Source organism: Dreissena polymorpha, chromosome 7 (assembly GCF_020536995.1).
Source record: "Dreissena polymorpha isolate Duluth1 chromosome 7, UMN_Dpol_1.0, whole genome shotgun sequence".
Classification (NCBI taxonomy): Eukaryota; Metazoa; Mollusca; class Bivalvia; order Myida; family Dreissenidae; genus Dreissena; species Dreissena polymorpha.
Window position 1 is genome coordinate 33667607 of NC_068361.1, and position 60948 is coordinate 33728554.

At 35.3% G+C, this 60948-nt stretch overlaps 3 protein-coding genes and 2 long non-coding RNA genes across 8 annotated transcripts; 4 read left to right on the forward strand and 1 right to left on the reverse strand.

The window, feature by feature from the left end:
• Positions 1-4521: 4521 nt before the first annotated feature.
• On the forward strand, positions 4522-11574 carry LOC127836951 (uncharacterized). Its single transcript, XM_052363621.1, has 2 exons — positions 4522-5755; positions 5921-11574. The coding sequence occupies exons 1-2, from the start codon at positions 4741-4743 to the stop codon at positions 6283-6285; spliced, it is 1380 nt and encodes a 459-aa protein (XP_052219581.1). The 5' UTR covers positions 4522-4740; the 3' UTR covers positions 6286-11574.
• A 3289-nt stretch (positions 11575-14863) lies between these two features.
• On the reverse strand, positions 14864-32423 carry LOC127836950 (kelch-like protein diablo). Its single transcript, XM_052363620.1, has 9 exons — positions 32285-32423; positions 25145-25659; positions 23950-24108; positions 21589-21799; positions 21051-21234; positions 20282-20425; positions 19536-19669; positions 16613-16821; positions 14864-15992 (listed from the first exon to the last, which is right to left on the reverse strand). The coding sequence occupies exons 1-9, from the start codon at positions 32301-32303 to the stop codon at positions 15801-15803; spliced, it is 1767 nt and encodes a 588-aa protein (XP_052219580.1). The 5' UTR covers positions 32304-32423; the 3' UTR covers positions 14864-15800.
• Positions 32424-32522: 99 nt separating this feature from the next.
• Positions 32523-60063, forward strand: LOC127836955 (ankyrin repeat domain-containing protein 45-like). Its single transcript, XM_052363625.1, has 5 exons — positions 32523-32878; positions 34277-34444; positions 36318-36412; positions 43498-43636; positions 59497-60063. The coding sequence occupies exons 1-5, from the start codon at positions 32590-32592 to the stop codon at positions 59520-59522; spliced, it is 717 nt and encodes a 238-aa protein (XP_052219585.1). The 5' UTR covers positions 32523-32589; the 3' UTR covers positions 59523-60063.
• LOC127836960 (uncharacterized) lies at positions 43709-45556 on the forward strand. Of its 4 annotated transcripts, none has more exons than XR_008029019.1 (5): positions 43709-44173; positions 44244-44313; positions 44454-44673; positions 44744-44873; positions 45223-45556. It is a non-coding gene; the product is annotated as an uncharacterized LOC127836960 (long non-coding RNA). The 4 variants fall into 4 exon arrangements; XR_008029016.1 differs by lacking the exon at positions 45223-45556 and adding an exon at positions 45084-45154; XR_008029018.1 differs by lacking the exon at positions 45223-45556 and adding an exon at positions 44944-45018.
• Positions 49472-50624, forward strand: LOC127836959 (uncharacterized). Its single transcript, XR_008029015.1, has 3 exons — positions 49472-49732; positions 50005-50207; positions 50506-50624. It is a non-coding gene; the product is annotated as an uncharacterized LOC127836959 (long non-coding RNA).
• Positions 60064-60948: the final 885 nt, after the last annotated feature.

Consider the following 60948-nt stretch of genomic DNA (forward strand, 5'->3'; position numbering starts at 1 on the left):
AAACAAAATATCAACGACAATTTTGAACAAATATGAAAAATGTTATGAAACATTTTTAAATTTAGTAAGTTACTATAATAAACATATTTAACAGCTGTATCTTTTCAGGCCTTTGTAATAGTATGCTCATAGTAAAGATGACTAATAACAACTGCATACAATTTCTGAAAACTTTGAAACATTTTTTGGGGTAGAAATGACTTGCAGTTAGATGTTTGTGTCTAATAAATTTAATCGATGTTCATATAAAATAAATAATTCATGACATATACACTTAAAAGAGACTTTTCTTACGCAACACTTATTCAAATCATTATAGCTCCCTTATTTTTTAACGGATTTTGTTGAAATTTGGACCGAGAATAATTCAACACATAATTGTCAATTTTTGTAAATTTATTCGAAATAGATTGACAAAAAATAAATAATTAAATAATAAATCGTCAAAACTTGAAAATATTATTTCAAAAGTCTGATTCTCAAAATCGTACAACGTAAAATAATAAAATTGTGAAAAGTCACGAATATAAAAAAATCGCGTGGCTAATTACTTCTGTGTCCTCTTTCCTTCTGGCTGTTAAAACGTTAACACATCCCTTTCTAATTGAAGACACGCAGTTGTTAATTAAACTTTTAGGGATGTTGCGTAACTCTGCCACAAGGGCCTACACTTGAAGACTTTTCTATTGCAACAATTTTTAAACTTGAATATCTCAGTTATATACAAAGATTTTGATTTAAAATTGAACATGTGATCATTTGCCTACATTGTGAAAATGCCCACGATAAAATCATATATCCGTGACGATCGGAGCTTTAAGCATTTCAGGAAAGTAGCCTGCCCCTTGCCAATGGCGCGGTGCCCTGCGGAATATTTATGTGAGCCATATAATAAATTGTGATTTTAATTAATATTATGTTTTCTTGGTGTAAGAAACCCATCTATAAATGATGAAATCGAAAGAGATATAATTATATTGCGTTTCACCTTTTCCACGGGATAAAAGATGAAACGATACCTACCCCATGTGCTTAAACATTCGATCGTCACGGATGAATGATTTTATCGCACAGAGTGTAGTCAAATGATCAAATGTACAATTTTAAATCAAAATCTTGTATCATAACTGAGATATTCAAGTTTGAAAAGAGTTGCGTTAGAAAAGTAACCAAGTGTATTTTACAGTCAAGCAGTTGGGAACTGTTGGGATAAAATCATTCTACTAGATAGGTTAGAAGTTAAAACACAAGAAGACAACTTATGTTATAATTGATGAGACTTTCCATATGTGTGAGCCTATTGAAATGAGCATTGTTTAATTTGCACGAAATGGTTTTTAATATATATTGTCTGTCTGCATTGATTTTATTTAATTGTTTGCCCATTGCTGAATGTAACTTTTGTTAAAGAAATATAGCTATACATTGTTGTTGATGGTATATATCGCTTTCAATGACCTCACCGTTTTAATTCAAATTTGACAAACAAAATGTTTGCGTACAAACGGCAGTTCGATTTGAATAAACACATTGTTCTTAATAGTTCTTTCACACAAAGCAATCATTGAAACTTTTATCCGTGAAAAACAAAGCAAATAACTTGATAGTGGATAATTAGCAATCACTGTGATCCCGCTCTCCATTGACTTTCTTCCTACTTAATGGTAATGCAGGTTGATTAGAAGATATGGTATACCTACTTAAATGTTCATTTAATGACCCACGAAGTTATTGTTTATGTTCCCTTATCTGTAAATAAGCATTTAAAGTATGTAATACGATATGAAATTATGCATGGACAATACACAACTAGTTGCCTTTGAAACTCAAATTAATAATCGATATATTCTTAATATTAAATATATTGTAGACTTCTTACTTATTTCTTATTTTGCTATTCATATTGACTACCAAATCCCAAATGCAGACGAATATTCAATGTGGTTTAAACTTAAATGTAAATCAGACGATTTTTGACAATACCTACCTGAAGCGTCCTTGATTACTGCACAGATTTTGTTTCATGACATATTGATTTATTTCATTTGTTTCACGGAGTAGTAGTAAAAGCAAGTGGGTAATGACTTGGCCACACGCCCAATGCCAGTGGTTAACAGAATAAATATCGTGTTTCATCATATTGTCAAACTGATTTGTCCCTGTGTTATCAGCAAACCTTTAAGTTAACTATTATACGCATGGACTGTTTGTGTATTTATTGTGTGATTAAAACAGCCAACATTATTCAAATATTGCAAGGTTGAAGTTTGTTCAAAGGTGATACTAACTAAATTATGTGAGTGTATTTATAAAAACGCACTCTATTCAATGGGAACTGATCATAATAATAGCGAAGCGTTTCAATCAAAGAACAGTTAACAATATCTATTAAAATGGCAACCTCTAAAGTTTTAGATAATGACAGTTGTGATGTACTGAAGGACTATGTTTGTTGTGCTTGTGAAAGTAAAAATATTGAAGAAAATGCTGATTACTTTTGTACAACGTGTATGTCGTTTTTCTGTGTAAAATGCATTTATCAACATGATCAATTATATGCAAATCACACCAAATATGGAAGAGAAGATACAAATAAATGGCCTCTTATAAAGAAAATGGAGGATTTGCTATTAAAATGTGATGTCCACAAGGACAAGAAGCTGAAGATGTTTTGCCAGGATCACATTCAGCTGTGTTGCACTGTTTGTTTTTCACTGAATCACAGGTTAGTATCTAACAGCCATGGAATAGATGGATAAACCCCACCAATCTCAGACAGTTCAAACAAAGCTGACCCATTTCAAATCCTGTCAAAATCACATGCTAGCATTTTTTTAATTTTATATTAGTTTACATTCAGTCTGTGCATATAACTTTTTCTACTACCTGTATATATATTAAATTGAAACTTTACACTATTGTCAAATGTAATCGAGTGAGATGACTGACCAAGTTTCATAACTTTTACATGCAATTTATCAGAATTATGCTCATTTTTGTACTTGGCAAATTGGATAAGGTAAAAACGAGTAGCATCTCCAAATCACTGTTTATACTAAAGTTATTCGATTGAAACTGCACACATGCGTTAAGGGTCATTAAATTGTGTGTTGTTACTGACCAAGTTTCATAAATCTGATTTGCGATGTAGACAAATGTGCCCTTTTTTACTTGGGACAATAAGTTTGATATTTTTGTGCAAGTAGTCGATTGTTGTATATCTACCATGCAAAGATATAAAACTTAACATTTGTGTTCAGGGCCTTTATGGACATTCACTGTCCAAGCGAAATAACTGCAATTAGCTTTTTCCTGGTCTATTTTCTGTATGTATGCGTGAAGGTAGTGTACACTCATTAGAGGATTGTATTTGGGACCAATCAGGTAAAGGTCACATATAAAATTGATAAAATGTTTTCACCAAATAACTTGACTTTTCATTGTGGTATTGTACTGATATCAGGTAAATAACAGGTGAGTTTACTCGGTAAAAACGGGTTTTAAATGTAAACCCAAAATGTTTGTCAGGACATGCCCTGTTAAGAATAGTTTTTATTATTTTAGTTAGATATTACATACACATAAAATACCGACAAATAGTGCTTGTGGTAATAGTTGTTATTCGGAACTCTCCAGTCTGGGGTTTTCCGTTATTTGAGCACGCGCGGTAGGTACAAAAAAAGAGATGACTAGCATATTTTAAAAGAGAGTGAATCAATAATTTCTCTTATCGCTGAATAGTAAACACCACTTTTTCGGCTCAGACGTTCGTAATAGTTGATAAAATACCATGATTTACTCATTTTTCTTTAGATGAACTAATCTCGATCGTGTTTAATTTGTTAAAATATTATGTAACACGATATAATGCTGCATGTACAATTAAACAGCTTCGGTCAAGTAATTATGTCATCGCATATACTGTGCGTAGGCCTGGGCAGTTTTAATTCAAATATATTGAAAATCATACAGACAAGTACCAAATAAAAAAAAACTTACTATCCTCAGTCCATTCGTAGTACTACAACTAATATATCGTTCCATATCAGTTGGATATTTGTACGTCTATTGATATAGCTCAATTGGGATGCTTTTCTTTAATCTAATCCGAAAAGTATTCGCTAAAAACTAAGACCTTAAAAATAGAAGGCACATCACTAATGAGCTTTACCATACATTACTTTTATTTGCTATATCTATTAAGCATGCCGAAAAAAACAAGAACATGAATACTCTTTTTCAGAAGAAATATTGCATATGTCAAGCCGTTTGTATAGGTTCCTTCATTACCATACAGCTGAAAAAACTGTTTTTCTTGTCTTTTAAGGATGTAAGCTACTGGACCCATTCGTATAGGCGGCTGTACATCTGAACGGTGTATTTATACTTTAATCCTATATTAAACGCCTTACATACATGTATATCAGTGTTTGATTTATTATGTGTAATTATTAATAATAATAGTAATAGTAATAACAACAAAAGACTTGAATTTTAACATTTTCTAAAAGAAACACTACTGTCGTTTAAATACTAAATATCCACTACTGAATGGGAAGCAAATCGGTTATCGACATAACTGGTCATTACTGTATTAATGACAATGTTTGTACCTCCCGCGCGCGCTCAGAAATCAGAAAAACCCACAGCGCGCGAGTTACGAATTAAATCTATTAAATCTTAATTTGCTGTTCCAGACAGTGCACCAATGTGATTCTTATTAGTGAGTCAGTTAAAAAGATGGATTTGGATATGCGACAGTTGTCAATGAATCTTCAAACTATTCTTGATGAATTGCATAAGTTTAAGAGTACACAAGAGGCCAGCATTCAGTTTGTGGAGGTATCATATAGTGAAAAACTGCAAGAAATCCGAGACCTGCGAACGAAATTAAATGCTTCTTTGGATGCACTAGAAAATGCAACCTTGAACGAACTGGATACAATAAGGACCAAACTGCAAACATCTCTCAATAAAGATGTGGACAACTGCAACAAACTGAAGGACGAACTGAAACACCTCCATAAAGCTGTCAATGCTCTTTGTGATAAGAGAAAGACAAAATTTATGGTCATAGCCAGCAAAAAAAGTGAGAACAAAATACTAGAATGTGAAACATTTCTTAAAGAGAACATTGTGAAGTCTCAGAGTTCAATAATATTTAAGGCAAACATTGACATTGAGCAGTACCTCTGTCAACAATTTAGTCTAGGGAGGATTATAGACAGTATGCGGTCTCTCGCACTCGAGATAAATTCAAACAAGGTGTTGACTTTGAAGACAAAAAGTGAGAATATTGTAAGAAGCGACACACGTCAATATCGTATGAGAATATCGAGTGATACAAGTTTCTGCCGCATCAGTGGCATTAGCAGCCTACCTAGTGGTCATGTAGTTGTTGCAGATCAATATAACGGCAAATTGAAGCTGTTGGACAAGCATTACAATGTGTCAAGCCACTGTAATTTGTCTGCTGCTCCAATTGACATTTGCCAAATCACATCCAGTGAGGTGGCTGTAATTGTTAAAATTTGCGAATCTTATGAAACGTCTGCAATTGATCCCGGTAATTATGGTGTGCAGTTCATCTCTGTGAGCAATGGGCAACTGGTAAATGGGAGGAAGTTCCAGTTACCACATGGTGCTGTTGGCATTGCCCACCATCAGGGAGCGTTGTATGTCACTTCTGGCACTGCTCTGTACCACTACACTCTGGATGGATCACTTATGAAAAGCCTGTATGATTCTGAAACAGGTATAGGTATTTTAATACACATTAAAAATGATCTCTATTATTGAAATTTATTAAAAACTAATGAACATATTTTAAATTCTTTTCGATATGATACATTGAAGAAAGTGACAATAGTGTTTATGCATATATTATAAATCTTATCTACCTATATATAGCATGTTCCAGATTGTGCAGTGTTTAAATGTGCAGTGAGTCCTGCTGGGGACAGGATCTATGTCACCGACTGCCCGCACAACAAGCTCGTCACTCTGGCTACAGATGGCACCCTGATATCCACATTCACAGACCCTGATCTAATATACCCGTATGGAGTACATGTGACACCTGCAGGACAAGTGCTAGTCGTTGCACGTTACCACCTTTCTCCAAGTATCATACAGGTCGATCATGAGGGAAGAAAAAAGCTCTCAACCTGGCCTTTAAACAAACATACAGAGAGCGGCCCATTGTCTATCTGTTGCAACTCCAACATGCACCAGATAATTGTGGGATTCGATGGTAACACAATTACTGTTATGGAATTACAATAGTTCTTCCAGCTTTGAAAAACATTGATGCTAACACAGCTATAAATGATATTTACTTTATTTCTTTGTCAGGAAAAAACAACATATTCATACAGTTTTTAATTAACAGTTAATTAACCTTTATTCTTATAATAAGTTGTTTTTATTCATTTAAGAGTGTAATATAATAAATTAATATGTTTAATGTTATATATTCAATGTTGATGTAAATCAGTTCCTATTTCCTTCATTGTAAAAATAAATTAGTTTTTACCAACTACCAATTAAATTGCTCTTAATCAAAAGCATTTTTGGGGTATTTTTCCAGGATTAATAATGTCATTGGCCTTTGTGTTATCAAATAAGATCGATTGGAAACGTTTTAATAATGTGTCATTTACAAGTTAAACTACCGTATGTGTTATCCACTATAATTTCATAAAAAAAAGATTCGGCTATAATTGCCATGAATCCTGGGTCGGCAATGGCTAACAAACACATGCTTGGTATGATTTGTAGTTTATTGCGTAACAAATGATACAAAACAAATCTTATAATTCATATACGGTTATACATGTACTGTTAGAATATTTATGAATTATTTCGGTGTATTTATAATTCAATATGTATATATTCGGATAAATATTTGTAATTGTGTTTTAATTATGTTTGAAAGATAATATGTTTATTTCATGTATCCTTTTTAATGAAAATTGTGGTATTTGAAATATGTGATATTTTTGTATGTGTGCATTTGGTAGTGCATTGGAGTCAGCAAAATAGTGGAGTAAATTTAAATAATCTACAAAGTTTACCATCACAAATTCCAACTGTAACATCTTTGAAAAGACACAGCACGCAAAACATTTCAGATGCAAACTTAAACAACCTCTCATACCCCAAGAAATGCAATACACTAAATGGTCTAAACGAAAAAATATCTTGCCTTACATTGAACTGTCATTCTGTTGTCAGAAACAAAGATGTTTTGATTGGTCAATATCTGAGAGAAGAAAAAATCGACTTTGCCGTATTCACAGAAACCTGGTTCTCAGATGAAAAGCAACATCAAATAGATACCTCAGACTTAAATCAAAATGGTTATACAATGAGTACTGTAAATCGTTCAAATAGAACAGGCGGCGGAGTGGCTTTAACTTGTCGGACTGGGGTTACTGTACGAAAAGTGTCAAGTAGTAATACCCGGACATTTGAACATGGTATATGGCAACTTATTCTCAAAAGCATTACAATTAATGTAATTGGCGTTTACAGACCACAATCATTAGGGACTGAACATCAATTTTAACAGAATTTTTCGAATTCATGGAGGACATTGTTCTCAACTATTCAAATCTTATGATTCTAGGAGATTTCAACTTGCATGTCAACAAAACTAACAGTGTTGTGACTGAATTTAAGAATTCTCTTGCAGCAATGGGTTTGGAACAACATGTTAATTTCAGCACACACACAGAGGGAAATACACTCGACCTAGTAATCTCTGAGGCTACAAACGGTATTGCAATCAATTCGTGTAAACCAGGTCCTTTCTTTTCGGACCATTGTGTAGTTGAAGTCGTTACCAAAGTACAAAAAGAAAATATCAAGAGTCAAACAATAAAATTTCGAAATTTTAAAAACATAGACCACTCAGCATTTACTAACAACCTCAATGAAATGTCAATTACAGCAGACAAAGTAGATACTTTTGTAGAGCAATTTGAAGATGAAATCTGTAGAATTCTTGATAAACACGCTCCATACATTGAGAAAAAAAATCTGTCGTGCACCAAAACCATGGTTTAATGAAAACATTCTTGAACTAAAACGTAAAACACGCAAACTGGAACGAATGTGGAGAAAATACAAACAACCAGACCAATATGAACTTTTAAAAAATGCAAGAAATAAATACACTTTCGAGTTGAATGCAGAGAAGAAACGATCGCTTAGTCAAAAAGTAATTGATTTTCACGGAGATTCTAAAAAACTCTACAAGTTTTTATCAGAATTAACAGGAAAAAATACTGATAACCCTATGCCGGAAGGTGCAAGCGACACCGATATAGCTGAAAATTTTGCCGATCACTTCCTGGATAAAATTAACAAAATTCGAGATGCCCATGCAATTTTCGAAAAATTCACACCCGATCACAAGGAAGTACCATGTTTCGGTATGTTTGAGGATCTAACCAAAGATGAAGTGAAAAAGATCATCAATCATCTTCAAACAAAATCATGCGAACTAGATGCATTGCCAACAAGAGTACTAAAATCATTTTTAAACGAGTTACTACCGTTCGTGACAAAATTGCTTAATCTCTCTCTCTGAGTCAAGGAGTTTTTCCTTCAAAATTTAAACAGGCAATAGTAAGACCACTTCTTAAGAAAATTGGACTAGACCTGAGTTATGCCAACTATAGACCAGTGAGCAACTTATCATTTCTATCGAAAGTGATTGAAAAGGCTGCTCTGTTTAGACTCAATATACACGTAAATGAAAACAATCTCCTTCCAAAAAATCAGTCAGCCTACAGACAATTCCATTCTTGTGAATCTGCTCTACTTAGACTAGTCAATGATATACTCGAAGGTATGGAGGAACAAGAGGTTACAGCACTTATCGCCATTGATTTGAGTGCTGCCTTCGATACAATTGATCATGACATTCTACTAGAAGTGTTGCAAAAACAATACGGTGCATGTGGCACGGCACTTAACTGGATAGACTCGTATCTTCGTCCAAGAAGCTGTCGCATAAGTGTTAATTCAGCTTTATCGGCGGCACGTTCTTTGGAGTGTAGTGTCCCCCAGGGTAGTTGTCTTGGTCCATGGTTCTACCTGACGTACGCTGGAACACTGTTTGATGTCGTTCCTCCCTCCATCACAGTCTACGGTTTTGCAGACGACCACACCGCAAACAAGCGATTCAAACCTACATCTTCTTCTGTTGAAAGAACTGTCATTCAAGAACTTGAAATTTGTGCACTCGTTATTAACAACTGGATGAACGAGAATAAACTGAAAATGAACGCATCAAAAACGGAATTCATCATGTTCGGTAGTAGACCCCAATTAAATAAATGTCAATCTAAAGAAATATATATTGCTGGTGACACTGTTAAAGCTGAAAAATGCATACGGTATTTGGGTGCATATTTAGACGAAACACTAAATTTTAAAGAACACGTCAAAATTAAGTGCCGTACAGCCATGTACAACGACCTTAAAATCAAAAACATAAGGAAATACTTAACAAAAGAAGCAACAGAAATACTCGTTTTGTCTTTGGTAATATCCCATCTGGATTATTGTAATCTCATCTTGTATGGAACAGCTCAATGCGAAATAAACAAAATGCAACGTATCCAAAACATGTGTGCCAAATTGGTACTCGGCCGACAGAAATATGATAGTTCAAAAGATGCCTTGTATGAACTACACTGGCTACCAGTAAAGGCTAGGATAACATTCAAATTACTGAACTTCATGTATAATTGTTCTGTTGGTAACGCGCCAAAATACCTTACAGAACTTTTAAAAGAAAAAGTACCAGCACGTGACCTACGATCTACCGTCTCGTATGACGGATGTTATGATGTGAAACGCACAAAGAGAAAAACTTTCATGGACAGGAGTTTCGGAGTTGATGGTCCGAAACTGTGGAATGACCTTCCATCAAGCATCCGGACATCCGCATCAATAAACATTTTCAAAAGGAATTTGAAAACATTTCTCTTCAGAGACTTTTACACCCTATTTTAATTTGAATACCTGTGATTTAAAAAAATAATCGAGACTCAGTTGTACAGGCTTATTTGTCACTAGGACTCATAGGACCAAGCAATTAAAGAATTGTGCGGGCTTCTTTGCTCGAAAAGGACATTTATTGTACAAGTGACTGGTAATCAAGAATCATTAGGGCTTCTTTGCTCAATGATTGAATTACATAAACCAGCTGTCTTTTAGTCATGCTTAGGCCTTCTAGTTGTGTCTTATAGTCACACTTTAATTTTAACCTTCAAGATGTGTTTTGTAGTCACACTTGGTCAGCCTATTTGTGACTTGTAGTCACGATAGTTCAAATAAGGTTAAAACCCAAAAGAAGTGTCCTTAAGTATGGCAGGTGACCGGTAGCTGCGGGATCCAACAGCCAGAGTGCAGAAATATCCTTTTACGTATCCTTTTAGTTAATGAAAAACACTGTCTTTATGTTGCCAAATATTTGCTCATATTATCATTATAATTATTGTCTTAACTCTAGTTATATCAATTTATTACATAATATTTTACTTTTACTGTGTTTTAATAGTGTAGCCGGTATTGTTTTATTGCTTAAGTTCCTTACAGCATTATTATTTATATCACACATTTTTAGATCATTAATCCTTTAATTAATGCTGCATAATATTATCAATACCTATTATTTTTTTATCAATTTAATGTACATATATATGTTTTGTACAACGCCATTGAATATAATTATATAAATAGGCGTTTCATCAAATCAGCAAGTTTCAAGTTTTGCATACCGCAAAACTTATGTTTTGAAATGAAATACTCTGACATTCACATGTTTTTCTATATCGTTAGTGTGGTCAAAATAAAGCCGAGTGACGTTTATTTGACCACTTAATTAAGTAACATAACTCTTGTGGATCTGATGTTTTGCAGAAATATTCACTAATTGCTGTGTTTTGCCATTATTCGTTTATAGATATAAGGACTATGAATCAGACAAGATGGAAGATATTTAAATTAAAGTTCCATATGAAATCAGAAAACAATTAGTTTATTACTAGTCAAACAAGGGTTTATCAGTTTCTGTTGTTTTATAGGCTTGTTATTTAACTTCAGTACCTAACAAGCTATTGTCTTGGCCTCCACCTTTGTTCTCAACAACAATGTATTGGGTAGATTTTAATATTTTTTCACATGTTTGTCCCCTGAAAAGTCATTGCTGGCGCTTGTGTAAAGCTCGATATAGTAGTCTTAATGGTTGATTGTATGTATGCGTCCGGCTTGTTTTTTCATCCCACGGGCAATTTCTTAACAAGTCACCACTAATGTTCACCATCGTATACAATATGTCACGTGTAACACCCATGTCCCTACCTAGAAAGTTAAGATTACACTTGGACGTTAAATATGTTTTCATATAAAATCTTAAACGGACTATAATTTTATCATCATATAATTGCAAATTTTATTTACTGGGGGTAGCCATGGACACAGAAAAAGTTGTTTAATATTGTAATCTGATACCACTGGCTAGATACCTCAATTGATTTCACATTGTTATGCCCCCCCCCCCCCCCCCCCCCTCTTATCGTCCGTCCTTTAATTCTTCAGGACCTTTTTGCACAGCTTATATAAGAAAGTATTGAAGGGATTCAAATGAAAATGTATATGCCGTGTTCAAGAAGCAAATTTATATGTACGACCCATGTACAAGAAGTATTAGTTATAATGTTGAGCTATTGTTTTGGCCTTGTTTTCAGCGTCGTCATCTTTTAGCAAGCTAAAAGGCCACAGTATTCACCCAATCTTGAGGAAAGTAGGTCTGAATGTTTATATTGATAATATCTAGGTTGTATTTGAATCTGTGTTATCTGTGTCGGAAAACTTTGTCACCAGGTAAAATATAAAAGAAATATTGTTATCACTTTAGCGGCCCCAAATATTAGCCGATATTGATGTAACTTGGTGAGAATGTTCATCTTGACCATGTACAGACTTCGTTCGAATCTGAGTTACGTTTGTCAAAAATCTAGCTCACAAAGTCAAATCTTAGAAGATCCAATTTTTAGCTTTTTGTTACAACTTGATCGGTACAATACCTTGGTTTGGTTCGATGGTGGGTCAAATGCCTCAAAAAACTAGGTCACCAGGTCAAAAACTTGTAAGCAATGATGACCTCATGTATTATTCGATCTTTATGACACATGGTTCTTATGATAATGTAAACAATATCGTGGCCTAATGTGAATTTGGATCATGTGTGTCCAAAAACTATGTTGACAAGTTTGGTCAATTCTTTGAAAAACTCTTACCACTATAAAGGCCATATTAAAAACTCTACCTGGTTGAAACTTATCTATAATGGTAAATAGACTCATATGTTAGCGTAGTAACACGTGGAGCAAAACAGTACAATGTGGACCGCCATGTGCGAGTTTAGAACTAAACTATGGTGAAAAATTCTTTAATATGGGTTAGTCGTAAATACACGAGTCACACGACCTTGCCTTGTCAAAAAAGACTATACATTATTTAACTTATTAAATTCTGCTATAGTCATTTTTACATACTTGCAAAATGTGAAAATTAAATGAAATGAAACTGAAGATTTTCTGTAGAATCTCTGCTTGTCCCATTGTTGTATGAGTTGTTTTAACTTTTGTTGTGTAATGTGTTAAAATATAATATATTGTGGCTATTAAATTAAATTGCTTGTTATTTTGTACAGAACATTTACAGTTTGGCTGTGTAATAAAATATGTTTAAAAAACTTCATCTTATTTCTTCTTACTATCAAAAAAAGATACTAGTCTCCAATGTATGAAAAATGTTTCTCACTTTAAAAACCTCCAATATTTACCGATTACTTTACGATTTATTAACAAATTAGGTAAATCTCCGAACAACAGAGTCAACCAGTAGACAAAAACTTAAATAGGTCATATCTAAAAATAAAGTCCCCCAGCTCTGTGAACAAATTGTCAGACATAGAATTGATTAATTAATTCAGCGGCGCTGTGAGAAAACCAGTCATTAGGATGTGCGGTAACTGTAATCTCAGGCTAATCAGGGACAACCATTATCCACTTCAACTGGATTTTTCGTTTGGAAGAAACTGGACTTTAAACTAAAAATTCCATAAATGCGAAGTGTTGTTGCTGATAAGCCTGTGCGGATATGACCCTTTAAGAACATGCATAAAGCGAGTCTTTCCCAGAACGCTCATTTGAGGAATGACCAAAGTAGTCGAGGCCATAGGCAGAGATACTTAAGGCAAAACTAAAGGAAATTCATTACAGGGAAAATTTAAGGAAATATGTAACATTCTTTAATGCTCTGACCATATTTTTACATAAATACATTCAATATACATTTTTAAACCAGTAAACATGGCTAAAATGACAAATATTTTATCCTTTCATATCAATAAAAGAAAATTTGATCTGAAATGTTCATTAAAGTATTTAGTAAGTACATATTTCATATACAGCCTTTGTGAAAACAGTCCTTGGACAAAAAGGACCAAGGTACAAACAAATATCGCTCTTTTCTCTTGCATTTTATTTTACACATTTACCATGTGTTTAAAAAATGAAAAGGCAAAGGTACAACATAAATATTTAAGCCATAATTATGAATAACATAAACATATATAATTTAATATATGTATTATTAACATAAATCCATACATTATTGCAGTTTGCCATTTTAAAGCATGCCATGTCACGGCAGTCTAAATTCAAGTATTTACCTAAGACATGCAACATTTGAAACGGTATTATTTACATGTACATACTGACAAAACAATGATTACATAAAGAAACAACAAACCAACGGTAAAGTTTTAATGGATTAAAATTATTTTATATTAGTGTTGGGAAAAGGTAGTGTTGAACAATCTGAACACTTGTAGCCTTACAACTAGGGACTAGCGAAACTTTATTGGAGCCATGAGAAAATAAGTAGAAAAATCATGTGTGTATAATGAACATTTCACCGTTTACTATAATTTGGGCTTGGTTTTAAAACAATTTAAAGACGGTTTAATGCCCATCAATAGATATACAGGAAACATATATCATGCTTAGCATATATCCTGTAAAACTGCATGAATGAAGAATGGCAACAGAATGTTGTAATAGTTGGGTATCTGTTGAAATGTCTTGAACTGGTTAGAACAGAAGTTATGGTAGACATTATTAACAATTCATTATTAGGACAAATCTAATGCAGAAACTGACTTCAAATAAATGCACTCAATAAAAAAAATAGTTTACCAGTACACTACTCTTTACTATTTAAACTATGCATGAAATAGAATACTGCAATTATATTTTCCATTCAATATTTCTTTAAAAATTATAACAATCGAATAAATTGTTTTCAATATTAAAATAATACATGCATAAATAATTATTTGCCTTAGCTTTCTTTGTGAAACTGCTAAAGGTTATGACTGTAATGCCACAAATAAGGATTTGGTTGTGAAGTATTGTACACAGTGAAACAACATGGATTGCGAAACATCTTTAAGTACCAAGTCAGACACAGCAAGGTCAACATGATAGACATACCACCAGTCAACAACCTGTACTGTTCCAGCAAGGTCAACATGATAGACATACCACCAGTCACCAATCTGTACTGTTCCAGACTCACAAAGAGGCGACCAGCACCCCTTTATATAAAAGTAGAAAATGTCCTAACAGATTAGCCTGTGCGGAATGCAGTTCTTCTAGAGCAGTACGCCTTAACCATTAACTACTTAGATGTGCATTTTGACACACCTCTTAACCACTAAGATATGCATTTTGGTGCACCCCTTAACCATATATCACTTAGATACGCACTTTGACCCTTTGAAAATCAATTTAATGTAAGACTTTTGTTACTAAAGTCAAGTATTAAAGGCTTCATTTCCACCTCTACAGACACTGATGGGCAGCAAACAATAGAAAGCCTGTTCAGACTGCAAGTTAATCACAGGCTGTTTTTTATGCTGGTTGCATATAGCCATTTTCACTCTGCTTCTGAGAAGGAAAGGGTTAATATAGTGCAGTTCTACTGGAAAAGGTTACTGACAGAAGATCATTTTCATGTACTTCTGAGAAAGCATTTTCTTTGAGCGAGTTATAAAACTTTATAATGGTACAAAAAGGTTACAATATGAATAACGTTCTTAACTTTTAATGAGCCAAATATTTTTTAATTTGCAGTTTTTTACAAGAGTCATGCCCCTTGTACCTTAGTATAGAAAACAATAACAATAATCCCATCCAAGCGCTTTACATGGGCCTAAATTCCTTGACAGATTTACCCTGGACCTTGCTATTTGAACAAATTATATGTCAAACACTAGAAGTTGTTATGAGTATCCATCTTCTAAGTTATCATCACACATCAGTCTTGTACCAGTGCATTCCATGGACTTTAAAGCACAGAATTTATAACATTTTTATTGGTTACTGGATGCCTTAAGATTTCCACATATTGTCACCACTCAATATTAGAGTAACACTCCAATTCAATTCACCAAATTCACGCTAAATAGACATGAATCAAGAGTTTTCACCATAAAAGCATGAGCTCAACTCTGTAAAACCTTGACCAATTAAACTCACGAATGAGTGTATAAACATTGTCAATTGCTCTCCTGATTCCAAACAAAGATAGTATCAAAACAGTTTGCTTTGACTGAAGGTCCCTCATCAGACATCCATAGTTGTCTGTCCCCCCTATCACCACAGATGTGTAACTTTCTGTTTTCCACTACTTGTCACTACCCCTACCCCTTATCACCACAGATGTGTCTCATGTTGGGGCATCCTGACCACCCCCACCCCGCCCCCAAGGCGCCGATAGTTCATTCCCCCACAGAGTTTCCAGCAGTTATTCTCGGGGTCATACTGCTCTATAGTCTTCAGGTATGTCGTGCCGTCAAAGCCTCCTATGGCCATTAGCTGCCCATTGACAACAGCCAGGCCCACCTGCAACACAACAGGCAATGCATTTGACTAAGAAATGATGTATTACTTTGAAACAGTTATCTGCAAATAAAAACAATTGAGTAGTCGTTATACAGCTGGGAAATCATGAACCTTTTCAATGGGTATAGGAGAAATAAACAGGGGTGTGATTTAAGAGTGATGAGAATGCCCTATCCCGTTTTAATACAGGGTTTAATCAAGCTCTTTATAATATGTATATACATCCAGCTAAGTTAGTAACTATTTTTAAAACAAGTTTGACATTGAAAAGGAGTAAATCAGCTGAAAGAAGGAGATCTCACACCCATGTACAATGCATATACGTGTACAATCGAAACCCGATGGCCAGGAGGAACAACACACGTCGAGCCATCCGATTTCTAATATATTTTTGTTTACTTACATAAGTCTGCAATACATTTAAACCACATGAAGTGTATTCATACTGCCTAAACTCTGTACTATTGCGTACTACTTTCTACTTTTGAATTAATAAGAACCATATATAGAGACCGGGATTCAGCTGTTTATTAGTGTTAGAGTAAATAATCAGTGGGTCTCTATTTTCACTAAGACCTTAGAAAATAAAAGACCCACAAAAATCCTAAAACAAAATCTACCCCGCTCCGTCTGGAGGTCATTGCGACGACAGGCTGCCAGGTGTTGGTCTGGGTGTTGTACCGCTCTGCACTGCTCAGCTCGGTGGTGTCGTCTCGACCACCCACGGCATAGATCATGTTGTTGTACACCGCCACACCCAGATGCTTGCGTCTAGTACCCATGGGAGAGACAGGTATCCATCGGTTAGACCTTGGATCATAGCGCTCCACTGTGGGTAAAAACAATTATGAATGATTAATGTTGCTCAACTGTTTTAAAAACAATTATGAATAAGAGCTTGTCACAGTGGTGCCAAATCCCCGCCGAAATGTGTTTGCTTGTATGAGAACATTTGTTTTAGAGGGTAGAATAATATTTGTAAAACATGGCACCTGTGTCATCTATTTATATTTCAAGGATCAATTAGTTATATAGTGTTGGAGTTATGCTGTAGAGAATAAAATATATGGAAATGAAAAAAAGGAGGTAATTAAAAAACTACGGCCGATAGAGTTATGGTTCATGTTCACAGCACTTCTCCTAGTTGCCATCTGTTTATATTTCTAGTTTCAAGTAAATCCCTTCAGTAGATATAGAGTAATGCTCCGGACAAAAATTTACTTTAAAATTAACTAAAGGGAGATAATTAAAAAACTAAGGTTGATAGAGTTATGGTTCTTATTCACTGCACTTCTCTTACTTGCCATCTGTTTATATTTCAAGTTTCAAGTAAATCCCTTCAGTAGATTAAGAGTTATGCTTCAGACAAAAATTTACTATGAAATTAAATAAAGGGAGATAATTAAAAAAACTAAGGTAGATAGAGTTATGTTTCTTAGTCAATGCACTTCTCCTACTTGCCATCTGTTTATATTTAAAGTTTCAAGTAAATCCCTTCAGTAGATTTAGAGTTATGCTCCGGACAAAAATTTTCTTTGAAATTAAATAAAGGGAGATAATTAAAAAACTAAGGTAGATAGAGTTATGGTTCTTAGTCACTGCACTTCTCCTACTTTCCATCTGTTTATATTTTAAGTTTCAAGTAAATCCCTCCAGTAGATTTAGAGTTATGCTCGGAAAAAAAATTACTTTGAAATTATATTAAAGGGGAGATAATTAAAAAAACTAAGGTAGATAGAGTTATGGTTCTTGGTCACTGCACTTCTCCTAGTTGCCATCTGTTTATATTTCAAGTTTCAAGTAAATCCCTTAAGTAGTTTTAGAGTTATGGTCTGGACAAAGTTTCGGATGGACTGACAGACAGACGAACAGGATCAATATTTACTTTTTTTTTTTTTTAGAGGTCACTGTGACCATGACCTTTGACCTAGTGAATCAAAATGGGTGTGGCGTGTAGAACTCATCAAGGTGCATGTGCATATAAAGTTTCAAAGTTGTAGGTGGAAGAACTGTGATGTTAGAGGCAAATTTCAAGTTTTATATGAGAGGTCACAGTGACCTTGACCTTTGACCTAGTGACCCAAAAATGGGTGAGGCGTGTAGAAGTCATCAAGGTGCATGTACATATGAAGTTTCAAAGTTGTAGGTGGAAGCACTATGATGTTAGAGGCAAAGTTCAAGTTTTATATTAGAGGTCACAGTGACCTTGACCTTTGACCTAGTGACCCAAAAATGGGTGTGGCGTGTAGAAGTCATCAAGGTGCATGTACATATGATGTTTCAAAGTTGTAGATGGAAGCACTAAGATGTTAGAGGCAAAGTTCAAGTTTTATATTAGAGGTCACAGTGACCTTGACCTTTGACCTTGTGACCCAAAAATGGGTGTGGCTTGTAGAACTCATCAAGGTGCATGTACATAGGAATTTTCAAAGCTGTAGGTGGAAGCACTGTGATGTTAGAGGCAAAGTTAAAGTTTTATATTAGAGATCACAGTGACATTGACCTATGACCTAGTGACCCAAAAATTGGTGTGGCATAAAGAAGTCATCAAGGTGCATGTACATATGAAGTTTCAAAGTTGTAGGTGGAAGCACTATGATGTTAGAGGCAAAGTTAAAGTTTTATATTAGAGGTCACAGTGACCTTGACCTTTTACCTAGTGACCCAAAAATGGGCGTGGCATGCAGAACTCATCAAGGTGCATGTACATATGAAGTTTCAAAGTTGTAGGTGGAAGCACTGTGATGTTAGAAGCAAAGTTAAAGTTTTATATTAGAGGTCACAGTGACCTTGACCTTTGACCTAGTGAACCAAAAATGGGTGTGGCGTGTAGAAGTCATCAAGGTGCATGTAAATATGAAGTTTAAAAGTTGTAGGTGGAAGCACTATGATGTTAGAGGCAAAATTAAAGTTTTATATTAGAACTCACAGTGACCTTGACCTTTGACCTAGTGACCCAAAAATGGGTGTGGCATGTAGAACTCATCAAGGTGCATGTACATATGAAGTTTCAAAGTTGTAAGTGGAAGCACTTTAATTTTAGAGCCAATGTAAGGGTTTTAGCACGACGTCCGGACGGCGGACGACGATGAGGCTATGACAATACCTCGGGTTTTCTCCTAAAACAGCCGAGCTAAAAATTAGTGCAAGAAAAGGGTGTCTTTACTCTTAAACATGATAGTATACTGGCTTTCTTTTTTATAACTATCTAGTAAATTCAATATTTCTAAAAAGCGTGTTTTAAGATGTGCTTGTGTAAATTCAATATTGTATTACTAACAAGTATTTTTTGAAGATGGGCTTTAAGACGTTGTTTAATAAGTTTGATTTTGAGTATGATTGAATCTTAGTGACTAGTTCTTTGGTGGAACCAGTTCTTTTGTAGATTTGAGAAAAATCATTAAAGCACATTTAAAATGATCCAACTAACTCTGTGATAATCAAAAGTAAGCTTAAACTATTGTGTCTGTAAGGCTCAATTAAGGCTTCTGTCAATGACTACTTACCATTGCCCTACCACACTCAGCCCAGCCTCGAACTCACCTGTGTTGAGAGGGGAGGTACCATCACTGCCCCCCACTGCATACAGGTAACCCCCAAGGACTGCCACTCCAACCCCAAGTCTTCGTGTACTCATGGAAGCAACCTTGGTCCACTTGTTCAACTGTGGGTCATACCTGAACACAAAAAAATCAAACAATAGAGGTAATAAATAACCACAATATGGATTTAAAACTGATCTAATTTGATTTTTTACCTTAAAGCCATACCATGACCTTGAAGACAGCCATGTGTCTCTTCAGCTCTGTGTTATTTAATTGTTATTTCAAAATCCTTTATTTAGTGTAGATTTTATAGTGTAAAAAGTCCATTTGAAAATGAAAATAAAATAACATTTTAATGTTTAATCATTAAACTTTAATGCATGTATGTACAGAGTCATCCCAAGTTAGCCTGTGCGGACTGCACAATCAGGAACGACACTTTATGCACACACTGGATTTTCATTATGAAGAGATTTCCTTTAAATAAAAAATTCCACAAAGCAGAAAGTGTTTTCCCTTATTAGCCTGTGCAGATTGCACAAGCTCATTTGGGATGACACTTTACGCACATGAATCAAGCCCATTTTTTCCAGAACAAGGCTTATAGTTGAGCTTGAACTTGTGGCGATTTTTTAACTTTATGGAGGATAATTTAGTTTGCTTTAAGTGGTTAGACATTATATCATCCCTGAAACTAAGAACAATTAATGTTATGATAATTTCTTGTATGAATATTGATCATACTTCTCTACAAAGTTGAGACAGGAGACACCGTCCTGGCCCCCCACAGCGTACATGTAGTTGTCGAGCACCGCAACCCCCACACTGGTACGACATGAACTGGTAGGGGCCACATCACTGCTCCATTGGTTGGTCTGTGGATCAAACCTGATCAGGGAAAACAGTAGTCAAATAATTATGTTTATGTAATATGAAATTTTCTTTATGTACAGAGTTATTTCTGTGGACCAACATGGCATGAACTAGATGGGTGCCATGTTATTGGTCGTTAGGTGTGTCTGTGGATAAAACATGACAGGGAAAACAGTAGTGGAAGCATTGAATTATGTTGTATGAAGTGGTTTTGTAGTAGAGTTTGAATTTTGTTTACATAAGAGCTCAAAATTGGACCCTGAGAAAATGGGTCTTATGCCATATGCGTTTAACCTAACTCCAGATAAGCTCTCCATTATGTAAATATTCACTGTAAAAATTAAATATAAAGAATCAGGGATACTATTTTTAATTTTTCCACCTAATCTGTATATAATTTTTTGTACTGGTATGTACAGACTAATGACTATTAATTGACAATAGAGTCTTGTAAAAGACACAGAGGTCCTTAATAAATGGCTTTTTACATGAACCATTGTCCTGTCAAAATCTACCCAGTTTTTCTTCGACAGATAAAAGTAAAGCATGACCAACAGAAAAATAGAGCTGATATTCTAAAAATCATGTTTTTGCTATTCTGTTGATGTGTTTGCACATTGTGACACTTTACTCTGCATACCTCTCAATGGAGTTAAGGTAGGACTGGCCATCATGTCCCCCCACTGCATACAGGAGGTCATTGAGCACTGCCACCCCTACACCACAACGCCTCTTGCACATGGGGGCCACCATACGCCATTCCCCGGTCTGGGGGTCGTACCTCTCCACACTAGAGATGGCGTCACCACTGCACCAGCCTCCCACTGAAATACAAACAATGTGGGGTATGAAAAAACAAGCCTCCAGGGATATGAAAATAGGAGTATCATAGGATAATATGAAATAAACAAGCATTATGGGATATGAAAAACCAAGCATCATGGGATATGAAAAACCAAGCATCATGGGATATGAAAATATGATCATAATGGTCAATCAAAATACAAGCTTTTTATTTTAACCCAGGGGCATGGACATATCAAATTTTTCTAACAACTCATACACTGACGAAATACAGATTAATGCTTTAAATTTATTACAAAATCCTGATTGAATGGATTCTTGAACTAGTGAAAGCAATGTAAGCCTTTATGCCTTGGGTTACTAAGCCCACTCACCTGCAAACAGAACCTCTCCACACCGAATGGGTTTGCGTGCGCGGGTGCGTGGCCCCTGCATTAGGGGCCGCTCCTGGGGCAGGAGCAGGTAATTCTTGGCCTCGTCCACGAGGTCCCTGCACGCGTCGTCACTCTTGATGAGCAGGTCTGACCCCACTGTGCCCACCAGAAACTTGGGGCTCATCAGGGGCAGTCTCACATGCTGAAGGACCTGGAGATTGGGAGTGGAATACACCAGCAATATATTTGAGCCTCAAATTTTGTCAACCAAATTTAGAAACATGACAAGCTTTACTTCTAGGAGGTGGCCTGGAGTTAATGGAACCCATAACTCTTGAATATACAATACCTAAAGCAGACTGCTTCTAAATGAGCCACGCTATGGAAAAACTAGGCTTAGGTAATGTTTATGAGTAAAGGCTAATCTTGAGCGACATGTTCCACTTTTATTGTATGTTTGGTTTAAAGGAAATCTCTTCTCAGAGAAAAGGCAGTTTGGGCGGAAAGTGTCGTCTGTGATCAGCATGTGCAGACTGAACAGGCTAATCTGAACGCCACTTTACACAATGCATTAAGCCCCGTTTCCCACAGCACAGCTCACTTATATGAGAAGAAAAGGTGTGTAGAGTGGATACATCTGATCATAATAAGGGCATGTAAAAGGCAACATCTTCATTAATAAGAAGCAAGCATTTTTAATCCAAACAAGGGCTGTTTGTAAAACATGCATACCCCCCATATGGGCTGTCAGTTGTAGTGGAAGCCATTGTGTGAATACGTTTTTGTCACTGTGACCTTGACCTTTGGCCTAGTGATCTGAAAATCAATAGGGGTCATCTCCCAGTCATGATAAATTGATCCAATTTAGCAGGATGGGAGAGTCCACTAGGCATAAATAGGTAAAAGTTTTAGGAAAGAAAAATACAATGATATTTGACCTTTTACCTTGAAGGATGACCTTGACCTTGACTTTTCACCACTCAAAATGTGCAGCTCAGTGAGATACACATGAATGCCAAATATCAAGTTGCTATCTTCAATATTGCAAAAGTTATCAAACTTTGCAAGTTATCAAACTTTTACCAAGGTTAAAGCTTTTGGACACACACATACTGTGAATGAAATATGGGCTGTCAGTTGTAGTGGCAGTCATTGTGTGAATATGTTTTTTGTCACTGTGACCTTGACCTTTGACCTAGTGACCTGAAAATCAATAGGGGTCATCTTCCAGTCATGATCAATGTACCTATGAAGTTTCATGATCCTAGGCCTTATTATTCTTGAGTTATCATCAGGAAACCATTTTACTGTTTCGAATCACTGTGACCTTGACCTTTGACCTAGTGACCTGAAAATTAATAGGGGTCATCTTCCAGTCATGATCAATGTACCTATGAAGTTTCATGATCCTAGGCGTAAGCACTCTTGAGTTATCATCCGGAAACAATTTTACTATTTCGAGTCACTGTGACCTTGACCTTTGACCTAGTGACCTGAAAATCAATAGGGGTCTGCCAGTAATTATCAATGTACCTATGAAGTTTCATGATCCTGGGTGTAAGCATTCTTGAGTTATCATCCAAAAACCATTTTACTGTTTCGAGTCACTGTGACCTTGACCTTTGACCTAGTGACCTGAAAATCAATAGGGGTTATCTGCCAGTCATGATCAATGTTCCTATGAAGTTTCATGATCCTAGGCGTAAGCATTCTTGAGTTATCATCTGGAAACCATTTTACTGTTTCGAGTTACTGTGACCTTGACCTTTGACCTATTGACCTGAAAATCAATAGGGGTCATCTGCCAGTCATGATCAATGTACCTATGAAGTTTCATGATCCTAGGCTTAAGCATTCTTGAGTTATCATCCAAAAACCGTTTTACTGTTTCGAGTCACTTTGGCCTTGACCTTTGACCTAGTGACCTGAAAATCAATAGGGGTCATCTGCCAGTCATGATCAATGTACCTATGAAGTTTCATGATCCTAGGCCTAAGCGTTCTTGAGTTATCATCCGGAAACCATCTGGTGGACGGACCGACCGACGGACGGACCGACCAACATGTGCAAAACAATATACCCCCTCTTCTTTGAAGGGGGGCATAAATATAGTTTATATCTGTTCTATTTATGTCTTTCAATTGTACATGTATTCCACTTAAGTGTATGCAAAACAATATTCAAATACTTTTCAACAAATATTCAGAAACAAACTAACTGTTCACTTTAGTGTTTTGACCACTGTAAATTTCATTTGACCCGTAAAAATTTCAAGAACAGGGTCATTTGACCCCTTGTTTTCAAAATCTAGTAATATCTGTCGCAAGAAATATGGGCCTATTTAAACCCCTAGGTGCGTACCACAGGCAGGTGTTGTCTGCGCTCCTGGATGTTGTACTTGACCCAGCCCATGACCGCACTGAACACCTGCTCCTCCGTGCGCACGTTGAGCTCGTCACTGGCGATGATCTCCTTCAGCTGGTTGATGGGCAGCAACATGAACTCCTCACTCTCCATCACCTAGGCAACCAAAACATCAACAGTGAGTGCTCTGCACAACCAATCAACAGGTCAGACTCAAGACAACAAACCAATCAACATTAACGAACCAATCAATATTAACAACAGCACTTGAGAACTCCATTATGTACATGTACAATTACATGTATATCCATATCTGTCGAGATGAGGTTTTTATAAAGGTGGAGCATGTTTAAGGGAATTTATAACTTGACCTATCTGACTTTCTAATACTAAAAACTTCATGTGGATAACATTATAGAATTGAATAATTTGACAAGTATGGAAAATGTAAGGGTCTGAGCACATTCATTAGCTTCTATACATTTAACTGGGTTGGGAAAAATCACTCTGACATCACCAACCAAAACTTCAGGCGTATATGCTATATAATCTGAAATTTAATAACAATATACTTATAATTTTAATTCAACTGAACAACTTTCACTTTAAGGTTAATACGTTGTATATTGTTGTTTTTAAATTACGGTACCCTTGCTTCCTTAACACCATGTTCACTTTTTTTATATAACACCACACATAACACCACTGACCCTTAGGGTAGTTTAAAAGTTTAGGCTTAAGTACTAATAAATTCAATATATTACTGCAATTATAAAACAACATTTGAATAGATTAAAGTTAAACCACATAAAAAGCATACAAGTTTAAACCCAAGAAATCACTTTAACCCTTTCAGTGCGGGAACCGAATTTTGAAGGCCTTTGGAAACAGTTTGGATCCAGATGAGACGCCACAGAACGTGGCGTCTCATCAGGATCCAAACTGTTTGCTATTCTGATAATATTATTTGAAAAAAAATCGAAGAAAATGCTAATTTTAGAAACTAAGCAGATGACAATTAAGCAGCAACAAATTTCCCAGCATGCAAAGGCTTATTTGAGTCACTTATATGACACTGCAATATTTTCCTGACAACTAATTTCAACTCAATGAAGTAAATCAGCTTTTTCAATTAACATCTAAGAGAAATAAGAATACAAACTGTACCTGACAAGTAAGAAATTGTCAATACCTCTTGAAAATTATGTTGTGTAAATTTATCTGCAATCCGTAACAAGTCCCTGCACGCATGTGTGTCTGCAAAAGCCCGAATTCCAAGGCAATTTGATGGATCTAATTGTCTTTTCAAAAATTCACAGCACACGTCTTGTATTTCTGCAAGCTGCAGCAAGCACGCAGCTGGCAATAAAGTCTGCACATTGCTCTCTTCAACCATAATGTTTGACATGTAACAGAAGTCTATCAAAAGTTCCATAGCATTTTCATCGATATCCCGAATTGTGACCTCCGTCTGTCTACTCTCGGCCAGCTCTCCAGTAAACATAGCATGGAAGTAAGGGCTACATGCTGATAGAATAACCCTGTGGGCAAATATCTTTCTCTGCCCAACAATAAGGACCACATCGCAGAGCTCTCTATGTTTACGGAGCACGTTGATGGCTTCCAGCGTGTGTTTGGGGTGTTTGTCAGAGGCGTAGGCCAGCCGGGCAGGGGACGAAGGCCTCTCGGACCCAGTTTGAGTGAGATCTGAAATGGTGGAATGTAAGCTTTGATTGATTCTCGTCTGGGAAATGCACTACACTTAATGCATGTGCATAAAAAGCTAATCAGGGACAACACTTTCTGTCTGAATTGGATTTTCAGTAAGAAGAAACTTCCTTTAAAAGAAATATAGCCTGTGGAATGCATAGGCTTAATTGGGATGACACTTTAACCCTTTCAGTGCGGGAACCAAATTTTGAAGGCCTTTGCAAACAGTTTGGATCCAGATGAGACGCCACAGAACGTGGCGTCTCATCAGGATCCAAACTGTTTGCTATTCTGATAGTATTCTTTGAAAAAAATCAAAGAAAATGCTAATTTTAGAAATTAAGCAGACGACATTTTAGCAGACGACAAATTTCCCAGCATGCAAAGGGTTTATTGAAACAGAATCCTTCTTGTTGATGCAAGAATTTTGCAATTTTCTCACTTTTGACTCCAGATAATTATCTGCCTTGCATTATACATATCAATTCAAATGTAACCAGAAAACTGAGAAACATTTTCAAAGAATTTAACTTGTATGTACAAACACAAATTCTTTGAACTACAGTAATTTGACCCCTGAAAATTACATCTGACCCCTGAAATTTTCACTTGGTCATTTGTTTCCTGGTTTTGGAAATTGATTGATATGGCTAAGGTATACCAGGGTTATCTATATAAGACTGAGTGACCGTACCCACAGGGCTTGACACTAACTTTTTTTACCTACTGACCCAAAGGACCACCAGCTTTCAGAAATTACTGGTCCACCAAGATTTCAAGCGGTCCGACAATTTCTATGTTATTTTACCGAAATTTCAAGCTTCTCTTCATTAGTTTTAGGTTTTTTAGGCGGAGATTCAACCAACCCCGTAATGAAATTCCACATCGCGAAAACTTGTAATTTTGAAATTACGCAAGTTTACTCTCCAGAAATATCAAAACATTATTTGGCGCCCTCCAGTGTAAATTTGCACGGTAAATAAAGTACCTTCTGATGGTACTAATATCGGGTCTGAGATCAATAAAATGCTGCTTATTGCTGCTTTTTCAAAATAATTAATAACATTTTGTTCATTTCTCGATCAAATGTAACGTTAATTTGTGTATCGATTACAACAAAGTACGGAGACATTTGCGGAACGCAAATCGATTTTTTGACATTTGAGGAACGCAAATCGATTTTTTGATCTGACAACTGGTTTTTGTCATCCACGCATCTAGAAAAATTGGAATTTCCAATATGTTGCTATTTTTATCCCGGTCTCGAGTCGGCCCATAAAATAATGATGAAATTTTCATCATCTGTTTATTATGAACATTAAAAATTTTTTTTTTTATGAAAACGGCTTTCCACCAGTATTTCGCAATAAGCTGGCCAGGATTTTTAACTGGTCAGACGTATCAACCAAATTTCTAGTTTCACTTGTCCTCCCTAATTTTTACTGACCCTGGGTCAAGGGAGCACCATTAGTGTCAAGCCCTGGTTACACATACCTTGCATTTTAATGATTTATCACTTTTATGTTAATTATTTCAAGTTTGAAATGTATAACAAAACTTCCACATTCAGAGGCCAGGTAAAATAAACTTTAGTTTTTTTTAATTAATGAAATCCCTGTGTGTGGTACATTTTTATTGTATGCTGCTGGATTCTTTGCATACCTGTTTATAAATGTCAGTGGTTTAAGAAAAATTAATATAAACTGACTCCCAGAGCCTTTGATAATTTTTGCTGAGACAGCTCTCAGTGACCGTTTGGGTCAATAAGGCTCTAGGATAGGTGCCCCACCCCCCCATCCAGAGAAGCGCCCCCTCAAAGATTTTTCACTGGGTGGAGAACTGCCCCCTCACTGTTTTTTATTAGGCGGAGAACTGCCCTCCTGCTGAAAAATAGTGGGCGGAGAAGTGCCCTCCTGTCAGAATTGATGACCGGGAAAGTGCCCCCTAAATAAAGAAATTTTGCGGCGAGTAAAGTCGATATATAGAGCGAGTATTACAATGACAAAAACGCCAGTAACTTTCTTGCTAATTTGGTTGGAACGTGAGCGAAATTTCAAAAATAATATACAAGTAATAAAAGGTATAAAACGGCAAAAAATACCTGCCTCGGCATGGACGTCGCCATATTGATAATCACGTGATTTTCCCCTATGTGAAAAAAGAAAAAATCCCTTTTTTTCTAATAAAATGTTTTCGCGTCTGAATTATTTGATATTTTCCCCGTAATTAAAACAAACAATTAGTATGCAAATTATTACATCCTTATGCAAGCTGAAAACAATAATTTATTTGTTTATTTCCTCCAATTACAGGTTTCGACGGTTCAATGTGATAAACCAGTATGCGGCTTTCTTCAAAGGTAACAAGTGCTCAACAATTAAAGTCGGTCCGGACTACCAATTAAAAGATTAAAAGATCGCGGCGCTTAGCGTTAAAGGTAACACGTTCCCAGCCTGCCTAATCAGCTGCAAATTAAAGCAAACTGAAACCGATTTTGTTTTTGAAATGCATGACACGCTCTGCTCAAAATGCAAACTGTTTCTGTCAAATGTATAAAATACAACATAGACTGTCAAATATCTCTATAACCATTGCATCAATTATGGAGTTCATTAGAAGTCAGAGAGGCACTGCAAAGCTATGCTATGAAGGTTTCTCGTACACAAAGAAAAAGGAAACCAAGTCGACGATTCGATGGGAATGTTCTCAGCGCCGAAGCGAGAACTGCAAGGGAACCGTCACTACAGACAATCCAGGAAGTTAATTATTAATTATTACAAATAAAGTGTATTAGTATATGAAAAGTTAATAACTTAATGAATCAAAAACGACCCTTGTATCTATAAGAAATTAAAGAATATTATATTTACTGCATTTAGTCATTTATTGAAATTTAACCCATTTAAGCCTAGTGATGCATTGAGTGGTACATTGCAAAACTATATAAGTATGTACATTTATTCTCATTTGATGTTTTCACATGTACTCAGATGCACGTCTATATTTAGTTACGACACATGTTCTGTATTAACACGCACGCTTTTCTTGTGTGGACTCGACTATTTTTCGCGCTCTTTTTAAAACACAACTTTTACATGGCATTCATGTATAGCGATTGGTGCAGATGCGGACTTATATAATATTATCACGCAGCGTTTTTTTTCATTCGGTAACCGGACTCATTCCCAAATGGGAGCTAAACATTCCCAATGGAAGGTTTTAAAAAAAAAATTTTTTTTTTAGATCTCAATATTTTGTTCATCTCCCATCCATATAAGATAAACCTTAGTTAATATAATACAGGACACACTTGTATCCTCAATTTTTAAGCATTTGTTAGCAAAACAACAACAACACTAATATCCCAATTTTAGTAAAAACGCCGTGAATTTTCCCAATCCAAAGGGACCCGGCCCCATTCCCAAAACAGGCTTTTTCCGCTCCATTTTGGGAAAATGCCGCACTGGAATTTTGGTAATTTCGCGTCGTGAAAACGCCCATTTTGGGAAAAAATTATTCGCAAAAATTGGCTCAATTGGGAAAAATAATCGCATGTAAATAGTGTTTCTTATATTTCAAAGAAGCCGTTAACTGGTAAATAACGACTATTTTGATAACTTACTATTAAAATTTTACAAAGTATTATGAAAATGTGAGATAAGTGCAGGTTTTTTAATCTGAATTTGGGGTAAAGGCCTGGCCTTTTTTGAGGTGAAAAAAATCGTGCGAAGCGCTGGATTTTGAGGAAAATAGGGAAAGTCTTAAATAATCATTAACATATTTTACAGTTTTTAAAACAAATTCAAGGCAACAGATAATTTAATTATGCAACACTTTCTATTTTCTACACCGGATCAGGTTAACTTATATATTTTAAGGTAAATTTTTTTTTTTTTTGGAATTGGGAATTTTTTTTCAATTGGGAAAAAAACAACCAGATTTGCATTGGGAATGGGGCCGAATTTCGGACCCGTGGCATAGGGCGGAAAAAGCCTGCAAAATGGTGAAAAAAAACACTGTCAAGTGGATGTAGAAAATTTGTGTTATTCAGTTCGATAAATGGAATACAGTACACTCCACGCGTTTTCCCCAATTTCCCTCCATACTCCGCGGGTTTCGACCTGGAGGGAGATTAAGAAAATCCCGCTATACGCGGCGTTTGCATGATTTTGGACGCGGCGGTTAACGATCGGCAAAACTGATAAACCGACGCGGCGGCCCTCGGCGTTGGCAACGCGGGGGAAACTCCGCGTTTTACGAGATAACGATCAATTTAATTTTGTTTGACTTCCTGATTTTCAAATAAAATTACATTTATTACAAGTACATACATGTACATGTAGTATAATATTTACAATTAAAAAAAACAACCAAGATAGATCGATCCCGACGTGGTTGTAGAAGTAGTTGTGGTTGTATAGAAAACTCGTTGATTTACGACACACAAAACGTCGTCTTTTAACTAATACTTACCAATTAATATAAACACAGTTTGCAACATTGTTTTTATTTTGATAATTTAATCCAAAGTTTTCATGTTAGCAGGTGATTTTCTATAATGAACATGTATACAAATGACCAAGGACCCTAAAAATCTCGCAAATCTGTGTGAATTGACAGTTTGACGTAATCAAAGAAAAGCCGCTTCCTGTCTAAAGGCATAACTTACTCAAGTAAACACGTTCAACGAATGCATAAGGAATGGTTTTAATTGTCGGAACAAAGTCTATTCTCTGCTCGCTAATGCATTGATTTTCTCTTTGTTTGTAGGTTATTCCATTGATTGCTAAAAGGTGGTAACTATTGAGTTGATAATTGCATTTAATATTCACAGTTGTATTCTTGTTGCGTCGACATTCTAAACAATGTTTACCAGTAATTATGGACCAAATCGGCAGAGTGACATTCACACATGTTAATCCCTTTTGTCAAAACACCGAATACAGCAGTCTACACAATAGGTCAGTAGACAAGCTTTGCGTGTTTTCATAACGTCAAACACTTAAAATCCAGTTCCGCCCAGATGTCTTCTGTAATCAGTTTACAGTACAATTAGTGTTAAAATAATTACTCTACTAAAATACCGTAACGATAAAGATTCGGCGTGTTCGATTTCAAATTATTTTAGAGGAAATATCAACTTATTCGCGATATAATTTCGTTAATAAATACCAAAGAAACTTTTAACCGAAATCAACAATGTTCTCTGCGCTACAAAGTTTGTATCAAAAAAGTCAATACACGCACGCTTTGCAGAAATATACATTGTACCTTGACCTTGTACATTGCAGCATAATTTTCGCGCGCTTTTGTCGGGAAATATACATGACTGTATATTGGAAGCATTTGTAAACGTCGTGTTAACAATTAAAAATCGTAGTGTGTTTCGGATTACTAATTATTATCATTTGGAAATTTTACGGAACATTTATTCTTGTGTCGTATGTGTTATGATTTAAATATTAATTTGTCAAATGTATTATATTAGACTAATTCATATTGTAGACGTACCTGTGAATTAAAAAACATAATTTTTATACGTATTAATTTTCTATACAATTATCTTTTTATACATGTACTACAGTATTTAAACAATTTATTATAACAATATTTTTATTTTTTGGCATGCCCAGTAGCACACTGCTAACGCGGCGTTGCGCGGCGATCACTGATAAGAACGGAAGGTGTCTGCATTTACCGACTAGCCTAAAGTAATACACGCCGCGGGAATTAGCGAACGTGGCGTAACGCCGAGCGTTTTATCGAGTTCACCTCGCTCTTCCAACGCCGCGTGAACACTCGCTAGCAGAAAAAACCCGCGGAGGGAGCGCGTTTTTTGGGGAAAACGCGTGGAGTGTACTGTATACTAGTACTGAAATTTAATTGTTACCGGATAAAATGTGTAAGGGTCTAACGTAAAATTACCCGTAAGTATTGTTTTCACTACATACTCGCCATAAGTAATTTATTGCTCACCATGTGCACTGAACTTCTCATTAGAAGCCATTGTTGTTTGAGTAACTGCTAATTGAAGTTGACACAGGGGGCACTTATCCGCCCCTTGAATTATTGTGAGGGGGCAGATCTCCGCCTACTTAATTCTAACAGGGGGGCAGTTCTCCGCCCCTACCGATTTGATGGGAGGGCACCTCTCCGCCCCCTTTAAAATAAGGGGGCAGTTCTCCGGGGGGCAGTTCTCCGGAGGGGGGGGCTCCCATCAGCCGGTCAATAATACCCGCAATGGGAGTTTGACAGTATAGATAGATAGATAGGTTATGAAGCTGACAGTTAAATTATTGCAGCTAGGTTGAGGGGTGAAAGCCGAAAGGGCATGAAATTGAAGAAAAAAAAACAAGGCAAAATTTATTTAAGCACTCACCTGCACAAGTACTCAAAATACTCTTCGGCGTTAATAAGTGCAGCATATATCATGCCGTTATAACTTAAACGGGTAAATGAGGAATAAGAATCATGGGCAATATTATGTGCCTATAATACTCGAAAGAGCGGTTGGCAGTATACAGAGATAGATAGCATACCCCACCCACTTTTTTATATTACGTGTCTAACACAATTGCGTTTATTGTGATATTTAGAGAGAATAAGTATTAAAAATATTTACCAACAGCTCCCTTTAACATTTTTGTTCACGGCTAAATAGATAGATAAAACAAAACAATAACTGAACACAGGAAAATATATCTTATTTACAAAAATGTGTAATTTTGACAGCCATCTATGATCATAAATATGCAAAAATACACGAAATTTCATTGGCTTAAAATGGAATATACCTTTCACAATTATCCAATGAAATCTTGTGTTACATTTTGGTTTAACTTCCGTTCTAATGACGTAAAATGTTTTGGAGTAACGGGAATTCCCTATGATAGGAAGTCGAAGTGAAATACGCTTTAATTTATTGAAATGACGCTCCAAGAAACGGTGGCACACGAAGAGCAACACGACGAAGTAGAAATCCTTCTTCCGAATACCACCATCGTAACCCATTGTATCTTGAAAAATGACATTCCACGACTGATAAAATCATTTGAAGATGAGGCAGATCCTTTCAAAGAAACCATTGCAGAACTGATAAACAAACGCGATCCTGACGGGAAGTCGCCATTAGATATTGCAGCAACACTGGGGCGTTCTGAAATTGCGAAGGAATTATTGCAACGAGGAGCAGATGTTAATTCCATTACCCCAAAGGGTACTTCCTTCATTCTTAGTTATATAAAAACCATTAATGAAGTTGCAATATTCCATTTAAGTTGTACAATTGTTATGAGCAATATATTGTCAGAAAACTAACTGTTTATATCGAAAAAAGATGTTTCCAAAATATATCTGGTCGTGGTTGTAGTCTTCAGTCTTGTCAAATTAAAGAAAGAGGATACATTTGGTATTTCTTCTTAATCACAATCATAAAATAGGTGTCGGGTATATTTCAAATATATCAAAATGCTTAATCTATTTTTAATAAATTTATTTGTAATATCCTTGAAAGTATCAATTTGATTTTCAGACACAATTTTTTTTAATGATTGTGTTAAACTGTTTGTGTATATCTGAACCGCTTGGGTCATATTTCAGGACATCAAACAACATTGTGAATATCATGAAAAATCAATTTTGTGATCTAATGAACCTTTAAAATATGAACGAATTCATGTATTTCCGAACACAAAATTAATATTTTTATTCAATCATTAACCATTTAAATAATAACTTGTCAGAAGGGTATTGAGAATCCAAAATGCATTAACGTTTTGTTAATGGTTCAAATCTAGTCTTAGATCAGTTTACTTATACTTCTCTACAAAAATCGTGAATGGTCTTGACCAATTTTATGTATCATACTAATTTACTTAAAAAAAGGTCAATATATTAATTTTAAAACCAGGCACCGTCTTTTTTTCTCGATTAAGGAAAAGGGCCTGGACTTCCATTTTTGGGAATCAATAAAAAAGTAACAAAACAGAAGAAAAATATTGTTTTAAAATATCTTACGGCACTCCAATACAAACACTGCAGTGTAATTTTGCTTGTGCCCAATTTTGATTATTTTTGCAATTGGCTGAAATGGTTAACAACAGTGGGAGCCCTGTGCACCCCTAGCCCTGTGCACCCCTAGCCAAGCCCTGTACACCCCTAGCCAAGCCCTATACACCCCTAGCCAAGCCCTGTGCACCCCTAGCCCTGTGCACCCCTAGCCCTGTGCACCCCTAGCCAAGCCCTGTGCACCCCTAGCCAAGCCCTGTGCACCCCTAGCCAAAGTGCTGAAATTAAGATACTTATTTGAGCCATGCTTTGTGAAAAAGGGGTTTAAATGCATGTGGGTATAGTGTCTTCCCAGATTAGCCTGTGTAGTCTGCACAGGCTAATCAGGGACAACACTTTTCGTTTAAACTTGATGTTTGCTAAGAAGAGACTTTCTGTTAACGAAAAATACCATACAGCCGAAAGTGTTGTCTCTGATTATCCTGTATAGACTGCACAGGCTAATCTAGGATGGCACTTTACGCACATGCATTAAACCCCCTTTTCACAGAGCACAACCGATTTCATTTCATTATCACAACAATCATGTGTAGCTGTTCATTTCCAGGCTACTGTGCCTTGCATCATGCGGCTGCCTGGGGCCAAATGGCAGTCCTCAAGGTTCTTGTGGAGTTCAACTTCAACCTGCAGCAGCGTAACACACATGGTGAGCGTGCCAGAGAGACGGCACTGCGGTACAACCACCCAGAGTGTGTCGACTACCTCGACTGGGCAGGTACACCAGCAATTTCTGTCCTAACGGTACTTTACCAATTAGGAAAAAACTATAAATTTCCCAATTTGTGTAAAAAAAAATCCAATTTAAGTTTTTTTTTTGTAATAGATAAAATGCAACATATGGTGAGTTTCCCTATGCAGCTCTATTATGGCTAGAACTTATAAATATATATATACATGTAGTAAATATGATATTAATAACAATTAGTTACACATGTATTGATTTTTAAGTATTTGGGACAAAAAATCAAATACAACAATTTCCCAATATGAAGACATCAGGACGCGAATTTTCCCAATTTCATGTTTTTTCGCGCATAATTTTCCCCATCTGTACTTTTCCCAAATGGGCAAAAAAATTGCTGTACACTGTTAACATGTGCATGGCTTTTTTTATTTGGACTCTTTGAAACTTGAATTTTAGAAATTCAATTCTATAGACCCTTAATTGAAGATCATTATTTGTATACCTGAGCACAAGCTGTTATTGGCTGTCCATTGACAAATATGGCTACAATTGGCTTGGGAATTTCTCTTATAATGTTATAGCTAAACCTTGTTAGCAATCTAGAAGTCACTTTTTTTTTTGTCAGATCTTCAGGAAACCTTTTCAGAATTATTTTCCTAACTATATCTTGGCTGAGTTTGAAATTGGTTCTTACCAGTTTAGAAACATGGCCACTAGGGTGCAGGGCAGTTTTGCTTATATGGCCTATATTGAAACCGAGTTAACTCACTTGAAGTGACAATCTTCATGAAACTTGCTGAAAATATTTGTACTATACATGTAGATACATCAATTGAGTTCAAAAATGGTCATTGTTTAAATTTAACCATTGCTACCATGGGATGTTTTAAATCAGGTTGTATTTTGGCTAACTTGCAACCTTTTAACACCGGTTGAAGTTGCTTCTCTGAAGATTAGGACAATACTTCAAGAGATACTATGATCATCTGATATTTATGATGATTTAATTGAAATTTCTCCATTTGCACAATAAATCACTCACAGGCAGAGCAGTTTTTCTTGTGGGACTTTATTGAACAAGTAAGAAATCTAGTTTTAACCACGTCATGTGTGTAAAGTGTCATCACAGATAAGCCTATGCAGTACGCACAGGCTGATCACAGTTGACACTTGTTTTAATTTTTTTTTTAAACCAAATGCCAGTCTAGGCAGAAAGTGTTGTCCCTGCGCAGGCTGCACAGGCTCATCTGAGACAACACTTTAGGCAAATGCATTTAGCCCAGTTTTCTCAGAAGAAGGGTCATATGATATAATATTTAATGCAAAAGTTGCAGCGTATGATTGCCCAGGATATATAAAGAATAACAGGTTACTGCCTGATCTTTTTGTAATATATATCAGACAAAGCTTAGAATAATATAACGGTGAGGGTTACCGATCGAGCCGTTATTTTATTCGTACTGAGCCTGCTATATTACAAAAAGATCAGGCAGTAACCTGTTTTTCTGTTTATCATACCTCTACGTCCCCGATTTTAAAGAAATAATTAAAAAATCACTCAAAGCTGCATTTTTAAATGGAAAAAATATGATTTTGTTGTGTGACATGCTAATAATGACGTCACGAGCACTTGCGCTTAATTTTTGTAAAACATGTTTTTTGCTGTTTGTGTTGCATTTTGTGTCTATAATATAATACATCTTGGTACCAAATTGTTTGTTTTGTTGAATCTGATTCCATTTTACTAAAAATGATTACTTTATAGTTGTTTCCGAGTAAAATGACCTACCACCTATCATTGACTGATATAAGAACTTCCTGTTGAACTGATAAAAAATATATATCATGCAACGTTATATCATGCAGATATCAATGCAATGGTATGATTAATATGTGAATTCAGAGGCTCGGTTTTTCCTCATGGAGACATGCAGAACCACTCAGGAGACCGTACAGGATGCTGAGAAGGTCATGGGACGTTTGACCAAGGAAGATAAGGTGAGAGACATACTGCAAGTTAGAACTGACTGTATATTTATGCCCCCCTTCGAAGAAGAGGGGGTATATTGTTTTGCTCATGTCGGTCCAAATGTCCGTCCACCAGATGGTTTCCGGATGATAACTCAAGAACGCTTAGGCCTAGGATCATGAAACTTAATAGGTACATTGATAAGGACTCGCAGATGACCCCTATTGATTTTCAGGTCACAAGGTCAAAGGTCAAGGTCACGGTGACCCGAAAAAGTAAAATGGTTTCCGGATGATAACTCAAGAACGCTTAGGCCTAGGATCATGAAACTTAATAGGTACATTGATCAGGACTCGCAGATGACCCCTATTGATTTTCAGGTCACTAGGTCAAAGGTCAAGGTCACGGTGACCCGAAATAGTAAAATGGTTTCCGGATGATAACTCAAGAACGTTTATGCCTAGGATCATGAAACTTCATAGGTAGATTGATAATGACTGGCAGATGACCCCTATTGATTTTCAGGTCACTAGGTCAAAGGTCAAGGTCACTGTGACCCGAAATAGTAAATGGTTTCCGGATGATAACTGAAGAACGCTTATGCCTAGGATCATGAAACTTGATAGGTAGATTGATCATGCCTCACAAATGACCCCTATTGATTTTCAGGTCACTAGGTCAAAGGTCAAGGTATCGGTGACCTGAAATAGTAAAATGGTTTCCGGATGATAACTCAAGAACGCTTATGGCTAGGATCATGAAACTTCATAGGTACATTGATCATGACTCGCAGATGACCCTTATTGATTTTCAGGTCACTAGGTCAAAGGTCAAGGTAACAGTGACAAAAAACATATTCACACAATGGCTGTCACTACAACGGAGAGCCCATATGTGGGTCATGCATGTTTTACAAACAGCCTTTGTTTATTTAGCCTTGATTTGAGAAATTTGAGTTAAATGCATGTGCGTAAACTGTCCCAGATGCGCTTGTTCAGTCCCCAAAGGCAAATCAGGGATGACACTTTCGGATTTTTGTTAAGAAAACTTTATTTAACAAAATATACCATAACGATGGAGTTTTGTCCCTGATTAGCCTGTGAGGGCTGTAAGGGGGCCTTTTCACAGATTTTGGCATGTATTGAAGCTTGTCATTAAATGCTTTATATTGATAAATTTAAACATTCAGGCTTTTTCCGCTCCATTTTGGGAAAACGCCACACTGGAATTTTGGGAATTTCGCGTCGTGAAAACCCCCATTTTGGGAAAAAAATTAATCGCAAAATTGGCTCAATTGGGAAAAATTATCGCATGTAAATTATTTAAAACAGTGTTTCTTATATTTCAAAGAAGCCGTTAACTGGTAAATAACGACTATTTTGATAACTTATTATTAAAATTTTACAAAATATTATGAACATGTGTGATTAGTGCAGGTTTTTTAATCTGAATTTGGGGAAAAGGCTTGGCCTTTTTGAGGTGAAAAAAATCGCGGGAAGCGCCGGATTTTGAGGATAAAAAGTTAAGTCTTAAATAATCATTAACATATTTTACAGTTCTTAAAACAAATTCAAGGCAACAGATAATTTAATCATGCAATACTTTCTATTTTCTACACCAGATCAGGTCAACTTATATATTTAAAGGGTAAAAAAAAAAAAAAAAAAAAAACAATGTTTTTTTTTTTTTTTTTTTTTTTTGAATTGGGAATTTTTTTTTGAATTGGGAAAAAAACAACCAGATTTGCATTGGGAATGGGGCCGAATTTCGGACCCGTGGCATAGGGCGGAAAAAGCCTGACATTGGACCTAAATATCTCCAATAAAAAAACACAAGAACACAATTAAAAAAAGGACAACAAAGTTACGCTAAACTGGGCTCGAACCACTGACCCCTGGTGTTCTGGAGTTAAAAGTCTCCCGCTTAAACCACTAGACCATCCGTGCTCATGCTATGAGCGGATGTATTTTTAGCTCACCTGAGAACAACATGCTCATGGTGAGCTTTTGTGATTGCCTTTTTTTGTCCGTCGTACCAGGCCTTGAAGAATCCACTCGACCACTCGCATATGCGAGTGAAGACTGAAGTTGACAGTCGGGCGAGTAAAGTTTGTTAAATACTCGACCGACCGGGCAAGTGCTGTTTTTCAAGTTGAGAAATATAGATTCAGTTACAGAACTCCTGCCACATCGATACAAATTGCGAACAATTTTTTGAACGAACAAAAAGTAGATTTAGTACACAAAGAAACTGTACTTTCGTTTTGACAATGAAAAATGACGTCACGGGCACAGTAAAAATAATTCTCGTAATCGGCTGCGCTTTTTTCGTAGGTGTCAGTGCTCTTAGCTAATCGATTAAAAGTGATAAAACAGTTAAATATATTGGTCATTCCGTGAAGAATAAAATTTCATTTCAATTAGAAAATAATACATAACTGGTTAATTATAATACTTCTTATATTTAATTAAAAATAAACAGAAAAATAATTATTAATAAACAGAAAAATTCGTGATCAGAAGCTGTAGCCAAAATTTACCATATTGTAACCATTTGTCAATCAAGCGTGTCTTTCAGTAAAAGTTCGTCGGAAATATTAAAACTCAGCATGGAAAAGGGTTCTATTTTAAAATATCTGCAAGGTGGTGGAGACAGGGAACAGAAAGAAAGGTCATTAAAACGAGAAGCGGAAAGTATTGAGAAAAGGAAACAGGAGCAGAAAACGTAAGGAAAGCAAATAAAATCCATCAGATAATGTAGCAAATTTGTTTGCACTTAGTGCCACTATGTTACGTAGGTTAAAAGGATCTGGTTGATCATAACTATAAATATAGATTATTTTTTTTTTAAAGCAGGACGAGTAGATTAAAGTGAAGGGCGAGCGGATTGTCAGACCTACTAGCCCTACAGGGCGAGTGGCTCTGGAAAAGTTCTTCAAGGCCTGCGTACGTTGTCCGTTGTGCGGCGTCAAAATTTGCCTTGTTATATCTGTAGAGGCCACATTTATTTTCCAATCTTCATGAAACTTGCTCAGAAGATTTGTCCTAATGATATCTTGGATGAGTTCAAAAATGGTAATTTTTGCTTGAAAAACATGTCTGCCAAGGGGCGCAGCATTTTCCCTTATATGGCTATATACGGCTATAGTAAAATCTTGTTAACACTCTAGAGGCCACATTTATTGTCCAATCTTCATGAAACTTGGTCTATAGATTCATCCCAATAATATCTTGAACAAGTTTGAAAATGATGCCTGTTGGTTGAAAAACATGGCTGCCAGGGGGCGGGGCATTTTTCCTTATATGGCTATAGTAAAACCTTGTTAACACTCTAAAGGCCACATTTATTTTTCTGATCTTCATGAAACTTGGTCAGAAGATTTGTCCTAATGATATCTTGGATGAGTTTGAAAATGGTAACCTTTGGTTGCAAAACATGGCTGCCAAGGGTGGGTCATTTTTCCTTATATGGCTATATTTGGCTAATGTAAAATCTTGTTAACACTCTAGAGGCCACATTTATTGTCCAATCTTCATGAAACTTGGTCAGAAGATTCATCCCAATTATATCTTGAACAAGTTCAAAATGATGCCGGTTGGTTGAAAAACATGGCCGCCAGGGGGCGGGGCATTTTTCCTTATATGGCAATAGTAAAATCTTGTTAACACTCTAGAGGCCACATTTATTGTCCAATCTTCATGAAATTTGGTCAGAAGATTGGTCTCAATGATATCTTGGATGAGTTTGAAAATACAGTCCACTCTCGTTATCTCGACATTGGATATCTCGATATTCTCGATATGTCGAAGTAAGCTCAATGTCCCAATTTTTTTCCTTCATTATCTATATAAATAAACATCCCATATCTTGATTTTTGTTATGTAGAATAAATCAATATCTCGATATAAAATTGTGTCCCAAGTCACGATTTTACATGTATTTACTTTGGTTTCTCGAAGTGCGAAAAACTCGTCCAGTGTCGGCAAAAGGTGAGCAATTTTTTCTTTGATACTTCGCCGTCCCGCTTCGCCCAGCTGCTCCCGATACTGTGTGGTAGGAAATTGATCCGTTAATTGCATCAATAATCACACGTGTGTAATGTCGTTAGCCATTAACACTTGAGTAAGGCCTGTCGCTTTAACTGTCACTTTAACATCAATTAACTGCAATTAATACACAGCCTGCCGAAAGGCCGAAATACTAATTGTTTTTACAAACAACATTCCAAAATGCATTGTGTTATATTTTTACTAATAATTGATTGAACTTTGCATTTCAAACTACAAAATGTACATGTACAGTTCAGTATTCCGGAACGTGATTCACGCATGTTCAGATGGAAAACCCTCGTCTTGATTGGACGTTAATTGCATCTTAACTTTAAATTGCAACATTACCTGATGTTAACTTGACAGTTTAGAAAAATTATAACCGCATGTGTTCATGCAATACTTAAAATGTCATTGAAAGCATTTAAATAGAAAAATTAATCGTGCCTCGAAAAAACGCGTATACTGTGAAACCATTTATTTTCGACAGCACAAAATTTCGTCATTTTTATAAAAATGACGATTTCGTCAGCACTTAATTTCGCCGATTTCTGATTTTGATTCTTTTTTAAATGTGTCATTCAATATCCGATTTGTGTGTAATACATATTCGCGATCAATCGCAGTTGCGAAAAATCGTGGTACGAATGCGGGAACACACTTGAGAATCACTGCAGGATATGGGGCCTGTTTGTCACATGCCAATTAACTAGTCTTTTGTTATCAAGGGACAGTATTGGACCCTCTTAATGTATGCCATTCACACGTTCATTGTTATGATTAGCGGACAAGTGGGATCGAATAACCGTTAACGAGTGTTTGTAACAACGAAGCCAATTGCCAATTAGTCTTATTCTATTATTATAATTGCCACACTTTTGTTTATTTACTTGGGTATGTGTTCTAGTTGGTATGATTTTTATTAAAATGCTGTCAATACCGTTTTAAAACTGTTTGTGTTATACGAAAGAGGTTCCAGATTGTTAAGTGATTTTTTTTTCAAATAAAATGCTTTTTTATTCTGATATCAACATTAAATATATAAACTCTATGTGTGTGTTTGTTCTTAAAAAGTAAACTACCGGTATATAAATCAATAATGTCAATAATTTAAAAATAAATAAATTGATACATATAAAATAGTTATAAGTGTGGTAAAACGCAAACAATCAAACAACAAACAGCAATTAAAATATTCTTTATTAATTTGTGATAAATACGCATGTTGATCACACATCGTCATCTTTTCATTTGGTTTATTGTCTTTCATCGGCATTCGCTGCGTGATGGCTAATATGCAACACCCCTGCAAAACACAATGCACCTAATGGGTAATAAAGTTATAAACAATTAGCGCTAATTCATTACCATTCTACATAAACAAAGTCAACGGATTCGATACAGCTGTACTGCACACGCGTTTTAAAGAAGTGTAACGTGTCAGTTAAGTACCTTGTGTAATCTACATCCCTTTGTGTCAAAACCGGATTAATCTTGATTACGAAACAGCAGTGAATGTGTGCATGGATTATGTTGGAATTTAATGCTTCATGTCTACGGTAAAGTTTTAAAATATTGTTCAACTTAGTGTTTGTTTTTGTTCAAACATAGAGCATGATTGTTTGTTAGGATCTTAAATTCGCCGATCGGTCGACTGACGAAATTTATGAAAATTAATGCCTGACGATTAATAATGGTTTCACAGTATATCAGATAGAGAGTATTATGCCACACGTTGACGGCTTTAGTTAGACCACTAAGCAGGTATTTAGATGTTAAAAACAAGGTAAATGTTCGTCTCATTTTTTCTTTGAAAACACTTAATCGGATATCTCAAACTCTCGTTATCTCGATATTTTTTTCTGGTTTCCGCTGACTTCGAGATAACGAGAGTGGACTGTAATTATGTTTGCTTGAAAAACATGGCTTCCATGGGGCGGGGCATTTTTCCTTATATGTCTAAAATCTTGTTAACACTCTAGAGGACACAATTACTCTCCGATCTTCATGAAACTTGGTCAGAAGATTCATTCCGATAATATCTTCGACGAGTTAAAAAATGATGCTGGTTGGTTGAAAAACATGGCTGCTAGGGGGCAGGGCATTTTTCCTTATATGGCTATAGTAAACCTTGTAACACTCTAGAGGCCACATTTATTTTCTGATCTTCATGAAGCTTGGTCAGAAGATTTGTCCCAATAATATCTTGTTATCTCAGGTGAGCGACTTTGGGCCCTCTCAGGCCCTCTTGTTTACTTATACTAGTATATGCAATCCTTGTAGTTTCACAAAATATAACGACAGCAACAGAACTTTCTGCATTTGTTTGGCTTGGATGGATTTTAAAATATCATAAGCATGATGAGAGGTTGTGAACCAGGTAAGTAAGTAAAGATCAAGGTACAATTTTAAGGTTTTTTATAATATATTAGTCATTAGTTCTTTAACCTTCGCATTTCTTTGTACATTATAATAATTTAAAAGGTATAACAATAACAATACATTACTAAAAAACAAAACACACACTGTATGAAGACTGTTAACATTTAGCGCCATTCCTTACAAATCTTCGGAAACAAAGTTAATGGCATCAATACTGCAATCCCTTACAGGAAATGTCAAGTGTGGGCTAAGTACACATTGTAGTACATATTGTTGTAGACATTGTGATGTACTCTTACTATTCTAAGGTCTGGATTGCGCAATTCGCACAAGTTGTGTATGAGGATAACAATAGATATTACTTGTCTTTTGTGTTTTTTACTACAGGAATTATGTCTTTAACAAATAAAAAAATGCAAATTATTTTAGATTTTAAATTTTATTGTTTTAAAACACAATCTACAAAAAAAGATGTCACACAAATATTAATAATTGTATGGTAGATACCATTCAAGCTTTAGAAGATTTACCTTTGGAGACTGACTCAGGTCATTAAGTTTTGCTTCTTAATACATATAGACCGACCAATAGACTGTATTGGCAGAAAGTTCAGAACTTGTATTTGTTGCATTCAATATCAGAAAAATGAAAATTGTCAATATTTGTACCATGTTTGCAAACAGAGTATAGCGTTAAATTGCTGCAAGGAGAGATTGGAGTGGATTGATGCAAACCAAGGCGCTACCACCCAGGATTTCATTGACCAGAAAAACGCCCTGGTCGAGATACTTGGACCAATCCTGCTGAAGATTTCTGAGCCCCGTAAGTTCAGAGTGAATGATAATGAACTGCACTCTGTGAAAATCTGGCTTATTGCATGTGTGTAGTGTCGAACCAATTTAGCCTGTGCAATCTGCACAGGCTTATTTGTGACAACACTTTCTGTCTAGACTGGATTTTCATTTAGAAGAGACTTCCTTTAAACGAAAAATTCCATAAAAGTTGAATGTGTTGTCCCTGATTAGCCTGTGCAAAATGCGCAGTCTAATCAAGTAATATACTTTACACACATACTTTATTCCCGGTTTTTCGAGAGCACAGCTCATACGTTTTTTGAAATCGTTCTTTGCTCTGGTAGTTTAACGGCAGGTAATAATAGATATAGATTAGTCTGTATTGCTTTTTGAAATCGTTCTTTGCTCTGGTAGTTTAACGGCAGGTAATAATAGATATAGATTAGTCTGTATTGCTTTTTGAAATCGTTCTTTGCTCTGGTAGTTTAACGGCAGGTAATAATAGATATAGATTAGTCTGTATTGCTTTTTGAAATCGTTCTTTGCTCTGGTAGTTTAACGGCAGGTACTAATAGATATAGATTAGTCTGTATTGCTTTTTGAAATCGTTCTTTGCTCTGGTAGTTTAACGGCAGGTAATAATAGATATAGATTAGTCTGTATTGCTTTTTGAAATCGTTCTTTGCTCTGGTAGTTTAACGGCAGGTAATAATAGATATAGATTAGTCTGCATTGCTTTTTGAAATCGTTCTTTGCTCTGGTAGTTTAACGGCAGGTAATAATAGATATAGATTAGTCTGTATTGCTTTTTGAAATCGTTCTTTGCTTTGGTAGTTTAACGGCAGGTAATAATAGATATAGATTAGTCTGTATTGCTTTTTGAAATCGTTCTTTGCTCTGGTAGTTTAACGGCAGGTAATAATAGATATAGATTAGTCTGTATTGCTTTTTGAAATCGTTCTTTGCTCTGGTAGTTTAACGGCAGGTAATAATAGATATAGATTAGTCTGTATTGCTTTTTGAAATCGTTCTTTGCTCTGGTAGTTTAACGGCAGGTAATAATAGGTATAGATTAGTCTGTATTGTTTTTTGAAATAGTTCTTTGCTCTGGTAGTTTAACGGCAGGTAATTATAGATATAGATTAGTCTGTATTGTTTTTTGAAATCGTTCTTTGCTCTGGTAGTTTAACGGCAGGTAATAATAGATATAGATTAGTCTGTATTGCTTTTTGAAATCGTTCTTTGCTCTGGTAGTTTAACGGCAGGTAATAATAGATATAGATTAGTCTGTATTGTTTTTTTAAATAGTTCTTTGCTCTGGTATTTTAACGGCAGGTAATAATAGATATAGATTAGTCTGTATTGCTTTTTGAAATCGTTCTTTGCTCTGGTAGTTTAACGGCAGGTAATTATAGATATAGATTAGTCTGTATTGCTTTTTGAAATCGTTCTTTGCTCTGGTAGTTTAACGGCAGGTAATAATAGATATAGATTAGTCTGTATTGTTTTTTGAAATCGTTCTTTGCTCTGGTAGTTTAACGGCAGGTAATAATAGATATAGATTAGTCTGTATTGCTTTTTGAAATCGTTTTTGCTCTTGTAGTTTTACGGCAGGTAATAATAGATATAGATTAGTCTGTATTGCTTTAAAGGTTAAATAATTTCTTTGTGGGACTTCTTTTTACTTGGGTTATGGGACAAAGATGATATTTATCAACAATCAAACTTTGAGAGACAAGTGTTTGTTTTGTCACACTTTTATTTACAAATGAATAAAATGCCATCTCATTTTAACACAAAAGTGCAATATTCATGGTTAATCTTATTTGGAAAACAATAACATATTTGTTTCTCAAATCAGAGTATTTAAGTATTGAAAATGATGTATGTAAGTATTTATTTAGACATGTTACATTAATTTGTTAAAGATATTAATGTATAATGTATTCTTTAGGAGATGAACCAGTAAGTAAATTCAGTGGCTTTGATACATCAATGGTACCTAGCATGGTGGCTGTGTCCATAAAGTTTTTGCTGAACATTTTAAATAAAAAAAGCAGAAGTTATTGGAAAAAAACTACATAAGTTTGCATTAAAAGGCTGAATGAATCAGATTAATTTGAGCATGAATGCCCGGGCTATTTTCTCTCTAAGTGGGATTGTGGCTTTTACTCTCATTTTTGGGAAAAGTAGTATTATTTTTGACATTTTGGTGGGAAATTTTAATAGTGGACAATTTGAAACATCCTTGGTATTTGAAGATCAGTTTGATGGAAATAGGTGGATGAATTCATATTACGGTCCCTTCATAAATACTCTTGAAAAAAAAGCCTTAATGCAGATTAATGTTAATTTTGAGGACCATAGGTATGTTTTTGTGACATGTCTAACGGTACCATTTGATTTTCAGAGGTTACTGATTGTTTGCTTAGTTCACAATTCCTAAGGCTTTACTTTAGATGTTTGACTGAGGTATTTTGAACATTCTGATATTAAAAGCAATATAAGCATTCAATGGAGTTACCATATAATACAAACACTTTAGTATGGCCTGGAATTGTGTGTTGTTCAATGAACTGTGTAGTTGTGTATTTTGGTTCTATTGACGTTGTGCAGTTACTTCGCTGCATGTTTGCATACCTAATTGGCTGCTTAAATCTTACAATGCAACCTGCTTACGACTTCTCAGCGACTCAAATTTGAATCTGAAATTAAAAATTATTAAAAAAATAATAATTCTGTGAACTACAGTTTTAGTTAGCATATAAAATGTAAAATATAAATTTTAATATTTAATGTAGAAAATTCATTTATAGACAATATATATAATGTATGTGTGTTAGCACCATTATTGCCAGGTCAGGTGAGTGATTGATGACCATCGGGTTCTCTTACAATAAAGGGAGAGCAATCTGCCACACTGTAGCTGTCATATGAGCCTTATTCTAGGAAAACTGGGCTTATTGCATATGAGACGCATTCTGAGAAAACGGGGCTTAATGTATGTGCGTAAAGTGTCATTCCAGATAAGCCTGTGCAGTCCGCACAGGCTAATCAGGGACGACACTTTCCACTTTTATGGTATTTTTCGTTTAAAGGAAGTCTATTCTACACGCAAATCCAGTTAAGGCAGAACGTGTCGTCCCTGATTAGCCTGTGTGGACTGCACAGGCTAATCTGGGATGACACTTTAGGCACATGCATTAAACCCAGTTTTCTCAGAACGCGACTCATATGTCTAAGTGTCATCCCAGATCAGCCTATGCTGACTGCACAGGCTAAACAGGGACGACACTTTTGTTGCATTTTCGGTTCAAAGAAGTCAAATATTAACGAAAATCCAGTCTAGGTGGAAATTGTTTTTCCTGATAAGTCTGTGGGAACTTCACAGGTTAACCCTTTGCATGCTGGGAAATTTGTCGTCTGCTAAAATGTTGTCTGCTGAATTTCTAAAATTAGCATTTTCTTCGATTTTTTTCAAAGAATACTATCAGAATAGCAAACAGTTTGGATCCTGATGAGACGCCACGTTCTGTGGCGTCTCATCAGGATCCAAACTGTTTGCAAAGGCCTTCAAAATTCGGTTCCAGCACTGAAAGGGTAAATCTGGGACATTACTTTCTGCACATGCATTGAGACTAGTTTTTCCAGAAAGACGCTCATATTATAATGGCCCATTAAAAAAAACATGGGAATGTGCTTTGCACCTGCCATATGGTCACTGCGTCGGTTGGTTGGTCGGCATTTCAGATATTTGGTCCATAAACCATTTAATTTACTCTTGATATCTTAAAAGAGCACGGCTCTATGATCATGCACCATTTATGATGGTAAAAAAAGACATATTGATTTTAAGGTCCGTAGTTCAAAGGTCACAATCACAGGGTTATCAAAATACAAGTTTCAGTACCTTAAATAATAACTTTTCTTTGAGTTGTTTGAATTATGAAAAATTATGATCTAAAAAAATTGATGGAGATTCTCTAATATTTGGAGTTAGTACAGAACTGTCGGCAGTAATTTAGGTCCAGTATGTAATTACAGCTGAAGGCATCATAACCCTGTTTAAAAACAATTTATTTGAAATCACTTCCAATTGATATAAGTTGAGGGGAACACATCTTTAAAAATATCTCTAAACATCTATAACATATCTTCTTTAAATGTTTCTTATACTGGTATTCAGTGTATATTTGTTTTACTTTGTTGCATTAAATCAGGCTGCACAATTAAACATTTACATAGGAAACTTATTCTGCCTTATTACTCCAGCTTTGTGGTGTGCTTTTATATTCCAGTTGGACTGTGCAAAAGATTATTTATTCAATTGAAGCAATAATTTCCTTTTTGTTACTGTGTCATTATCTATTGCATGTTTTATTAGTCCCCTACCGGTTTCACCGAAGGAGACTTATGGTTTGCGCTCTGTCAGTCAGTCTGTCCGTCACACAGACCTTGCAAAAAGTTAACCCACTTTCATACCAAAACACACTTAAACCAACATAAAACTGTGTTTTTTCTAAGTTTTTCTGAGCGGAAGTTGGTTTTTGCTAATAAAAGCGAGTTTTATGTGAGCTAAACTGTGCTTAACTGAGTTTAAAGTTGGTTTTTTAAAGTAGATGTGTGTTAAAGCGAGTTTTTTTGCTGTAAGAAGTTGGTTTTTTATGTGTCAAAAGTGAGTCTTTTTATTTATGAGTTGGTTTATGTGTGTTTAAGTGTGTCTTTTTGTTTCATAAGCGAGTCTTTTACAACAGAAGTGGGTCTTTTTATAAACAGAAGTGGGTTAAAGCGAGTTTAAGTTGGTCTTTTTATAAATAATTTGAAAGCCGCAACAAGGCTAAAAGACTCACTTTAACACACTTATCAATAAGTTGGTCTTTTGTTTATTAACATAACTCAACAATAAAACAATAATTCTTCAACTAGGTCTTTGTTTCATGTTTATAGCCATATATTATCAAGGTGAATTGTAAAGGGGCTTTTTTACAGCTTGTTTGCCATTGCACCTTTTGTACATTTATGGGCTCCCCATAATTTTAAGGAAACATTGGATAAAAATTGCTCTTTCAGAACATCACAGGTTCACAGATACTATAAAAATGTTAAAATGTTCAAACTTAGTTTTATACCTGAATATGAAATTGTTTGTCTTTCACTTTGAATCAATACATAAATATTATTAAATATATTATAAGAACAATCACACATCTATAAAAATCTGAATACTTCCATTTAATTCATGTTCTTTGGAGAATTCAATAGACTTACAGTGTGTTTTTTTATTCATTTTTTGAGGGGGAGAGTGACACTGTTTCTATAATAAATAAAACTAGTTTCAGTGTGAAAGTGTTGATTAATATATGGAAACTTATGTGGGCTTGCCAGCATCAATTATATCTCCTCAACATAAAAACAATAACTATTTTAACTTTCTTATACTGATATTTAACCCCAATACAATTAATGCCTACCACATTGACCTTTAACATACGATTTAAAAGGCAATAAAAATAAATAATATTTATACTATTAATATTATTTGCTAACACCATTCAGCATGTTTTTTTTAAATATTCACAATTAAATATAATATGCTAAGGGTGATGTGTATTATTCAATAAATACATATATGTTGGTGTTGAAATCAGTAGATATTTCTCAGATTTAGTAATTGGCTGACACACATAAGAGATTAGCCCTCCCCCCCCCCAATTAAATCATAAACATAAATTCTTATCACAGTATCAGTGCTCCATCTATAGGCCTAACAAAGGGGTGTTGATAGACTTTTGATTGGCTGAGCCACCATCTATTTGAAAACAAGCGACTTTGATTGGCTGGAGACAGGAAGTTATGTTATGAAAACAAAGGGGTTTTTCATCAACTGACTTTGAGCTTTAAGGTATAATTGAGTAACATTAAGACTTATAATTCTAGTTTAAAATGTCTTGAATAACTTTCAGCATGAAGTATTGTGTGGTGAAAACAATGTGTATGTACTACAATGTGTAAATCAACAATAAGTTTGTTGCAAAGGAGATTCAAAGTGGATGGTTAAAGTGATATGGTCTCATAATTCATCAACTGCCTGTTATCTTGGAATACTGAAGAACAGTTGTTTTAGGTTTGTATTTTCATTTTTACATCACTTTTTTATTTAGTTTTATATTGAATTAATTATGATCATTATCATATTTATGTATTGTCACTGGGAAATGTAAATGGATAAGTAAAAATGTAATGCAATTATAAGGAAAAACAACACCATTTGAATAATTATGGCTGTATTTTATGATTATTGTCATCTTAAATGTTATTTATACCTATTTCTGGTCATTAATGAACAGATTTCTTTCCCACATATTCAATGAAAACTTTTATATTTTAAATTTGAAGGTTAAACTCCCAAGGTGAAATTTACATTGATTGGAAGATTCTTTGGATAGAATATTCCTGCCAAAAGACAGCAGAAGGGGGACTAACTGATGTATGGATTTTGACACCAGATTTTACCCTGCACGAGCAGCCCAACTTGAGTAGATCAGGAGTGGGAAAACCGAGCCCTGTCCTTGACCAAGGAAAGTTGGATTTGTTGAGAGGTAAAACTATACAGGTTTTAGCATTTGAAAGGCGTCACACTTCTGACCAGTCCACACAGCCAAATGAGACCACATATCTTGGTACATTTTCAAACAGTATTTTCTACCACACGTAATTTCTTTTAATTATTTATGACAAGCGTTAAGTCACATGTGATCACAGGATTTAAATTGCAAAAATAAACAAACAAAAACAACAAGCAAACAAACTTGTTTTGATTTAAATTAATAATATTTATAGTAACAAGATATACCATAACAGCAATATTTATCAATTACATTATAAAATATCTTTCAGGACCTGATATCAAATGAGATCATGCACAAGACGCACCTCGCAAAGGCCATGACAGTATAGTTTTCAGACCTGATCAGCTGGTGACTGCTCTATGAAGTGCTGTTCAACCTCCCCTAAGGGGGATTTTCGAGAGGGTCTCCTGATTGCTGAACACTACGCCATGGTTGGTATGATTCTTTTTTATAGGGAAAAAGGGGATTTAAATATATAGGTGTTCTACTGCCTCCATATTCATTTTGAAACAAACATAATGCAATTGATTCAAATTTGACTCCAGCACATAATCTGTCTTGCGTTAATTTAATACTACTGCTAAAATTTAAGAGTTACTAAAAATTGTGTTTGTGTATAAAAGTTTTGAGAATTTAACACATAGGCAGACAAAAATAACCTCAGTATAAAGTTAACGATCAAGCTCTTATTTTGAACGATATAAAAAATTCAAGCAACAGTAATTTGCCTCCTTGTTTCAAAAACCTCTTTTGAAATCCTTCTAATGTAGATGATGTTAAAATGGGATATCTGAACTGATGATATTGATGTAAAAGTTTATTCCACCAAAATCAAGTCATTCAGATCAGACTTGATTTGGGTGGAATAAACTTCTACATGTTTTTTTAATACTGTAATGTACAGTAAAATCCTGCATTGATTGTTCATATACATTTCAGTTGTCATCTCCAAAAAGTTTGCCCTGCCCATATCAACAGTGGAAGAGAACATGAGATGGGCCTTGAAGAGGCTTCGTGTCATGTACTGCGGGGAGAATATATAAACTGTTTAGTGCTGAGCAATATGTTCCTTTGTTCATAGGTGTAAATATGTGTAAAGGGCTATTCCAGGAAAAGATAGGATGAAGGATTCCTTAATGTTGTCATTTTATAAATCCGGTACCACCAACACAGTTAAAAACAATTATTATTAATTTTATCCTCTGTATCACCTCTCACTAACTGAAACTGTATATAATCATGGTTCATACCCTTCCTCCCATTTTTACCTGTGGTAGCCCAAAGAGGAGAATATTATTTATTTTAATTTATTATGTTAAATGTGCTCGCATATTGTGATAATGTATCTTGGGTAGATGTTTTCCTGGTTTTGTTAAAAATGCACTGTAAAAATGTTCACATTATTTGTTTTTTTTAATATAAACATTGTTTTTCGCAAATTGTGTGTGTCTTTTATTTATAATCACATGGGGCTTGTAATGATCTGTTGTGATTTTATCTCAAATAACCTTTTTACCATTAAGGTGTAAATATTTTTTTTTACAAAGGTTACAGGTCAAACAAGCAAAATTTTATGATCCCTTAAGCGAACAAAAGACTCACAAAAACCAACTTAAACACACTATTGTAGACAGAAGTGTGTTTAAGTTGGTTTTTTGTGAGTTTTGGTATGTTGGTTTTTTGTGAGTTTTGGTATGTTGTTTTTTTTGTGGGTTTTGGTATGTTGGTTTTTTGTGAGTTTTGGTATGTTGGTTTTTGTGAGTTTTTTCTGTGTTTAACTCAGTTTTAACCAAGTTGGTAAAAAAAACACTTTAAACACAGAAAAAACCAACATACCAAAACTCGCAAAAAACAAACATACCGAAACTCACAAAAAACCAACATACCAAAACTCACAAAAAACCAACTTACCAAAGCCCACATTTATGTAACAAGTGAGTTTTTTCTGTGTTTAACTCAGTTTTAACCAAGTTGGTAAAAATACCCACTTTAAACACAGAAAAAACCAACTTACCAAAACTCACAAAAAACCAACATACCGAAACTCACAAAAAACCAACTTACCAAAACTCACAAAAAACCAACTTACCAAAGCCCACATTTATGTAACAAGTGAGTTTTTTCTGTGTTCAACTCAGTTTTAACCAAGTTGGTAAAAATACCCACTTTAAACACAGAAAAAACCAACTTACCAAAACTCACAAAAACCAACATACCAAAACCCACTAAAAACCAACTGCCAATACCGCTTGGTTTAACACGGATAAAACTCGTGTTTAACTCGAGTTTTACACACTTATTTGGGAAGGGAATTATATTACTGTCATTTTTGGATTCTGCGATAACTTTGAAAGTTCTTAATATTTTTTCATGAAACTTGAAACATGGATACATGTAGATGGCAATATGGACATTATGCACGTCATTTCATTTCGTTCCTACGTCAAAAATTCTGGTTGCTATGGCAACAAATAGACTAGAAATACTGCTGAAAATGGTGGTTTTCTGGATCCTGCAATAACTTTTAAAGTTCTTAATATTTTTTCATGAAACTTGAAACATGGACATTATGCACGTCATTTCATTTTGTTCCTACATCAAAAATTCTGGTTGCTATATATGGCAACAAATATATTAAAAAATCTGGAATTTCTGACAATGGTGGAGCCGGTAGGGGACTTATATAGCTTGGCAATAGTCTTGTTACTCCTTAAGTGCCAGTGGTTCTGTGTTTGATGAAAACAAGGCTTTTTGTGCCAAGATGAAACCTGGAACCTCTTTTATTGTGTATCACTATTTAACTCGTATTACATTGCTGTTCAAAACATTTATTAAAAAAGTTGATCAATTGAAAGTTGAAGCTTGACAGATCTTCATAGTGTTAAAAAGAAAATGACAATCAAAAGTTTAATGGGTATTAACATTTTAAGACATTTCTGTATATTTTATGAGTATATTTAAATTGAGATACAAAATCTATCCAGATAACCTGTAGCCCATATGTAGAAACTAGAATATTCAAAATTATGTAAGGCCAGAAATACAGTATCTTATGTTTCCCCTCTTGCAAGGAATGCAAATGTAAGTTTGGTAGGTAAGGCAAATAGCTAGGTATATTTTCATATTTGTTCATTTAACAGTAAAAACTTACTTTCTTATTAGTATTAGTAAGAGGTTTACTTATTTTTGCCTATTTTATTACAATGATTATATAAATTATATAACATATGTTTATTTTTGGCTAGTTTTCTATACTCCGCCAAAGGCGGAGGAATGTAGAATTTAGCCTGTCTGTCCATCAGTCCGTCTGTCTGTAACAAAACATTGTAGGGCTATATCTCAGAAACTATATACGATATCAGTATGAAACTTCATAGGTGTATAGATATCAATGAGGAGAAGTTCCATGCCGAGAACCTTAACCCTACCCTTTCTTTAATAAGAGTTATTGCCCTTTGTTGTTGTTTTTATGCCCCCGGTAGGGTGGCATGTAGCAGTTGAACTGTCCGTCAGTTTGTCTGTCAGTCCGTCAGTCTGTGCGTCCGTCCGAATACATAGGCCATATAAACTTTTGCAATATTGAAGATAGCAACTTGATATTTGGCATGCATGTGTATCTCACAAAGCTGCACATTTTGAGTAGTGAAAGGTCATCCTTCAAGTCAAAAAATACAATCTAAGGGAAGTAATAAGCTTTAAAAGGGAGATAATTGTTAAACCTGCCAAATGATATATTGAAATTTTATTTCAAAGCAGTGCAATAGGGGGCATTGTGTTTCTGACAAACACATCTCTTGTTTAATGAATATTTTTCAGGGCTATATCTCAGAAACCATGCAAGATTTCAACATGAAACTTCATGGGTGTATTGGTATTAATTAGGAGAAGTGCCATGCTTAAGAACCATAACCCTTCACTTTCTTAAATAAGAGTTATTGCCCTTTGTTGTTGTTGTATGATGGAACTTTTTAGGGCTTTATCTCAGATATGAAACAACATTTCAACATGAAACTTCGTGGGTGTTTAGAAAGCAATGGGAAGAAATGCCATGCTTAAGAACCATAAACTTACACTGTTTTAACTAAGAGGTATTGCCCTTTGTTGTTTTTGTTTTGTATGATGTTACTTTTCAAGGCTATATCTCTGAAACAATACAAGATTTCAACATAAAACTTCATATGTGTGTACATATGAATGAGGAGAATTGCAATTCATACAAATAACTAGGTTACCCTACACTTAATGATTATACTGTATATCAAGGGATTTGCACTGATCCATAAACAAAGTTTATTTGGCAGGGGATATCAATTCAAGGAATTTGCTTGTTTTAATTTAAATTCGATGTTTTTTACCGGGCTGAGTGCCTTTCAAGCATTTTTTAAGATTTTTTCTCTATATTCAATGCTTGGAAAATTTTGGATATTTTAATTCTGTCCTCATGAAATTTATTAGATCAACAGTTGCATGTATGCATGAATACTAGACCTGCGGTATTTAGAATGTAGATATCCTGATCTGACTGAGGAATTCCCTCTGCAGATTTATTAAACCGTTCCCCCATAAGAAGCAAAGTGAAAATGGCTTTTGCAACCAGCATAAAACCATAACACCCTGCAAGTAACTCGCAGTCTGTTTAGGTATTAGGCTGTTTGCTGCTCATCTTTATCTAAGGGTAAAAATGGCAGTGAAGCCTTTGAAACTTGAATTTAGAAATAAAGGTATATAATTAAATTTAACTTTCTTAGGGACTACAATTGCGTCAAAATATGTATCTTGGTAAAGGATAAATTAAATTACAACATTATGTTGCTAGCATGGTCCAGTTTTCCAGATATCTGTCCTTATAAATCTCTTTAGCTGAGCAGCCATTTGTACCTTATGTGATCCTTAATCGTACCCTATTTGTTTTCCCCTTAAAATGAAACATGAACTGGAACATTGTTTATATGTGTCTTTTTTTGAGAAAACGGAGCATAATGCATGTGCGTAAAGTGTCGTCCCAGATTATCCGCACAGGCTAATCAGGGACGACACTTTCCGCCTTAACTGGATTTTCATGTAGAAGTGACTTCCTTTAAACGAAATATACCATAAAAGCGGAAAGTGTCGTCCCTGATTAGCCTGTGCGGACTGCACAGGCTAATCTGGGATGACACTTTACGCACATGCATTAAACCCAGTTTTCTCAGAACACGACTCATATCTCTATCATGATTTGTAAAGCCTCTAAGGATTCTTACAACAAATTGCTGAGAAACCAATACTATTTGTCTGACAGGAACTTTTGAACTTTTTGGATTTTCGAAGGTCCTCTCATCCTTGAAATCAAATGTCCAACAGACGCTCAAGTGTGAAAATCTTACATCAGATATTATACAAAAGTCTGTGAATTTAAGATCAAATATGAATTCCAGATTTATTATTCCACTTAATTTCATTTCATAGAAAATGAATGAATATCTTGTAAAATGATTTCAAATGATGATTGGGGTCATTGCTCTGGTTGTTTCTTCAAAGACCATAAGCTCTGAAAGTTTCTCTGCTGCTGGTACAGGTGAAGTTTCACTTTGTTTGTATTTTTAAGGTCATCATATTTGAAAAATCAGTAAGAAAGGCTCTAGTATTGCTTGTTGATGAAATTTCCCATGGGGTCTCTCACATTGAAAGTTTATGTTGCCATAAAATGGCTTTATTTGAGCTGTATTGTTCAAAATTCATATTATGCCATATGCCATCAGTGAAACTTCAGACCAGCCTGCGCAAACCCTGTTTGCTATTAAGTCACGAAAGGGTTTGTGGTCTCATTATCCAACATAATGATTCCTTATCAGAGTACATGGATGCAGAGGAATATCTGGAGCTAAACTGTTTCCCCTTTCCCCTGATGCATCTCATTTGTCTTAGACCTGATTCCATCATCCATTTAGGTCTGGTTGCAATCCAATTAGATCTTGTTACATCATCCATTTAGATCTGGTTTCACAATCCAGTTATATCTGGTTGCCTCATCCAGTTAGATCTTGTTGCTTCATCCTATTAGATCTGGTTGCATCATCCAGTTAGATCTTGTTGCATCATCTAGTTAAATCTTGTTACATCATCTAGTTACATCTTGTTACATCATCCAGTAAGATCTGGTTGCATCATCCAGTAAGATCTGGTTGCATCATCCAGTAAGATCTGGTTGCATCATCCAGATAGATCCTGTTGCATCATCCAGGTAGATCTTGATGCATCTTCCAGTTAGATCTGGTTGCATCATTCAGTTAGATCTGGTTGCATCATCCAGTTAGAGCTGGTTGCATCTTCCAGTTAGATCTTGTTGCATCATCCAGTTAGATCTGGTTGCATCATCCACCTAGAGCTGGTTGCATCAACCAGTTAGAGCTGGTTGCATCATCCAGTTAGAGCTGGTAGCTTCATCCAGTTAGAGCTGGTTGCATGATCCACTTAGAGCTGGTTGCATCATCCAGTTAGAGCTGGTTGCCTCATCCAGTCAATTTCTTTCAGACGGAGAGGACCCGTATGGAATATGGAGTCAAGTGAAAAAGCTCAATTTAAATTCCGAGGAACCAAAAACTGATACAGAAAATGTATGGTGTCTTGAATGTCTTCATAACAAACGGTGTCTTCTTAATAACAAACTGCATTTCGATTTCCACCTCTGGGTCCTGAACATCTAATACTTTTGTTGCGTTTTCTTAAAAGAGTAATTTCCTATGTTTTGTGTGTTTTGATCCCCGCGTGTAACCCTTTGTATCCGGTTATTATATCCCCATCAATGAGATAGCACCTTGTCTGATAAATCTTAATTTATATTGTTTTGGCGTTGTCTGTCTGTCCGTCCGTCTTTCCGTCCATCTGTCCGGAGCCATATCTTGGAAGTGCTTTGGTGGATTTCATTGAAACTTGGTATGAGTATATTATATGGATAACAGGATGATGCACGCCAAATGGCATTGTACACCATCCGTTAATAAGGGAGTTATGGCCCTTTTTATCTCGAAAAAATGCTTTTTTTGTGTGTCCGGAGCCATATCATGGAAGTGCTTTGGCAGATTTCATTGAAACTTGGTATGAGTATATATATATATATAAGAAGATGATTCACGCCAAATGGCATTGTACACCATCTGTTAATAACGGAGTTATGACCGTTTGTATCTTAAACAATTCTTTTTTTTGTGTCAAATATAACACTTTTGTGTCCAGAAGCATATTGGCAGGGGATATCAATTCAACGAATTTGCTTGTTCTTTCAATACTGTTGGCAAAGTATCTATAGCAATTTAGTGACATTTTGTTTATTTTTTTATGACATTATTTTATGTTTTAGTTGTGTTTTTAGCCATTTTCTTCTGTTTCCGTCAGAACGAACAAAAAAGCCAAATTGATGAGATACAAAGAATACCGTATTAGTTTACCTGCATGGCATTGAGACTATGTCATAGTTGCATTGGTTCTTCAGGCCTTGCTAAATTAACTTATCTGGATTCAACAGTAACCTTGTATTCTACATGTTATCAATGCGCCCAGGTCGCCCTGGCGTACTGGATATGTTGTCTGCTTAGTGACCGGGATGTCATGGGCTCAATCCCCAGTGCAGGATTGTTCTTTAGACCGTTCTCCTCCAAAGACACCAAGTGCTGGTTCTACCCAGGAAACAAAAAAAGAAGCGTTTTCATGCCCCCGGATCGATATATAGGTATTTTGTTTTTGGCCTGTCTGTCTGTCATTCTGTTCCAAAACTTTAAGGTTACAGTAGTTTTGCAATAACTTTTGAAATATTGAACATAGCAACTTGATATTTGGCATGCATGTGTATCTCATGGAGCTGCACGTTTTGAGTGTTGAAAGGTCAAGGTCATCCTTCAAGGTCAAAGGGTCAAAAAAAATAAACTTTAATATATTAAAGTTTTGCAATAACTTTTGAAATATTGAACATAGCAACTTGATATTTGGCATGCATATGTATCTCATGGAGCTGCACATTTTGAGTGGTGAAAGGTCAAGGTCATCCTTCAAGGTCAAAGGTCAATTTTTTTAAAATTTAATACAATGTATATTTAAGTTTTGCAATAACTTTTGAAATATTGAACATAGCAACTTGTTATATGGCATGCATGTGTATCTCATGGAGCTGCACATTTTGAGTGGTGAAAGGTCAGGGTCATACTTCAAGGTCAAAGGTTGAAAATTTTAAACTTTAATATAGTAAAGTTTTGCAATTACTTTTGAAGTATTGAACATAGCAACTTGATATTTGGCATGCATGTGTATCTCATAGAGCTGCACATTTTGAGTGGTGAAAGGTCAAGGTCATCCTTCAAGGTCAAAGGTAAAAAAAAAAGCGTTGCATTAGGGGGCATTGTGTTTCTGACAAACACATCTCTTGTTCAATAAGCCTAAGCGTTTGATACAATCAAGCTTAAATAAATAGGTTTAGCCCTTTCAGTGCTGGAACCGAATTTTGAAGGCCTTTGAAAACAGTTTGGATCCAGATGAGACGCCACAGAACGTGGCGTCTCATCAGGATCCAAACTGTTTGCTATTCTGATAGTATTCTTTGAAAAAAAATCGAAGAAAATGCTAATTTTATAAATTCAGCAGACGACATTTTAGCACACGATAAATTTCCCAGCATGCAAAGGGTTAAAATAAAATACTCAGTGTTTAGTTGCAGTACCATCTTGAGTACATGCACGGTTCTTAGTTCTACCATATAAATATTCACCTAAGATCAACATCACCATGCACATGTATTACAGAAAAGGTTGAGAGTGATTGATTAACTAACATATTAGTGCACTTTGTATTGCTGAATATGAGAAACAAATTACAAACAACGTTGATGGCTCGGCTTTAAGTTTATTGCTTTTTTTTTATTGAATTAAGACTTAAATAAAAGTGTCTTCTTTTCAACATTATTTTTGAATGAAAATGGAAATAAAAATAATAACAAAAGCAATAATATTGAAAATACAATTTGTTTAAAATGTTATAACCTGTCAGTGCTATTTTTTAATGTATTTATGAAATAATAGTATTTTTGCTTTTAACTTTCCTTAAGGCAGTTGATTATATGAAGTTGTATGTTGTATTTACATACCCGGTTATTTTTGTTATTTTTAATATCCTTGTGACCTGTTTTGTTCTTCTTGTATAACATGCAGCTTAAATCTATAGTTAAATAAATAAATCAGTTACATGTATTAGTTGAGAAGTATATGTCTTATATATCTTGTTATATTTCCAGCCCCCGAAAAACCAGAAAAAAAGTAAATAGGTGAAACAAAAGGCAGTACTTGTGCCTGGAGTGATTGTCTGTGATATGAAGTCAGTGAACTAACAGAATACGTGGCCGTAACAAAGAAGACTTGTCAGTTCTCATATATTGATACTATTGATTGATAATATTATTCTTTTCTTTTTTTTTTCATAGCTATATACATGTATATACTCAAAGTGAAATTATTTGACTCTATCAATTAACTAGATTTTACATGTACTTACTATTTTTAACTGAGATATGTGTAACTAATATCATGGATTGTAATGTCTGCGTAATGTGTATAATTTTAGGAAAATTGTTATACATGTATATAAGGAACTGTTAGAAAGCATAACAAACAAATGTATGTGTACCTGAAGTTCACATGTTTAAAATGTGTTGTTGTTGTTTTTTTTCAATCTAATTTTGACAATTATAAATGAAATCAGTTAGTATATTGTCCAAAATAAAATCTGTTATTTTCCTCGACTGCGTCACATTTTGTTTGATAGCGAACATTGTTGAATTAAAGACAAAGACTTATGCAGAACACGCATGTCTTTGTTTATGCTTTTGTTCCTGTTTTTGTTAACTCTTTCAGTGCTGGAACCGAATTTTGAAGGCCTTTGCAAACAGTTTGGATCCAGATGAGACGCCACAGAACGTGGCGTCTCATCTGGATCCAAACTGTTTGCTATTCTGATAGTATTCTTTGAAAAAAATGGAAGAAAATTATAATTTTATAAATTCAGCAGACGACATTTTAGCAGACAACAAATTTCCCAGCATGCAAAGGGTTAATTAAGTCAAATGACCATCATTTGTTACATAATGCTCATACTGCCATTTAACAGTTTTAATTTACCTGTTTCTTTTAAGGATTGTTGTGTTATTTCTTATTGTTAATAAATTGCCCCACTTCTGAAGAAGCTTACTTATTTCCGTGCACCTGCCTGCTGGTCGGTTTATGGTTTTGATTATGCACAATATCTTAAGAATGCTGTGACATGCAATCCTGCAAATTGGTAGTATGGTTACATGTGATAAGAGGGAGACACCTGTTTTTATGATTTGCTGGTCAAAGATCTGGGTCATTTAGACTTTAAACATGAAATTTAGTTCCTGTCCCATATGATATATATACAATTCTTTGACTGCTTTGGTGATATGGCGTCAGCCAAGCAAATATATGTCAAGGGTTCGATCCCCACTGTGGGAGCATTTTTAGATCTCCCCAAAGGACATCAAGTATGTTTATGGAAGCAGTGGTCTAATGGTAGGACGCTGGCTTAGGGATCGAGAGGTCCCGGTTGGAATCCCGCCCTGACCACCGGAATTTCCTTGAGCAAGAAATTTATCCCACAACTGCTCCTCTCCACCCAATGCAGGTATATAAATGGGTACCTGTGAGGGAAATAAGCCAATGTGCCGTGGCTG

What these genes read in the sequence shown, in the direction of transcription:
- LOC127836955 (XM_052363625.1), top strand. Translation starts at nt 32,590, where the DNA reads ATGACGCTCCAAGAAACGGTGGCACACGAAGAGCAACACGACGAAGTA. An exon ending in GTTTGACCAAGGAAGATAAG is followed by an intron (nt 36,413 to 43,497) that starts GTGAGAGACATA and finishes GTTTGCAAACAG; the next exon opens with AGTATAGCGTTAAATTGCTG. An exon ending in GCTGAAGATTTCTGAGCCCC is followed by an intron (nt 43,637 to 59,496) that starts GTAAGTTCAGAG and finishes TTATATTTCCAG; the next exon opens with CCCCCGAAAAACCAGAAAAA.
- LOC127836951 (XM_052363621.1), top strand. Translation starts at nt 4,741, where the DNA reads ATGGATTTGGATATGCGACAGTTGTCAATGAATCTTCAAACTATTCTT. An exon ending in CCTGTATGATTCTGAAACAG is followed by an intron (nt 5,756 to 5,920) that starts GTATAGGTATTT and finishes AGCATGTTCCAG; the next exon opens with ATTGTGCAGTGTTTAAATGT.
- LOC127836950 (XM_052363620.1), bottom strand. An exon ending in GCAGACAACACCTGCCTGTG is followed by an intron (nt 21,800 to 23,949) that starts GTACGCACCTAG and finishes CCCAATCTCCAG; the next exon opens with GTCCTTCAGCATGTGAGACT. An exon ending in TACCTCCCCTCTCAACACAG is followed by an intron (nt 16,822 to 19,535) that starts GTGAGTTCGAGG and finishes TTTTACCCACAG; the next exon opens with TGGAGCGCTATGATCCAAGG.